This window comes from Nesoenas mayeri (genome assembly GCF_963082525.1).
Source record: "Nesoenas mayeri genome assembly, chromosome: 4".
Taxonomy (NCBI): Eukaryota; Metazoa; Chordata; class Aves; order Columbiformes; family Columbidae; genus Nesoenas; species Nesoenas mayeri.
The window spans coordinates 43637170-43703066 of NC_137540.1; the positions used below are offsets into that span (position 1 = coordinate 43637170).

A 65897-nucleotide genomic window follows, 5' to 3' on the forward strand; every position below is an offset into this window, starting at 1 on the left:
GATTTCCCTGTTCATTGTAAGATACAGAGAGAATGTTTCATGTAACGACAGCTGATATTTGATACAGATTAGTGACTGGAAATAAGCAGTTGAAACTTGCGCTGAATCCAGCCATTCCTCCATAGACTGCAGCATGGGAACTGCTCACTGCAAGGTTAGCAAGTTCACCCCCCTTTACTAAAAAACGTCCTTTTCATTTAAATTTCGCTTCTTCTCTCAGTTTTGGGATGATACAATTCCAAAAAGAACTTCTTGTTTCTTTTCTTTTCTCCCTTCCGTTTTGCAGGGTCCGTGCAAAGCTCTGCTGAGGGGGGAACCGAGCCCACTGCCCCCCACATTGTGCATGCCCAGGCAGCCCCTGCGCTGAGCAATACCAGACATCTGGGGGGTACAGAAGCAGCTGCCACAAACAGCTAGCATAATACAGTGGCAATTTCGAAGAGAAAAGTCTTCGCTGATTGCACACTGAAGTGTGGCAGGTTGATTGCTTTTTGCTGAATGCGTAAGTAATACACAGGTTTTTGCAGACCAAACCAGATGCCTATTTTGGCATCCTAGAGCATCTCCTGCCCATGCATGGAGTGCGCTGTACCAGCATGAACAAGGAAGATGCCCAAGAACTTGCGTGACTATTCATTGCATGGGGCTTAAGGAAAGTGAGAATCCCTTGCAGGGTGAAGTTACCCACTCCTGAAGCATGAAGAAAATGCATGCTTCTCCCTAAGATGGGCAAGCCCAGCTTAAAAACAGGTCGTTGTATATTTAACACGGATTAGATACTGCTGTGTGCCAAACTCCTCTCTTAGCACTGTCCCAGTAAGGTGGGAATGACATCTGATACATGTGGAACATATCATGTTCTGATGCATTTGGAAATTGCCTCAGCGCTGCTAGAAAAAAAAATAAGTCAATTCAGGTGTCAGGATACACTCACAAACTCTGGATTCATGGCGTGGCAAAACAGAAATAAGGGAATAGCTCAGGGTATGGAGACACCATCCCCAGCACAACACAGAGTTTGGTTCTCCCCTGGCTCAGCTTTGCACAGGGAACAGCTGCTCTCACATGGGGTGTCAAGAGGGACTCGACTCAACTCTGCACTGGCCTTTCCCCAAGGGTCACCTGTCACTGGACAACTAAGAAATTCATCCATCTGTAGCGTGCTCCATTTCGCTGCTGGGTCCCTGGGCCCCACAGAGCATCTGTCTGGGCACGGACACTGTGGCTGTGTGTGGGAAAGCCAGCCAGGCTCAGTGCTTGTGCAAACCATTGTCAGAGGAGAAAAGTGAGGGTGGCCAGAGGGAACTCTCCCCAGCGCTGTAAGTCCTGCATAGTGAAACAGAATCTCATCCAGAGCTGCTACAGAATGGTCAAAGTATTGGTGAAGCAGTGAGATAAAAATCTCTGCTTAAAACTAATTACCTGTGTTTATTTATTTGAAAAGCCTGTGAATTAGGAGAAAAAAAAAAAAATCTTGGTTTCAGCTTTGTTTCTGGAAAAGCAACCATGTCAGCTACTCTTCTGGCTAGTAAATCCTGCTCAAAAATGTCTCAGCCCAGCAGCCGCTTTCATCCAAGTTGGAAAGAAAGGGAAGAAGAAGTCTGCAGACCAAGTGAAGGAAGGAGAAACAGTGAGTATCACCTTTCTCTCCTACCCCTTCCCTTTCATCTTTAGGCTTTTTAGCTGAAGTTTGCAAGACTCCAAAGGTACAGAGTACTGTATATGGCCACTGACTGACAGCAATGCTTGTTTTCAGCTCTGTTTCGTCACCTTAGAAACCTGTCTTTTATCTCTGCTTTTTATGAGACAGAAAAAGTGAAGACAGCTTGCTGCGCTTCACAGTGCGGGGACAGCCTGTGCTTGTGTGCACGGGCACAGGTGCGCTCATGCATGAGCGTGTGTGCACCCCGGGTCGGTGGGCCGGCTCCAGCCCCTCACCCCACATTTGGAGGGATGCTCTGTGCCAAGACCATGGCTTTCGGAACCAGGCAAAGTGAGGCCGAGCTAAGGCAAGTGTCCTGCCATTTCCCCTTGCTGCAAAAAAACAAGTCCTTCATAAGCACCTGCTTCCTCTTTGAAAGAAAGTAACATTCTTCAGTGAAAACCAAACAGCAGCATGAAGGAAGAGCTATAAGAAGACTCTCAAAAATAGGTTTGTTCATTGCACACAACAGTTTTTTTCTTTGCACGGTTGGAAGCATGGATGTGCTGGACATTTGCATGTACTGCCTTTTTGGGGGTGCCGTACCCCTGAGGTCAGGCAGGCAGCAGGACGGTGTTGAGCATTGATAAGGATCATGGCTGAAAACATTGTGACTAGTTCAGCCAGAAGACGACACATTCAGAGCAGGAGGCACTGCGATCTGTACATCAACAACAAGCTAACAAGCCACAGATCACGCTGGCTGACCAACAGGAGATGGAGGATGTGCTGGAGGGCACATAGTCCCATCTCCTGATATGCCCAGCTTGGCAAACAAAGGGGAAAAGTTGAGACCCTTTATCATGGCCCAGAGCTTGTCGAAGCTTGTTGATCTTTTGCAATCACCATTTCCCCCTGGATTTCTGCACAACACAAAGGGAGACCCTCAATGTGGCCCAGGACTTGTCCAGACTTGTCCCTCTTTCGCAATCACAACTTCTGCGCACTGCCCCCCCCCCCCCCCCCCCCCCCCCGACTTTCCTCTATTCTGGAAGCTATAAAAAGCTCACCCTAAAACAGCAAGGGAGGGAATACCACTCTCATTGAGGGAACACCTGTTTCACCAGGGCCTACCAGTCTCACCAAAGGGAATACCAGCTCGGCCTCACCAAGAGAATACCAGCACCCTGAGGACCCTCAGACTGAACCAGATATCGGAGGACGCTGCACTCCTGACCCCAGCATCCTTGCCGTGGAACACCGAGGCTACACATCATTGTACAAGTCCTGTCATCCACACTGTGGGGCCGTAAGAGACTGGATCCCTCACTCTTTTCTTTCTTCCTTTCTCTCTGCTCTTTCCTTCTCTCCTTTTTTCTATACCCTCATTTCTTTGTCTCTCCTTCTATATCTCTTTCTCTCTCCCTGATACCTTGGTTTTCTTCCTTCTCTACCACTTTCTTCCTCCTCTACCACTTTCTTCCTCTCTTTCCCTTTTGAATATATAAGGATGACACCATCTTTAAGCTCTGCTGTTGATTTCTAGTTGAATTTCATATTATAGCTACTAGTGGTTGCCAATATACCGCTCGTAGTAGGACTTTCGCTGTTAATGTGTTGATAAGTTCTGTTATACTTTTGCCAAGACACCATTCGCTGTAACCAATATCCCAACAAGTTCTTTTAGTAAAACTCACAATTGAATTGGACCCCGGAGGTGACTGTCTGTCATTCACTTCACGTAACCGCGCAGAATTAACCCAGTTAACTCACACCTGGTCTCATCTGTTGAGTCAGGGTGCGTGTCGCGTATAGAGTTAACTCATCCCTCATCCCATCTGTTGGGACGGGACAGACGGCTGGCAGCCCCAGAGCATTTTCTGCAGCAGCAGGGACCTGTGATGCACTTGCTCATGCTCAGCTGCTGATGCTTGAAAGCATTCAAAACCCGCCTGGACATGTTCCTGTGCGACCTCACTTAGGCGTTCCTGCTCCAACAGGGGGATTGGACTAGATGATCTTTTGAGGTCCCTTCCAATCCCAAACATACTGTGATACTGTGATTGCCCATGCCAGTGGTGTCCCAGTGTTGGCAGCGCTTCTTCAGTGCACCTGTCCTACACCTCCCTATGCGCTTAGTGCAGCAGTGGCGAGCTAGCTGCTGGTTTTAGTCCCTCAGTACGGTTACACTGCTCCAGTCCAGTTCTGGGAAGTCTGAGCACATATGACATATTTTCACTTTCATAGCCTGTGTATCTGATTAAATCAGAATGCTTGTTTTATGGTTATCAGGCAATTGCTCTGAAGCAGCTGAAGAGCAGTACTTTTTCACACATGTGGCTGGTTGGAGAGACTCATTGCCAGGGGATATTCAAGTGGTTAAAAGCATGAACAGGGTCAAAAATGAATTAGACGGATTTGTGCAAAGCATTTCCACCAGAACTATTAAATACAGTCATTTAGATGCAACCTCCAGCTCATAAACTCTCCCAGTTGCTGATTAGTAAATGCTGCAAGGGAGGATTTACCAAGGAGAAAATAATTCTAAACTTGCCCTGGTTCCAGTAATCTTCTCCAAAATACCTGTTCCAAGTAATGGCTGGAGACAGGATACTGGTCCATTCGGGCCAGTGATGTGACGCACATCCTTGTCCTCTTGTTGTAAAAACTACCACACGGCTGTAATAATTAATCAGCTGGAAACAACCCAGACCAAAAGAACAATGCCACGGCGCTGAGCACGTATTTACTCCGTCAGAGGAAGCACCAAGAAAATGGGTTTTGCTCCAAGCAGCGCAGAAAGACCTACCAGAGAGATACAAAAGTGGAGTGAGAAGGCAGTCCCTGTGGAAGATACAGTCAGACTTCTCTGAAACTACTGCCCAGTCGCGACAAAAAAGGACCCGAGCCCAATGCTCTCAGGCAGTGCTGCCCTTGTGATAGTAAATGCACCTGTATTTGCAGGAGACACTCATTTTAGTGGGATTTTAAATAGAAACAGGGCCAGAGAGGAATGATCTCTAATTTTTTTTTTAAAGGTTTATAAATTATTTATCCCATTTTATTTTTAAGCATGAAAGTAAAGAGCCTGGAAACAAGAGGGTCAGGCTCCGCCCTGGATCCTGGAAAGCAGCGATGATGTACGGTGTGGGGTTCCTGGTGGAGAAAGTACCAAGTGTGAGTTTCCAGGGCAGCACTGGAGCAAAAACATCTACTGGTATTTTTTAAGGCATAAGGAAACATGCAGACTGACAGATGAAGGACAGGACTGACTGAACAAATGACTCTTAGCTTTGTGAAAGGTGCTGCTGCTAGAATAAGGGACATGTAAATGACCTTCAGACCAAGTTGAAGGACAGAGGACACTCCTAAGAGTAGGGTCTTCCCCAGCTTGGATTCTGCCAATAATCCATAAAAAACTGGCCTCAGCCAATACAGGAAAAAAAAAAAAAATCATGCAGATAAAATTCTGGGCATAAATTGGGCACAGATTTTTACCCAAGAGCATGATCGACCCTTCCAAGAAAGAGCCCTTGATCATTTCAAACCAAGACATTGCATTCAGAAAGGAGACCGAGGCTTTGGCCAAGCATAGCTGGTTTGCCCCAGGGCAAGGTGTCTGGGAAAAATGCAACTGGCTTGTGAGCTACAGCGGTTCCCACCAGCCTCGGCCACCTGGCCATCAGGGTACGGCCATGCAGGCCCTCCACCCTCGATGCAGAGGTACCCTGGGCAGCAGCATCCTAGCTGCTGTTGGTATTGCTCCTGGAGAATAGTGCTCTGTGCTGAATAGTGCTGAAGAGGAGCTGGAGGGGGGTTACTTAGCATAGTCTTTAGGGTTATACCATAAGAGCTGTTGTAACTCTATAGGATAAGCCATGTTCTTCTCCAGGTCAACCAAAGTCATCCAAAAAAGCAGAGGAGGTGCTGAGTGGGATGTCCTTCCCAGGACCCCATGGTAGCACTTCTCTAGAAACCCTCAACCCCACTTTCCTCCATTCTTGATCTCCAACAGTGTCCAGGTCCACTTCTGGGCTTCAGAGCCCAACCCCATCCCTGATGGCCTTCCTCTTTCCACTGGAGGTACCCAGCTCATGGCCGGCAGCTTGCTTTTCCTCACGCTGCTCTTTAAAACTAAAAACCTGTCTTCATAACAACTTATTTGAAGTCAGCACATGAAGAAACATCCAAAGGATGACAAAAATAAACCAGGCAGTTGCACCCCCACCGAGCCCAGACTTTCTTTTGTAAGGCAATCAAGCGGCCTGGTGCTACACGCCTTTTAGCATGGGCAAAAAAAGAAAAAGAGCCTTGTTTAGAGGGTGGCAGCCCCCACCCCCACTGCTGATGGACAGTGTGCATCTAGCCCCAGGTACCTGCTCCCAGCTGGGATCTGGGGCTGTTTGTGCTGCTGCCGAGGGAAGGGAAGTCACTGCACGTCCTGTTGGCTTTACCTGAGGTGACCCAGCCAGGACATGGTTTTAGCTTGGCAGGTCTGCAGTGTTTACATGCACAGAGCGAGGGGGGTAATGATCCTAGTGAAGCAGCCACAGATACATCTGTCCTGTGCCTGAATGCCCTCCATCTCTTGGAACAGCGAGAAGCAGCTTACACGTGGAGATAGTGTTCAGTTAATTAAAGCATCTAAATAAAAATATCATACCTCTGACCCGCTGGGACAGATGCTTCTTTAGCTAATTCCTATTTTTTCCCTTTCATCAGGGCTATGTTACCTCAAATTAGCATTTTCTACAGACAGTCAGAGCAGATCTGTGGGATGGGGTAATTTGTTCCCACAGCTAACCCTGCAGTGAACTTGATTTAATATCACCTGTCTGCTTGTAAAGACCTTATTCAGATGGAAACTTAACAGATTTAAGTAAAACTCTTTAGAACCTAGTTAACCGTATTTCTGTGAATAAATGTGGACTTGCCATAAATGTAATCCCTTGCTGCCTCTCGTGCTGCTTTGGTTTCGCTTCTCTTCCATCCCATCTGGAACCTGAAACTGTGTAAAACCACAAAATGAACAGGGTCTAGTGGTGGTAACTTCAGCAGAGGTGGCCACAGGGGCCACGCAAAGGAAGATTTGCTGTTGCAGCATCGTCAGCCCCCCAGCTCCCATGAACCAGTCGCTGTGCCAGCGGGGAGCACCGCACTGCCGCTCCCCAGCTGCGGTGGGAGGCAAACGGGATGCTCAGCTGCATCCCAGTCCCCAAGGGAGGATGCACTCAGCCTGGCATGGGGTGTGTGGGTGCCCAGGCAGCCTCCCCAGGAGAGCAGAGGGGGCCGGGCATGGCAGAGTGATCTTTTGATCTCTAGGTAACTGATCCTAAAGATATTTTCTTGTTTGTTTGTTTGTTTTTTCCAGGAGGATTGCACTGACATTTGACTCATTTTAGAAGAGCCCTCTGAAATGCTAATGAAGAGGTCTTGTATCAGCTTTGCTTATGCCCATCATTTACATTTTCCCTTTAAATTTTCCTCCACCAGCCAAACAAAAATGCTTAAGAAGTCTATCTGTAGGACCAAGAAACTTGTGTTTCCAAACAGCAGCCAGTGGAGCCATAGCAATGTTCTCCCAAAATGTACCATGCCATGGCACTGTAAACCCTTCCAGCAAAACAGGAATAATCTCATTTTCTCCAGCAAAGTATAGCAAATGCAAAAGGAAGCTGCAAAAAGTGTAAATAAAAGGATGAGTCATGCTGCATGTGCCCAGGCAGCGAAAACCTTCAGGGAAACAGCTCTCAGGGAAAAGCATCTTGAACAGTGTTATCATAGAATCATAGAATGCTTCAGGCTGGAAATGAACTTAGAGATCATGTAGTCACAACACCTGCCAAGGGCACGGACACCTTCCACTAGACCAGGTTGCTCAGAGCCCCATCCAACCTGGCCTTGAACACTGCCAGGGATGGGGCAGCCACAGCTTCTCTGGGCAGCCTGTTCCAGTGCCTCACCTCCCTCGTGGTGAAGCTTTTCTTCTTTATATCTAATACAAATCTACCCTCTTTCAGCTTAAAGCCATTACCCCTTGTCCTATTAGTATATGCCTTGTAAAAATTCCCTCTCCAACTTCCTTGTAGGCCCTCTTTAGGTACTGGAAGGCCACAAGAAGGTCTCCCTGGAGCCTTTCCCAGGCTGAGCAACCCCAACTGCAGACTCTATTGTCTGCAGAGGCCTCCCCCCTCATGCCAGTGGCGATGTGGCTGTGCGGAGCGGGGTGCCACAGCACCCCAAGGGTAGGTACAGCATCCCCTGAAGGCACATAGGCTACATGGCTGCGTGCGTACATACGTACCCCCATCAGCACAGGGTTGCCCAAGCTGGGTTCCCCACATTGTGTTGTGAAGAGCGAGGCAGTGTTTTGGGGCAGGGGAAAGCCCCACACCACTGATTCAGGCCTGCCCCATGCCATGTTTTATATAATCCACGTGAACTGCTTTATCCTTGTCCGTCGCATGACTGTTCACTGGAGGGACAAGGCTTGGGTAGAGTGACGGGATGATGTCACTGTGTCCCCTACAGACACCCAGAGCACTGCTGGAGGCTATTTATGAGAAGGTGAAGGCACCAAGCCATTTCTTTTACTAACTGGAAAAAATGGGGAGCTGGGGTGGCGGGGGCTGGTGGGGCCATGCTAATTGATAGGAGGACGTACATGGGAGGGCGACCAGTAAGACATAGCAAAGAACTAGACCAAAAGGGGTGTGAAGCAGGTTCCAGCTGCTGGAGTCACACCGTGCACGTGTGAAACGGTTAAAACCCAGCCAAAGAAAGCAAGTGGCGAAGGGAAATGGAAAACAAAAATGAATGCGGGAGAAGACGGGGCCAGTGCTGCAGCAGCCCTGCAGACACGTGGGCAGCCAAATCTGGACATTGCTACCTCCTGCAAGCTTGGATGGTGGCTCCTGCTCGTATTTGTTTCTAAGGCTGGGTAAAGCTGCCATAAGGGCAGCTCAGCACAGGAGACTGACTCCACCACCATAGGCATTAAACAGGTTTTAACATCCATCAGCTCTCCCAGGGCTTGCACTAGAAACAAGCCCTTTTTGTGTGTCCATGTTTTCCTGCCTGTAAGAGATCTGCATTCAGAAAGGTATTCTGGCTGCTTGTCACATGGGACAGGAAACAAAAGTGGCTTTTGAAATGTTACAGTGGGTTGGGTGGCTTTATTTTTTTTTTTAGTTCTTTGAAAAAAAGGAAAAAAAACACCAAACACCCCACACAAAACAAAACCAAATTTGCCTGAGAGTAAAAATACTACTGAAAACTGAAACTTGACAACATTGTGACAGAGAACATCTTTAAACAGGCACATGCAAAAAGCAAGTGCTAAAGCAAATGTCCTGAGCACCCAACTGGTTTCCTGCTGCTCCCCCACGTTTTGGGGCAGAAATTGCAAGGGATTAATAATGCAGCACCCTGGCAAATCCCCAGCCTGCCACCTGGGTTTGTCTTACAAGTTCACCTGTTCCTAAGAAACAGTTTGGAAAAAACACATGGCAAGGTACTAAGTTTAAAGGGCAGGATGAGGGGTATAAATCAGCTGAGAAAATGTACATCAAAGGAGTGGAGGGAATGAAGGCAGTGCTATCAGGTATCCTCTGGAGACGAGCCACAGCAGTAGGGGCCGAAAACAGTAGTCCTTACAAAATTAAAATAAAAACAGTAACTGTGATCACTTTCTACCATCCCTACCTGTATAAAACAAGGAGCCATTCCCAGTGATGTTTCACTCTCAGACACTAGTCCAAAATTAGCCACCAAGGAGGCCGGGCAGCGCTGGGAGCTGCAGCTGTGGGCAGTGTGACAGCACACCTTTTAGCTGCTGATGAATTATTTAGTCTACAGGCGTGTAATTGAGAGCAGAACCAGCCCAAAGCAGCTACCTATCACCAGCTGAACTCAGACAGGGCTTACTTTTCCTTAGCCAATTTATTCAAAAGCTGTCACACACATAGAAAAGCTCATTCAAGGAGCCGTAACATCCAAGTAACTGAACTTCATGCAGACCAAGCCTTACTGGAACCACCTTCACCTCCTCAGGAAGCCCAGGGTCCAGGACAAAGCGCCTTCTGTGGCAGCAGCCGCTGCTGGCCCCCATGGTTTCCTTCCTCCCCAACACTATTTTCATTATTGTTGACAGAAAAGTCCTGCACCTGCTGCTCTTACCACAGAGGAGGAAACCCTCCTCCAAGCATCCGCTGAAAAGGTCATCAAGCTGTTGCTTCTGCCACAGCATCAGCAAGGAGGCAGCGCAGCCGCCCTGGCCAGATGAACGCCTGCACACATGCCAGCACCTCCCAGCCACTGGCCCCTCCTCACGAAACCCAATCAGCACAAGTAATTAACAGACACAAGAGCAAAACCAACAGGCGTGAGGCAGCGGGGATGAAGCTAACGCGGCCTGCTGCCTGCATTACCAGGCAGGATGCTGCCCTGAGGGGTGCAGGGGCAGGGAGCGCTTCCCCCCAGCATCTGAGGATGCAGCTGGGGGTCCTGGCTCCTGCCCTTGTGCAGACCCTCCCAAGGCCACCGCTGCACAGTCCTCTGCCACTGTCACCTCCTGGCTCTCCTGCCCTGCTGAGCCAGCAACAAGGAGCAAGAGGCCAGAGCAAAGTGTGCATGGAAACACCAGTCTTCCCTCCTTGGGAGAAGCCCCAGCTGCCCGCAGGGTGGGAGAGAAAGGAATGAGATGCATCTTGGGTGAATGGGAGACAATTTGAAGACAAAAACAGGTTCTGCTGTCCCAGGCAGAAGCCTTGCAGCAAATCCGGTGACTCCATGGAGCCCTGAGGAAACACAAAGCACGGACAGGCACGGACAGTTTTCACACTTCTATAGAAGTGTCTTTTTTCCATTTATGCAAGTGCAGAGTGAATGTATTTTGCCTGTGGCAAACAGACATGCAGGTTACACACAACTACTGCCTTCCAGGTTCTTCCAACAAGGGTGCGTTAGGATGCAAACCAAGCTCTGTCGCTTGCCCCAGTACAGATGCATGCGGGAGAGGGAGGGAGTGGGACAGCCAGGAGCTACACACAACCATGAACCGATGCTATCACTGCCTGCTGGGGGAAAATAACAAGGGCCTGGTTCTGGGGAATATTGAGCTGACTCACCTGTCTTTATCGTGAATGGGACTGGAGTATCTTTGTGTGCAAGGATCTTGCCAGGCTCTGGGAGGACGCCAGGAGTAGCAGTCCTGCAGCCCAGCAGGAACCTGAGTTGTAACATTATGTGATTCATAAGCACATCTGGATAAATTTATGTTTGGGGCATTCTTTCATTTTTTCATGTACTCCCTTATTTTTTCCATTATTTCAGTTGAGTTAACAGGATGATCCTGCCTTCACACCAGTCCTCTAGCAGCACTCTTGGCCCCTTCCAAACCCAAGAAAAAAATCATTTACTTTCATTTATTAACTCTACTGCAAAACTGGATGAGAAATGGACATGCCTGGGCTTAGCTTTCCTGGGCACGAGAACAAACCCCCTCCAAACCAATCTAACCCAGCTTCCCTCAGCTGCTTAGTCTGAAAATTAATCTCTGACACACAGGTATACACTCCCTCTATGGAGATGTCGTGTACCTCAACACACCATCTGCTCAATAAACCCATGTTTGGGATGGGTGCAGAAGAACGTGTAAAATCGCCATCATGGCATGTGTCAGACTTGCACCTTTTAAACCCCCAAGACCCTGTACTTGACTTCTTTTTTTTCTCACGTGCTACAGAAATATTTACACCTTGGTGCCTTCTCTGAGGGAGGGTAGGGTGACTCCAGCTGGTTTTGAAAAACCCAAGAAACACAAGCCCAGGCAATGGATGTTCATGATAACCAAGGGCAAAAGCACCCACAGTAAAGGGTGGTGATTCCCCTTGTGGTAAATTGGCAAATACCAGAGGATCCTGTGCTCTATAATCTCCCTTCAGTTAAACACTGACGCTCCTTGCTTTTTGTCAGCCTTTTAAGCAGCTGTCTGCACCGCTGCAGTATCTCATGCAGCCAGGTCCCTGGCAAACACCATGGGAGCTCCATGGACTAAACACCTAATTTCCAAAAGATCTGAGATATGTGCTGTCATGTTGGACCCAGTCAGACTGTGTCTACCCACAACCTTCATACTTTGAAACCGCTGAGCAAGGGCCCAGAGATGCAGCAGTCTCCTGCCATCAGGATGCCTAAAATTTGACCAAACAAGGCTGTGAGCACCCTGACCTACCTTTAGAGTTTTGGAGCAGGGATTGTGTAAGGTGACCTCCAGAGGTCCCTTGCAACCTGAACTGTTTTGCAACTCTGCAGTTACTGTCAAACAGCTCTGAAAGAAGGGATGTGTCCTACAGATTAAAAGTTCCTATAAGTCTGAGAAAATGGGTGCCTGGATAGAAGAAACAGCTCTCACTGGGTCCTCGCAGAGAGGGCACTGCTGTGTAGTTAAACCCTTCACCAGAAAGTTCCTAATGACATCAGGTGGTGGGTGGGACAGACAGGCTGTATGAGCGACCTCACCAACAAAAGTTCAAAAATACCCCCCATCCCAGGAAACACCTCTAAAGACAACCCAGATTCCAAGCAAATTGGTCTTCTCCAGTTCTGCTGCTTCCCAGAAGACTTTTCTCCTACCTGAGCTCTGTAGATAGCCCTTCTGAGGGAATCAGACTTTGCTAGAGACCTTGGTATCACAGCTCCTCGTTAGCTGAGCTCCCCTGAAGAGAACTGCCAAACCTGTCAGAGTCCCCAGTGCAGCACAGGTCATGCCCTGGCTGCAAGCCCTGTGGGGCTGGTGGGGAGGGCCTGCCCCTCGCTTTCCTCCCGGCCCCACTCCAGAGGTTTCTGCAGGCTCACCTGCTGACCACATCACAAAATGGCACAAAGAGATTAAATTGATATTACCCATAGAGTTAATGGACAGTCATCTTGTTTCCAGTGTTTCAGAACCAAATTGGTGGTTGCGCTATTAAAGGGTGGGTGGTGTTTTATGACTCTATGTAATTTTGCAAGCATGGATAACACACGGAACTGAACACTGCATTTCAGAATAAATGTCTGATGTCCCAACCCAAAGAAATCCTCCTTTGCATTTACATCACCTCGCAGTTGGCCAACTGCTTTTAGTCTGAGCAAGTCGCAGAGGCGTCACCGCCTTTGCACAGTGGATATTCTCTTTGATGGAGCAGTGTTATGGATACGTACAGTAACTCCCCTGCTTGGATACCACTTGGAAGAGCTTCAAACGTATAAGCCATGGGAAGAGGGGAATTTATCAAGTATGCACGCCGATCCCAGAGGTATGTGTGTGTGTCTCCTACTGAGCAGCTACCGGTGCAGAGTAGGGGTTAGTGGTTTTGCAGCTCAGCTGCCCTCCTTGCAGGACCAAGTGGAACATGTGCCGAATTACCCGGCCAGCAGCACGCTGGCATTGGCCACCGGCTTGCTGGCACGGACTCTCAAGCGGAACAACCAGAGGTGAGATGCGACCATGTAACTTGCTTTAAGCTACATAAAAGTTAACACATAGGCTAAACAGGAGGTACCTGCCTTTCCCTGTCAACTGCTCTTAAGTTTCAGATGGCTGATGCTAAGAGTAGCAAAACCTTCAGGCAAGTAAAGGTTTGCTTTCCAGACAAACATTTACATACCTAGAAACACTCAGGCAACCCTTGCGCAACCAGCTCCTTACCCCAGAGACCAGCAAGGCTTGCTGAAGGCAGGCTCTCACCCAAAATCATGCAGGACACACAGGAAAAAGCAGCTCAGTTCTCACTCCACTTTGGCAGCCCTGCTGGATGTCAGGCTCCATGTAAGCACCTTACTGAGCCTTGGTGACTACCCAAGCTGAAATGTTTTGCCATGAAGGGCAAATGTGTTCTCACACAGACACACAGGACTGAGGTCAGGGAGTACTTGCACAAGGCCAGACATAAAACGGGGTTTTGCAGGAAGGTAAAGGCCTCCAAGATGCTTCCTCAGCGCTGTGTGTGAGGGGCAGGGAGCTCAAACCGCTGCAATGAAAGGAGGAAAGCCCACTGCCTCTCACAGCACACAGGACATGGCTGCTTGCCTGGAGACCTGCAGAGGCATGTCAGCAATTACCACCATCAGTCTGAATGGTGAGGAGAGAACAGGCCACAGTGGAGGTAAACAGCAGCTCTGCTTTCGGAAAAGAAAAAGCCTTGACTCAGCTCTGTTTACTTTGGAAGATGTTTTCCAGCCGTGACACAACCCTACCTCTGGGCTTTCTCTTAGCCTTAACTCTTAAAGCTAAGCCCAGGCTGAGCCAGAGACAAGAGCCTCTCTCTGTGCACAGACTAAATACTCCTCAGAGGAGAAGATGACTGCTACTGCTTAGTTTACATTGTGTGATGTTTTCCAGCCCCACACAACCAGACTTCCTCTTTTCTTCAGCCCTGAGCCTTAGGCTCAGCCTCAGCCCCAGCGCTGCAGCCCTTCCTTTCCCAAAACAAGCCTTCCCAAGAAGAAGGATCCAGTATCAGCCCTCCACTGAGTTTGGCAGCCCCTTCCCAAACCCAGCACAACTGCAGCTCCGGGCTTCCTCTTCTACCTAACCCAACCCCTGCCTCCTCACCATAAAAATACATCAGGAGACGACTCTTCTCCAAGCCCCACGTCTCCCCAGACAGCCCCTTTCCAGTCACTCTCCACCTGCAGCTCCCAGCCCCAACCATAACTCTATGCTGACGGCCAGCCACAGGCCAGGGAACCTGGAACACAAAGACAGACTGGAAAAAAAGGGATCCATGAAGCCCAGAAGAGAATTTCCTTGCTGGAAATATTCAAGACTTGGTTTGACAGGGCCCTGGATGACCTATTCTAGGAACCTGCTCTCAGAGGACTGGACCCAATGTGCCCCAGGGGTCCCTTCCAGTCCCAGCTCTTCTGTGACCCTAGGAGGTCCCTCCCTAAAAACAAAAGCCCATAATCTTAAAAGGGGCTGGGAGATGCTACAGACCAACTTCCACACTTTAGCTGTGAAGTTTGGAACAACTTCCAAAACCAAAGCAGACAATGTTAAGGAAACATAAAAATAATCCCAAGTGAGCCCCAGAACTGAGAAAAAAACCCAAAACCTGTCGTGAGCCTCATAACTCTGCTGGCCAAAGGCTTGGAATGCTGGAGACTCACTGTAACCCCCATGCACACACGCGTGCACAGACACAGCCTCCCTGAAGAAGACCAAACCTTGTGGCCTCTGCACCCAGAGGGCCACTGGAAGGGTAAGTGCACAAAGAGACAGAGACCAGAGAGCTTACATACAATGATTTTAACAATTACAAGTTTTCAACCTCACTTCAAATACTGCTCTGGGCTTCCTCCTCCCAGCCCTAACCAAAGCTCTAACCTTGTCTTCCCATGTCCCTGGGGCAGCGGGTTGGCAAGACAAAGCTGCAAGTTTCACATGGACTTGTGATGAAAACTGCAATTATGGCATCAAGTTAAGAACACAGCAAAGCCCCACTGTTTGCTTGTCCTTTTCAACAGCCAGTTAGCACATTTCCCTGCAACACAGCCATTTTTGTACCTGTTACTGCTCATCAGCCCAATATACATGGCGCTCGGCTCTGCCATCCTTCAGGCTGGTATCAGACTGGTAATCATACCTGAAGGACACTCTGTGTCCACGTATTTTACATACTTAGAATCAATCCGTTCAACTTCCAACAGCTTGAAAAACTGCAAGAGGGTAAGCGCTCTCAACCTCTGCCAATGCCAGTGACAGCCCAAAGTGTACAGCACTTCAGTCAATGGCACGGCTCTTCACCATCACCATGCCACCCTGCAAGATGCTTTACACCCTTATTTAGATACTCAGCAGCTTCCCTCAAAGACCCTGAGGAATCACAGCTTGCCATCATGTGGTAGATGTTGAAAGCCTTGGGGAATGTTTTTTTGACTTCTGATTCATTCCACTAATAAGGACTTATTGCTTGGAATTCTGCAAAAAGAGATTTTTCTGGACAAGGCAACTGCAAGCTAAACACAGATCTACCAGGAATGGGGCAAGTACAGTTGAGCCTGTGTTGGGTGGGGGATGGACTTTCACAAGATCCCTTCTATGAGGTGACTTCTCAAAGCCCAGCCACAGAATACCAGCAAAAGAGGTGCCACAACTCCCAATCTCTGCACATGAGGCCAAACTCAAGTATGCCACCTTTAAGCTCTAATTCCTCTTTCCACCTCATGCTGTCTCAAGCACAGGACTTCCCATCCTCTTAGACAGGTACTCCAGAAATTGCAAAGGCTGCTCATGCTCATTGCTCACTCCGAGAGGTCACATTCACCTATCAAACCCATGCCATCTGGGGCTTCTGAAAGATTAAGGAAGAGAGACAAACAAGAGGATTATTAAAAATTTAACTATATACCATATTTATTATCAATCCACAGGATAATCTGATTGCTACATGAGCTCATAAAAGCTATTTCACCTTTACAAAATTAAAAAAAAATGTGCCACAAGGATGTAATAACTGCTGATAACCAAGGACTGAATCTTAAAATTATAAATTTGCTGTAGAAAAGATTAAAAAAAATTATATTCACTTTAGAATTTTACTTTGAATAAAATATTCCCCTGTATAAAAAATAAAAAAGCTTGCTCTGGTTAGAATTAGAGTATTTTTCTTCTTCTTTTTTAAATCTGGGAATTTGCATAATATCTCTGTAATAGGTTTCTTTTTTTTTTCCTATTGTACCACACGGCATTCAAGCATAGCAGATTAGAAACAAACATGAGAAAAGCAGTCTTAAAACATATGAAATCCACATGGGAAGTTTTAACTTCCTTTCCTTTCCTCTATTCTTTAAAGACACTTTAGCAAGAATAGCCTTGGAAAAGAATACAGGTGGGGAGGGACCTTCAATGTGCCATTAAGTAGAGCAAGGTAATAAAAGGCCTTTCGTAAGTGCTTTCTTAATAAGGTGCAGAAGCAGACTGCAACGTTGCTAGTACTGCACTATGTACAATATTCACAATAGATTTTTCTTTATTTAAAAATATTCCAGCTAGTTCACATTTTCTCTTCCATTCTGAGGCTTTCAGTTCCATCACAGCCTTGACAGCAAGAAGCGCAGCAGCACCACTTCCCTTGTGGTCGGTTGGTCCTCTTATGAAACACTGGAACCTGCAAGGGGGCCAAAGTTCTTGTTTTCCTAGGTGGCAACCTTGGAAATCCGCCTGGGTTCAGGTGTACATACTGACAGCTGGAGTCCTGAGTTAAAAACACTCCGGCACTGGAGTCGGACACAGCAATGTTTAATATTGCCAAAGCTTCACCTTAGATTTGTCTCATGTGCGTCAAGGGATGAACCTCTCCTAGAGAAACATAAAATACAAAACCAAACAAAACAAAGCTAAAAAAAACCCCACACCATCAAAGGCTTAGCAGCTCTTGACTCTCGACTGGGTGATGTCTGACGTTTTCTTGATGACGCTGGCCCGTGTCTCACGGTCTGGCCGGCTGCTGCTCGTGGAGGCTGTGGACACTACTTGTGGCAGGGGGATGTCTGAGAAAGGGGGCCAGGAGCTGTTGTAAGGCAGTGGGCAGCTTTCCTCTTTGATGGTGACTTGGAGGTCAGGCTTGTTGGCTACAAAAGTTGCCATGCTGGGAAGCATATGAGAAGTGTTCCTCATTCCCAGATTGCTGAGATACTGTTTGCCTTCAATGTTTTTCTTTTGCCAATGAAGTCGTCCCTAAAATAAGAGGAAAGACTATATGAGCAAAAGGAACTTTGCAAAGTGCTACAAGCAACAAGATGAAGACAAAAACACCCATGAACTGCACAGGAGTTCCTCAGTCTCTAAAAGCCTGAGCCTCTAGCTGCTGGCTTTGAATGTCTTTGCTCTCAGCCACTTCACCCTTTCTGAAGTCACATGTCTAAATCTCGGTGGCTCTCCTACACATAAGAGGCTCTACCCACTCTTCTGATGGAAAATAAAGGCCTTATTCCTGGTATGCTGGAGACAAAAATGGACACAGAGGACCAAACATCCCGAGCTTCAAATGGAAGTCTCTCCATTACCAAGAGAGAGCATCCCCCTGCCAACAAGTAGGTACAGAGACCCAACACCTCTCAAACAGCACCGCCCAAGCTGTCAACAGAGGTGAGGCTGCCAGGAAATCCATTGCCACTTGATGGACACAGGGAGTAGGTTCACCAAGGGAAGATGAGCATCCAGTCCCTTCTCCATCACACATGCTGGAAAAGGAGGTTTGGGGAATCATTACTGGCAGTCTACACAGGGGCTCCACCTTAACCAGGGCATGAGAGACTAAACCAAGCAGGTCAGCTGTGCTGTTATACAGCTGCACAACCTGCAGCTCTCCAAGGAGAACTCAAAGGGCTTTCTGGGGGGCACAGCAGGAGACAGATTTGCAAGAGGCCTTCTAACAAAAATGCAGCTGGAGCACAGGGCACATAAGTGCCTCAGTGAGCTTCCCCTGGCTTTTAAGTACTCATGGAGATCGGCAGATCTGGTCACTCGATGGAAGCCCCAAAAGAAAAGATGAGTGCTGATTTTGCATAGGTGCAGCTCAGGAAACACTAACGGGGTGGCTATTTCCTCCATGGATTCCTTTCTTCCAGCAATACCCAACTGGCTACCTCACATACCTCAAACATTCAAGTTGCATTTCTATCATACATGTAAGCATTTCCTCCAATTGTATGAATTCAGGTGCCATTTAAGGAAAACAAAACAAGCATGCTTTCAACCAAGATAAAATACTCACTATCCAGCAATGTCAATATATAGTGCACACATACACAGAAACACACTTATATTAATGTAAATCCCTGGGTTTGCTCCAAAACAAATGAGCTGGCACTGCTGATGGCTTTCCAGAGTATTTTCTCATGCAAATGAATCTCCTTATAGTTTGGACAGATGAGGAACAAAGAACTTGTAGAGATATCCATTCTGCCAAACAATCATCCAAACGTCTGTCTAGCTTGAACCTTCCTGGTTTGTTTTTCTCCACCAGCTATTATTAAAATGAATACTCCACTGGTAGACAGAGCTGCAAACACAGAAGGGAGAAGAATACCCCAGGACATTGCTCTTGAGACCCTGCTCCAAAGTGCTAATAATCCAGAAAACGCTTACCTCTGCATTTTCTTCATCGCTTGGAACGCTGTCGGTTGTTTCACTTTCTGTCAAACAAAAGAGACACAAAAATGAAACTCATGCTATTCTATCTACAGTAGCAAAATCCAGCTCAAGAGGTTGGATACACTTCCAACAAGTGGAAGCAAAGAGAGTCAAGTCAAACAACTACAAAACAATGGATCAGCATGAAGCCCCTGCTGCAATAATAGCAATCCAAAGACTAGACAGCACAGCTGCAATGAACAACTGGGATAAATTGACATGGTTACCACAGTTAACATAGCTATACCCTGAAGAAGACAGCAATGGAAAGGGAAGAAGTAATATTTGTGTTTTCTGGGCAGAGGGAAGAGCCTCCCGCAAGTGGGAGATGCCTCCTTTGCCTCCCCCTCTCTTGGCAGCTCCAGGCCTGGCAAACAGCAAAGTTCTGTCCAAATCTTTATTTTTATCTCCCTGCAAAACGAGCAACAACTCCACCCCAGAGGAGATAAGTGTGTTTTTGTTTCATGAACTGTTATCTCAGCCTGCCGCCTCAAGGGCTTGTTGTTGCTTCTGGTGCTTTATTACTGCTGTTATACTTTGCTCTCATTTTGCTTTTGCCACCGGTGCCCAGCCCCTCCCAGCCTATTTCTCAACCCTTCATCCACCACTCAAGCACACAGAAATGCTGCTTTCTCCTCGCCATGCACAGCCTTCCTCACTCTCATCACTTCAACCAGAGTGCAAACATGGGGGTGCAGCTCCAGCGGATGGCCATCCTCCTTCAGCTGCAACCCTTGCTTGCAGAAGGGCCCAAAATCCAGCAATTTTGACTGTGTTTTGAAGCCCACGTGTCTGAACGCAGGTCTCTCAGCATCTGAGGGTCCTGGCCCACAGACTGGTTCAGAGTGCCGTGCACTCCAGATACATCTGAGACGCAGCACAAACTCCTCTTTTCAGGACCAGGCTGTGCCTTCCTGTTTCCTGGGAGAGTAACACTAGGCATCCATCAGGCTACCAATGGCATTAGGAAGAGGTCTTTCTCCAACCCCCAGACCAGGGCCAAGTAGATAAGGCTCATCCATGCCCTAAGCCAACAGGAGCCCAAAAGTTACAGGGCTGAAGGAACAATGTGATGAGTTACCTGTAGCAGGCAAGGGAGTTCTCAAGTCCCAACTTCCACCCTTTGCTCTGTGCCATGCATTTTAGCCCATGCAGACTCCTTTGCACAGGCCCTGCACCCATAAACCATGATCCCGCCTTGTCAGAAAGCAGCCTCATGCTCTGCACTGGACATGAGTGCTGAGGATATATGGACTGTGCCTCATGGATCATGCCCCTGCACATTTCCAGAAGGATGGGCAGCACCTTGCCCTTCTCTGGAGGCTAAGTTTAGGCAGAGGGCTGTAAAAATACAGTCTGAATTGCTCTTTCAGACCCCAGGCACTAAACTGCACCCAAGTCCTTCAAAAGCAAGGATGCAGGCAGCTCAGCTACTCTAGATCACTACTTCCAAAGCCAGCACCTCCCCTATGCCCAGAGTCTTCACCGTAGCGTGCAGTAAGAAGAGGAACAGTCCCAAACATTAATGCTAACTGTGAAGTCCTGTGAAATTAACACTCTCCAGGGCTTCTCACTCCCTGGCCCACATAAAGAGGGATGTACCGATGTGATTAAAGACTGAATAATTAAGCCACACTGAGGAGAAGAGAGGCAGAAATTAATCTGTGCAAAGGAGAAATAGCTCTGGACACAGAATCAATAGGAGGAATCCACACAGAGACGAGAAACAGATATTCCTTGACATGAAGAAACATGTGGCAACAAAAAAAGAGTGATGCAGCTGAAAAGGAATCCATCCTTGGTGTTTATACATAACAAAATGCTGAGCAAGAGATAGCACTATAGTTAGCAAAGCCAGGGAAGCCAGCCATTCGGGCATGGAAAGTTAGAGAGGTTATTTCAATCAAGAAGGTTATTTGAATCAGTGTCAAATGCAAGAGGAGGCTGACAACAGCCTCGGTACTAAAAAAAATGGATTTCATAGACGTCAGTGGAAATATGAGAAAACTCACCAAGGCCAGTCATATCATTTGTCTGAGTAACCTCAGAAAGGAACTAGAGGTGTTTATGAAATAAAACAGATTTGTGTAGGACAGCTGATACCTCAGGCTACTTTTTTTTGTTGTTGTTTCAGAAAGGCTAAAGTAACTGTTCCTGCACAGCTGTTATGGTCATACTCCTTCCTGCCATTCAGCAGTAGCACCTGACAGAGCAGGCAGCTCTACCTAGCACAGCCATGAGCACAGGGCCAGGGCTCCTCTGGTTCTCCCATGTGGGTTTGTGTGGAAGAAGACTAAGCCAGAAATAGTCACACGAGTGTCCTACAAGTTTCAGGGTTTAACAAAACACAGAGCTCTGTCTTCACTCCTGCCTTAAAGGCAAACACATGCTTTAAAAAAAGAGATGTTCATAGAACAATTCAGGCTGGAAGGGACCTCAGGAGGTCTACAGCTCAACCTCTTGCTAAAAGCAGGGTCAGCTACAGGACTGGATCAGGTTGCTCAGGGCCTTATCTAGTCCAATCAGGTCTTGAAAACCTCAGAGGATGGAGGCAGCCCAGCCTTCCTGGGCATCCTGCTCCACCGCCTGTCTTTGTGGTGAAAAAGGTGCCATTTTTTTCTTATATCCAGCTAGACCAAGTTCTCTTGTTTCAATTCATGCCAGCTCTTTCTCACTGCCGCCCCTAACGCACCGCTGTGAAGAGCCTGGCTCTGCCTTCTCAATAGCATCCCTGAAGGAAAGGGCAGCCTGTTACAAGGTCCTAAAAAACATTTCTCATACGGGCTGAACAAACCCCTGTTCCTCAGTATCTCAGCACAGAGTGCTCCAGCTCTTCATCATCCTGGTAGCCCTTCCCTGCATTTGTTCCAGTTTGTTTGTATCAGTCTTGGACTGGGGGGCTCAAGACTTGGGCCCAGTACTCCAGAAGTAGTGCAACCAGTGCTGAGCAGAGGGGGATAATCACTTCCCCAGATCTACTGGCCATGCTCCTGAAAGCTGATGGCCTTCTCTGTGGCCAGGGTGCTCCGCTGTCTCATGTTCAGCTCACTGCCCATCTGCCTTTCTGCAGAGCTGCTCCTTATCCCATCAGTCCCAGCCTCTGTCACTGCAAAAGGCTCTTCCAGGCACAGGACCTGGCATTTGCCCTTGCTGAATTTCATAAAGTCTCTGCTGGCCCATTCCTGCAGTATCTCCCGGTGTCTCTGGATGGTGGCCCTGCCCTCAAGCATATTGACTGGTGTCCCCCCTATTTGGTGCCATCTGCAAAATTCCCAAGTGTTTACTCCAACATCTCTTCTGCTCATAAATAGGGCACGTCCTAGGACAGTCCCCTGCATTATTCCACTTCTTATTGGTCTCTACCTAGAGTAACCAGGATCACTAAGAGCTGCCTTGAGATGCACTCAGAAGTACTTCAGTGGCATGAAATCACCTCTGTGTTATCCAAGTTATGGGCTAGCAGGTCCTGGTATAGGTTAGGACAGCTGAAGGCCACCAGGATACTCAGACAACATAAGGGGATAGCAGAAGTATTTCAGTCATGCCTCATTTTCCTTATGCAGCCTTGTTGCACTGACTTTAGGGGAGGTAGCTCAAGACTTGCTCATGTGATGGTCCTCCCATCACCAGACCACCCCTCCCTATTGTCCCAGACCAAGCAACCACTATGACTTCCAGACCAAGACACTGACTTCTGTTTGCATTCCAAGAACTTAGATCCTGTAGCTGAGGTTAAAAGAAAGCAGCATTGTCATGCTCACATAGACAGGAAAAGTTTTGCAAGAAGCATTTGGAAAGAGGACAAATGTTCAAAGGCCCCATCCCCCAACTGCTGTTAAGTTAAAGCACTCTCATCGCCCTGTCTTACGCTTTGCAAAACCTTTCTAAATGCTTTGGCCATTACAAACTAAATACATTGGGAAGTATAAACGTTTATCTACTCAAAAGAACATAATACTATTTCTCAGGATCCAAATATAAGAATTACTAAATACATATTTTATAAAAATGTGTCTGGAAGTAACTTCAGCTTGATGAGGCAAAGGTCAGGGCATATGTAAAATAATAAATTGCATGGGCAACAATTAATACTTAAGTTTGCCTAAAAAGATTACTTTTGTGTTTCTACCCAGTCTCCTGAGGTTTGCACATTAGCAACATGCTAAAAAAAGAAGAACAGGTTGGATTTGAAACTTTTTCTGCTTTCAAATGTGGATTTGCCCTGTTTCCTATGGAAATAAGGCTTATATGATCACAGGGACTCTATACAGCATGCCCATGTGTGCATTTACATGTGTTCTCCCCTAATGCCCTCTGAACACACTGTCAGACTTGGATAAGAGATAAATGAGTGTCAAAGACTCTTAACTTTCTACCAGTTTTACAAATAATGAGGGGCCAGAGAAAAAAAGAGAAACCATTAACACCCTGACTCAGGAAAAAGCTTCTTATCTCTCCCCTTTTTAGATATCAGAGAACCCAGATGGGAGGCAGACGTTGGAAGCCAGACATCCACAGCTCTGCTACTTGCAGAAACACTTGTTATCAGTCCCTACATGGCTGTTCTAGTCTACAGACTACTTGTAGCAAGACAGATCCACTCCCCCAGGGCCTTCAACTCCATGTCTGCATTATATATCACCAGTGCAGCCCTCTGCACTCTGTGCCCACTGTGCTTGGCGCTGAGGAAACATATAGGAGAGAAGACCTTTAATCTTTAGCCAGTCATGGGCAAGGGGAACAGGCTGTATTTGCAGCACATTATTTGTACCACTGAAAATACCCCTCTAATAAAACATAAAAAGACTTTTTTGCATTACAACTAAAAAGGTTCTTTTTCTACTAGCCACTGCCTAAAATCTGCAGCTTACATTTTCAACTTCAGATCTGCAGAGCTGTTTCCCAAGGTGAAATGAGTAGAGGACTGTGAGTGTTTGAGCTTCATTAAAAATGCAGAAGACAGTTGAACAGCCATTCCTGGACCATTGCCAGCTACTCTGGAAGAGCCCACTTCCCCCCAGCATCTCCCAAACATTTCCAAAAAAAGAGTGTAAAGCAATGCCAGAACGCTTACCTGCATAGGACGAGACAGGGGAGATCTGTAGGGGGTACAGCTGGCTCATGCTGAGGGGCTGTTCGTCACTTTCTGTTGTCACCTCTACTACCTGGCACACATCAGGAGGATTGGCAACTATCACCTGCTCCTCACTGCTGCCATCAAGGTGCGGCTGTCCTACAACTTGGGAGTCAGAAATAAAAAATGGATTACTCATAACACCTCGACTGACCCTGTTGGATCTCTAAGAGACTGTCCTTGGAGCCTGATGGTATTTGAATGAGTCTTCAATACTATCTCAGCACTTTCTTCCATCTCCACCACCTACTTTCCATGGGATTTCTAAAGGTAACCTGTGTGATTTATTTTGTATCCATCACCTTCAAAGACATTTTTCCCCACTTATGATGACTGAAAATGCCTAACTTCTGGCTCTCACACATAACGTCCTTGAGCCTCCCTCGACAAACCAGCTGTCCAGAGGCCTTCCCAGGGAAGATCACAACCACACTCCTCCTCCACCCAGAAACAGTCTCACCAGGACATATGGACCACAGCAATCTCTCCTCATTTGGGAAAGCATCTTCACCCAGCAAGCTGCCAACATCCCATGGCCTCTGGATGCTCTCATGTAAATTTGGCATTAGAAGACCAGAACTGGCCTGGAAAAAGCTGGCCACAAGGTCATGTAAAACATGGTGGGACTCTGATTTATACATGACATAAATCTGTGAAAAAACTCTCCTCCAATTAGATGCTTATTCTCACTGATCCTTGGAATGTCAGTGATGGCGTGTAGAAAAGCACAGCTGTACCTGCAGTCTGTAACCTCCACAGTCTGTGACTGAAAGTTACAGTCTGATTAGTTATTAACAGCAGGTCTTCCTATTCCCCCAGGCACATGATATATAACACCACAGGAACATAATTTATTTCTACAAAGTGAAGACACCATGGATGCCTTGCAAGTGTCCCGAAATGGTATGCAGACATTAATTGTGCTACACAACACTCTCTTGAAAAAGGAGAATAAACCAAGGCACCAAGAAGTTATTGAGCTTGAGTTATCTCACTTCTCTGTAGCTGCTTCAGACAATTCCCTCTGTGTTGTACAACTCCCCTACTGATCCCAGCAGTACAAACACATGACAACTGCATTAATCCAGCATGGAGCTGAAAGCCACTAGCTGGATCAGAAGTGCACACGGGGATGGAGCTGTCTCAGATGATGGCTAACCTGAATCCACAGCTGTCTGAGAGAAAAGGAAGGACTATACATATTCTTCCATTGGAACATAAAGCTTCAAGAGGAACAATCTTCATACAAGCAAATTCTGTATACACATGGTGCTATGTTTTCAGAAATTCAGACAGCGTATTTTTTTCTAGAACAATGATGGGAAAAAATACAGGCAATGAAATAGTAGATCTTGAAATTCTTCTGCTAAGTGACCTAAATACTCTAATTACTAATTTTTAAAAAGGCAAAAGATAGCATCTGTTCTCGGATGAATAAAGATAAATATACATGAATGCACACGTATATACACACAATCCATTCCTGCCTTCATTTTGCTTTGTGAAATGCCAGGTATTCACTGGAAAATCCCCCAAACCTGGATGTGTATTTTATGAGACAATTCCAACATAAAGAAAATTACATAAATACTACATAGTGTGTTTTTTAGAAGTCAAATCACTACAATTATTATAGTTTTGTTCCAGATATTTCGTTTCCACTGTATTTCCACGTTTCCTGTTTCTGCAACAACCCATTTTTTATTGAGTGGGGTATGGGGGGCAAGAGCACACACACAGAGTTAATTTTATCTTGGAGAAACCAATATTGTGCAATGCCGTCAGGGTACAAGCAGGCCATGTGCACTATTTTATCTCTCCCCTCAATACCTGATGAATTCTTACCCATTCCGAAAGATAACTTGCACAGCAAAAATTACTGCTCACTTGGGCAAAACGCCATCACTTTCCTGTGAGCTGTTATGTATGTCAGAAACACCGCAGGTGCTGTTTGTCTTTCCTTCTCTCCAGCTGACTTTCCTGCTTTCTGCAGAACAGATTCATTTTACCCTTTTCCCCCTGTTTACATTAAAATCCTGCTTGCAGTCCTAAATAAGGACTTCTCTCTCCAGTCTGAATAAGCAGCACACTTCACAAGCCATTAATTAAACAACACTAGATGACAGTTACCCACTCAAGCCTTGCTGTCCTACCCTGAAAATTGATTCTGTAAGTCCACAGAAAAACAAAAGCCCTTAAGGTGCAAATTCAGTTCTGTTCCTCTGAACCTCTTACTTGGTTTCCATGACAGACCTTTGACAATTCTTAGATGCTGAGGTTGCCACGATGGGTCCTGTCATGTAAATTACCAAGATCTTCTAAGGTGCAACATGCATTCATCTCGCCATAAAACCAAACAGGAGTTCAGGATACACTGTACTGTATAAAACTGAGGTGTCTGCAGCAAAATGCCTTTCTGACGTTAGTGCATTTTGGGGAACACCACATACATTCCAAAGACCGCTCTTAATTGATCTCTGTTTGACTTTACGGCTGTAAAATAAAGCAAAAGTGTGCAAAGTTGCTTCCCTGTGACTGCATATTGGCCTTGGCATGTTGCAGATTTGTTTATGGGTCAGACAGTAAATAGGAAGCAGTAATATTAATAGCACTACAGTGCTATTCCTTCAAGTTACAAAACCTCTGTGATTATAGGAGCAACAATCATGTTCTAATGCTCTTACAAAAGCAACAGCCAATTAAACGATCTGCCATAAAGAGAGGAAAACTACTCACAAATTCCTCAGCCACAGAAGTACTTGAGTGGAATGACTATGCAAAGCCCTGCAACCTAAGACATGGGTATAAAAAACAGTCATTGCACATAATTTCTGCCATCTCTCCAACCAGAAGACTTAACACATTCTTCAAACACTTTTTTGACATATATAAAAGTAGAATTCTAGAGAAAATGGTATATAGGTCACATTTCCAGGAGCTTTTACTGCAGCAACAACCTCAGCCAAAAAAGAGCTGTCAAAAATCAGCCCAATTATTCTACCCACAACTGATTATTCACATGCTGAGATGACAGTTAATTTCTAATGTACCAGCTTCTAAATGCAATCTTTGCTGATCCTTGTTGTTAGCTCAATGATGGTAAGAACTAACTCTGCTACTGAACCAAGTTCCTCCATTTCATCTGCAGGTTTAAACTCCCAAATAAAATGGCAGCCTATACAAATCTCTGCTTTGAACCATGAGAAACCACCATCCAACTGCAGTTCAACTCCCACGTGACGCTGGCTACAGTCTCCTCATATCTGAGGGCTACCTTGCGGAGTGGAGTAAGCTCCTCTCAGGAAAAGCCACATGAGCACAGCTGTGTTTTGCCCTCGGGGGAACCACCACAGTGCTGCTCGCTGTCTCTGCAAGGTGGTAGGGCTGACCTGCAACCAGGACCTCCCATGGCTTGGGCTACAGAAAGATATGTTGACCCAACTGTAACCATGTTGTTCTCCAAAGTGCAAAGTGCTGATGGAGAGCTGAGTTTGACAGCGCCAAAAGCAGTTTTGAAGTCACCCATGTGCTTAGCATATAAGAAGAGCGTAGGAGTACTTACCTACAAAGTTCACTGTACTGTCAACTTCATTTTTTATACTGGAGGACAGGAAATAGTCAGAAGTGACATCATTTAGCCCATTAATCCCAAAAGATGATTCAACTGGCTCTTGCTAGAATGAAAACAGTACATTTGGGTCAGGTTTGATCTATTTTAGGAGCCTGGACTCAGTTCATCTCTTTGTTCTGAAAAGGTAATAAATCATATTGCTTATGCCTGCCATATACTCCCTGCTAGACAGTCTCAGAGTGAACATGTTGGTTCTCTGAGAAAAAGCCAGAGTTTACTCGATTTCTAAACCTTCTGCTTTGAAACAAAAGTTATTTTTAATTTTCAGATTTAGAGTGAGCCTTCAGAGAACAAGAAATTAGTGTGCTATTTACTACAACAGATTAACATTTGGAACAAACAAGGAAGAAACACTGTTTTAAAATGGTACTCTATTTAATATTCACCCTCATTCCCTTCCAAACATGCTGTATCTCTTAGCGCTTTCTGAAAGGAAGCCTTAGCTTCTGTATAGCAATTACTAAATTCTAGACTTAATTTTTCACTGCAGCAAGCCTGAAAGCAAGTGTTTATACTAAATACAGTCTTAGATCACATCATAAACACCACCTGTTCTACACAGACTGAGCTTTCCACAAGATACATCCCTCTAGGTCTGGTACACTTGAGAAGGAATCTAAAAAACTCCCTGCAGAACAGACACCAAAAAGTTTAATTCCATAAATTCAGGATTTCTTTAAAATGCTATAAACACATTTCAAGGATTAACTACAGGTCCAACCTTCTCCCTGGTATTGGCTCCCTTAGGCGATTCTTGGCTACAAAGTTGAAAGTCTTCTGTTCTTACTCTGGGCTTCCCTGCAAGGGAAGTTCTGCCTCTCTGCTGACCCAGAGACACCCACAGAGAGGTGCAGAGCTGCCAGCTGCATCTGATGCCACGCCATGTCCATTTTTACTGCTTTAACACATTTTGGCAAGGACAAGGCACAGGTAAGTTTCAAGACTTGTGCTCCCAGCCCTTCACAGTACTAACCGTATTAACTGTTGCCATGGGACACAAAACTGGGGATTGCGTGACAGGTCTTTCCTAGATACCACATGCTGTGATTGTGATCCACTCAAAAAGAGCTGTTGCTTCAACACAAATCTGCACCTTCCCAGCCATTAAGCAAGGCAAGCACACACCCTGTCCCAAGGCCCCTCTGCACATCAGAAGGGTGCAAAGTCAGTGTTAAGGGCAACCAGGCCTTTGATAAGCTGCACCGGTTGTGTCAACCCATAGGTCAAAGACCTAGAGACCCAGGAAAGATGAAATTAGCTGCTACTGATCCATCGAGGACTGTGACTGCAGAGACAGGTTAGGGCTGCACACTGGAGCCCTGAGCCTCTGGTGTTGTGCAATGCCGCAGCAAACACAGCGGCCCCCATGGAACGCTGCGCACGCAGCATCTTGCTCAGCTTTACTGAGAAAGTTTATTCAGTAGCACCTTTGGAGGTGCAGAAACAAATATGTATCTTGGAACTTGGCTGATGGTGCTAGATCTATAAAGGGACTGGGACACTTTAACAGTTTGTGTTACATCACCTAAATTTGCAGTGTCCGGACCTCTAGCATAAGCTAAATGCACAGGGAAAGGTGGCAGATTTCAGAAATGTCTCAAAGGGGAGCTGCATGCGTAGCTGAAAGGATACATCTAGAATAAGGTAGAAATTAAGTCTCAGGCAGGAAATTCAGTCATTTGTTTCAGAGGAAAAAGTCTGTTTCTGTCTGGGCTACTCAAGCACTTAAGGCTTCTTCTCATTGCTGAGAATTCATTTTTTAATGGAGACACCCTGTTTGCCCAAAAGCCAAGTGGTAGGAGCCCTACCTGCACGGTGAGCAACCTGTTCACAGCCTCCTTTGTGTAATGCAGAGCAGGGATGTAGTAAGGGCCAGGTCTCCCACAACCACAGGGACAAGCAGGGAGTGCCATGAGCACCCTGATGAAGCTCAGCAAGGTCTGACAGGACTCTTCACCCCAACCACCAGCCACCATGGGTACTCAAAGGGTACGGCAGTGGCAACAGGGGGAGCTCAATATGAGACACTGCTCCGCTGAAGTCCCTTTGCAGATCTGTACTTGGCTACTCAGCTCTCTGTCTGCTGATGTTACCCCACTGGATTCAACAGGGAGGTCATGGAGCAGCCTCCCACTCACTTCCACTACAGAGATGTTTCCAGGGCAACTGCAAGGCGTTCAATGCAATACACACAACTGGGATCTCAGGGATCCACGTCACCAAGCACAGCAATTTTAAGCAGCTTTCAACATTCTAAGATGCACATTTGCATTAATTCATCCACCATCTTTCTTTGCTATCGTTGCCTTCAACATTCAATAGTCAGTCTAGCGTTAGCTGAGCATGGAAGGACCATCTTTTTAAAAATCCAGGTATATCAGAAAGCCAGCTTGTGTACACATTCATCAGGGGCAACAGACAGGAATACTACCTGGCCTCAGCTCAAAGCCTTCAAGAACCAAGTGGCCGTAACACAGCCGGTAGCTGGCGAGTGTGTGCTTGTAGTAGTTATGCCAGGGAGGTGTTAGGTGCTAGAGGCAGGGCCAGCTCAGCTCACTGCTCCCGTACTGCCTAATGTTTGTGCAGCTCAGGGCAACCAAGCTGGAGGAAAGTGCTCCCAAAAGCTGGGAGCATCGCTCCACCAGCACCTACTCACAGGCATCACTGGGACTCCCTCAGAAATGACTATTTGGGAGATTAATCTTAATGGAGTGGACGAGAGTGTTCAAGTGCCTCTACAGCTTTTCAGGCTTGACAGTATTGACATGTAACTCCCCAAGTTACAACTGCTGGGAAAGCATGTGCCATCCAAACCTGACCTCAATGGAAGAGTTTTCCCAGGTCTGCAAGTTCGCTTGCCCCAGAGCATCTCCTGGCCAGCGGTTGCAGGACCTGTGCCTAGAAGTGGGTGGCACAGCCCATCACAAGTGAGCAGAAGGGGACCAAACCCCGCAGGCATGCAGTACTGACCACCTCAAAGAGTTACTCAGCAGAGGTGTGGAGGTCAAGGACCCTCACGCTTGGTAGGGAAGAGCAGTTTGGGTCCATGTTCTCAACAGGCAGAAATTTCAGGCAGCGACCGATGAGCTTTACAACTGAGGTCTTCCGAATTACGAAACACAAGCAGAATGTAGCTCTGACAAAACTTCCCCCCCTTGCCTAAATGAAAATGCATTTCCAACGCCTTACACGCAGAAATTAATTGTTCCAAAAGGTAGCTCTATTGTTCAGAAGCATTCCTTCTCTAATTACTATATTTCTACTTACACAGACAAATGGCAAATGTATTGCCAAGGCTGCCAGTTTTCCAACCTCCAGGCACTGCAACACAAGGGCTGTGTCAACTGATGACGTCAGTCATGGCTCTAACAGCCTTCATATTTAAAAAACCAACCCCAAACATCCAATGTAACTGTAAGTACTTAACCAAACCACAAGCGTGAGAGACTTGCAAATACCCACCACAATATATTATTGAGGCTATTAAAAAAAATTGCAACAGATTGTTTTCACAAGCTCTCGCGCTATTAAACAGCCACTTCTTACCTTAATTTGTTTGAACTTGTCATCCTTCTCAGACTTAGTTTTTTTTCCTGTAACAACAGAAGGAAGATTTCTTAAAGTCCTGCATGCCATGAGTTATCCTCCACACTTTCTATATTCAGTAAGACATAGACCCAAACCACGCCTCAAAATGGCAACACCTCCTAGGAAAGGGGAACACATTTTTCTCCATTTTAAACCCCCCTTAAAGCATGGGCAGTCAAAAAAATCACCTTGAACACTTTCACTTTGTGTTTTGTTTTTAAAGGGCAACAAAAAAAGAATGGCGATGGGACTGAACAATTTCAGTCAAAAAAAAACAAGGTGAAAAATACGGAAGAGTGCCAAACTAAGCAACAAGGCCTATTAAAAAAAGAAGGAAGGGGGAGAAAAATAAAAAAATAAAAATATGTCTCTCATCACATTTGTTACACTCTTGTTGTAGCTACAGGAAAAGGGAGACTGTTCGTTGATTTGACATGTGAGATTACAATAAATATTTTTGTAAATGGTCACAGCTTGAGGCAGGGGGGACGGAATATGTATTATAATTCATGCAAAAGCAGTTTATGTAGTCATGCTGCATTTGAGAATCCAGAAAACCGCACAGCATATGATCCTCACAAAAACTCATGTGCCTTGGCATTCCCCAGTGTTGCTGCACTGCTCTGACCTGATGAGACCATGATGTGGAAGCTCAGACTTGCCGATGCAAGCTCAGCTCTACCCCACTGTTTGTACAGATGTGTCCCAGGAATTTCTTCCATCTCTACTGCAAGACAGCACTGAGCATTACAATTGTTTGCAGCCAAATTCTTTTGCTCTCACACATAAATTTAGCCACGTGCCACATAGAAAGGGCATGAGGGAATATATACAGGGCCCAAAATATGTCAGAGATTTATAGTAACTGGACTTGCTGCAGAATCCTCTCCTGCTACAGACACCATCTTCAGAATCCCAGCTTTTATTATGAACTTTTCTAGTTCTTACATCTACAAGAGGAATCTACCACAATGGAACAGGTTACGTTTCAGGAAAACACACCCGAAGGTACAAAATGTACCATACACAAGAGATCAGAAACAGTTTCAAAGCTCTAGTCTGAGTTTTTGCAGGTTGATCTCCCTTTCACAGTATGGTTCTGTCACAAAAACGCAAGAGTTCATAATTTCCAATCACATGGACCTTAAACTGAACATGTGCCTTTCACTTCTCAACTGAAAAAAATAGCAAACTGAGCTACAGGTGAACTAAATTGGATTTTAGATGAACACTGTGCATTCAGATTGCAGGTTATTTTTTCATCCAGAGAATACCAGAGGATTAAGGAAGTCATTGCGCTACTCCATAAACCAGTAATGAAGCCATAAAAAAGCCAATGTTTCTGCTTCATAAGAAACCAAATACTCATGAGACTGACCTGGTGGCTATGTCCTCCCCTGCCATGTGGGAGACCTAATCCCTAAATCTGGGGATTTAAAAAACTTCCCATTTCACCACTATCATGCTGTGAGGACTAATTTTTGATGGCCTAATGTAGCTAGTAACTAATGAAGTGGTTTTGCGGCTTGATCTTCTGAGCAGAGAGTATACTGCTCCCACTCAGCTCAGAGCGCCAGCTTATTTCTACCCTTGCTTGAAAAATGATAGTAAAGAGTCTGCCACTGTATTCTGAATGAGCCCTACTGAATTAAATGCGCTGATCTCTAATATCTCCCATCATCTTCTTTGACTGAAGGAGACCCAGTTCTCTTGTGAGAGGTAGAGAATAAGCAGATATGGATTTATGCTGGCTTCAGTCACGAGCATACCTCAAGGGGATTGTGATTTTAGCGGTGGTGCCACAAATAAATGTATACATGGGCCCCTCCACAGTATTAAACTCAGCACTCTCATTAACACCTCCTTTGGGAAACATTTTTTCCTGATTCAAGTCAGGGATGCTCACCACTCGGCAAGTCTTTAGCTATTTATGCTTATCACTGTCCTACACCAAATTTTGGCCATTTGGCAGAAGTTACTTGCATCCTCAGAACTTAAACAAGCAAGACACCTGAGATGAGGATCTGAACACAACTCCATCGGCTTTAACAGACCTAACACAATTTACACCGATCACCAGCTTGGGGATATCCCATCTTGGTGATCTTCTCTCCAAGTAGCTTGTAGTCTTCACTGAATGTAGCCCATTTTTCACAAATAGATGTTCCTGTGTTCTGGGGAACATCTGGATAGAAACATCCAGCTTCACACCAAGAAAAGTAGAACTGGCACATTTTGCAGGACTCAAAATAATAACAACGCCCCAAACACCATTTTCACATTGACAAGTTCTTGCCTCTACCTTTTTTGGAAGGTCTTTCAGACAATGGCAGCATCCGATACACCCTGAAGGCATTGTTTCCTTTCTTTATACTTTTGTCCTTCACTTCTTCTATGTCAGGCAGAGAGTTCATAGCACAACGGAAGTTTGCCTTCCACGTCTTTGGATCTGGTTTATCTACTCCTGACTGGTATTTTCCTAAGCAAGAAAAGAAAGTTAGGCACATATGATGTGTAATTGAAAACCTAGGGTGAATTAATAACAGTGTAGGTTAATTTCAAGCTATCAGCCTTTGGTTCCCATGACAAGCATTCAAACAATAGCTGAGGTTGCAAGACAGAGTGTTGTGATCTCATTCCCATGCCCATTTCTAGAACACAAGATGAGCGGCTTCTGCTCAAGAAAGACCCAGGGCACTGCAGCTCAGATGTGACTCCACAACCATGTGGAAAAGCTTGCAGAGCACTTACACTTTATGGCTCAAATCCATAGAAAGGCATAAAAAGCCTAAGGGCCCAAGTCTACAAAGTGCTGAGCTTGCTCTACTCCCAACAATTTTGAACCCAATCTTGTTAACGTCTAAATCAATTAAGTTTTACTGAGTTCCTCAATGCAAATGAGTTGTGGCGCTTCAATGAAGCTGTAGAATATCACAGACCTCGAAAAAAGCACTTAGCCTTCCACAAATCTAGAAACTTAAATTCAGTCTCTGTGTTAGTAAAAGCAAAGATGAGAAAGAAGGAAAACATAACTTTAAAAGGGAAAACAATGTGAAAATCTGTCCTGCAGAAAGAGAGTTCTAATACCTGTATGAATTGCCCAGTTTCTAAATAAGGGAGCATCTTTTTCAACATCCCACCCATGTCTTGCAGCATGCATCCAGGGAATCTGAAAAATCTTCTTCTCCTGGAAGGAAAAACAAACAGGAAATGCCAACGCTGATTGATTTGAAGGATCTTCTGATGACATTAAGTCACTTATTTAAAAACACAGTTCCGGCATCTGCAAGTGTTTTGCTTCCTTCTAACCCAGTGCTGCTGTCACTGAAGTCAATAGGAAAACATTCACTGGCATCGGCAAAAGCAGAATATGGCCCTAAGTATACGAAATATTCAGATGCCCGTTCATGGACAAGGAGCCTGGCAGCTTCCCAAGCTGACACATGGATAAAACATGCAGTGCTACACATTTCTAAGCATTCAAACAAAGGCCAGTTTTGGCAGCACAGACACTTTTATGATTAGAGAAATTAGATATGAAACTAAACAATCACAGGAACAGAGTAAATTCAAGGAATTTACAATTCAACCAGAAAAATACCCAGCACAGTAAAGGAAAGGGATCTCTGAAATTTATATGCCAAGCAAACAGGACATATGAATGTATCAACTGTAGACATCTCTCCAGTGGGGATACAAACCACAGGACACCCATGTAACAGGGTGGGATTGAAGACAGTTGAATGCACTTTAGTTTAGAAACTTTAAGCCATAGAGAAGCGTATTTAAAGCAATCCAAAGGAAGGCACTTTTAAAAAATGTTTTTAACACATGACACGTAGTTAAACCAGGGCATGCTTTATGCGGTGGAACTATAAAGACATTTATTCCACGTCACTTGTTTTTTTTTTTCCCCCGTTGTGGGGGAATACATCTTATCTGGCCTCACATACAGACATCTTGCACTATAAACAGTGCCACTACAGGTTTAGATCCATTTCTTAATCTGTGAAGAGAAAAGCACTTCCAGGGCAAAATGCACCCCCTCCTGAGATGGCCACCTGAGCTACATTAACTGAAGTGCATCCTAAAAGAGCCTTTTTTCCTCCACTGACTACAAAGAACTCCAGACAAGCAGCTCTCATTTAAAAAACTGCATTGTAGATAACTGTGGTCAGGTGAGATGAATCCTTTGCCCTTTCCCCTTCCTCCAACAGCCAGTTTTGTTCCTTGTCTGTCTGGTTAATATTTCACTAACGTCAAGGTTAGGTTTATTTCCCTTCCTTTCCATGTGATCTTTTCTTTTTTGAGTCTGCGTTTTGTATTGTCCTTCAACTCTTGTCTTCAATCCTTTCTCTCATTTACATTCACTTGTTCAGAATTGCATTCTTCTCTTCTTGCTTGGCTTCACCATTTCTTTAATTTGGTCAAAGCACAGATTTAACACGTTCCTCATTCCCCTTCAAGCCCTCACACTCTCATTCTTCCTCTTAATCTATTCCCACCACTTCTCTAACGTGCCTTTTGCGTCCTTACTCTTCCTCCTCTGTATAGTTAAATCATCCTACAGAAATGCTGTCCTGTTTCCACAAGTAGAGGTGATCTAAAGAAAGACGCAACCCCAACTATCCTGTGCATCCCAGCACTACTGGATCTTGAGCTAGAATAAGCTTCCTTGCCTCTATTCTCCCATATATTATAACAAGCATGGAAAAAAACACAATGTACTTCCATAGAAAACCATTTCCATCAACACGACCTTTAAGAACTGCTGGATTGAAAAGTCTTCTCATGCTTGGTGATAGGCGGAGGTTTGAACAATGCTACACAATGCTACAAAGGTTATAGCATGGATTTCGTATTCCACATGATAATTCAAAATGTTCTATAAGAACTAGCTGACCAAACAAGACTCCAGATATAGCACCCCGTCATCGTCAGACATACTCACAGCTTCAAAGGAAGGTGCAAGGACACTCTCAACAGCATTCTAAGCGTTCATTACAGAAAGTTCTTCCCAACCCCAAATGTCTGGAAGCACATGGACTTACAGCAAATTATAATATAAATAAAATAATAGAATCGACATGTATTACAACTTTATAATACATATATAATTTTACATACCTATATAGAAACTACAGATTTTCTCATCAACTATCAAAGATCTAATCTCTCAAATCCTGCAAGGCTGCTCATTCCAGCAATAATACCATGTGGTTGTATGTCCTGCTCTAGCTTACCTAGATGTTTTCTATTTAAATACTAACTTTTTATTTCAAACATTATCAAACATTTACCTATATCCTTCTTCAGTTGATGCTTCCTAATAATGACCTTAATAGGAAAAGGTTCATCAGTGCTTCCTCTTAGCTTTGGAAAACCATGTAGTCTCTGGTGCAGCACCACACCACTGGACATTTGTGTAGGGGTCTTGTGTTTCTATTAAAAAAAATAGCCTCACCTAAAGCCAAAAGCACAACCCACAAAACTTTTGCCACATAACAGGAATTGCTATCAAACTCCAGTGGGGACATCAAAAGGGAGAAGGTGTCTCATTCCTAGAAAAAGGCAGGAAAATAGTATCGAACGCTTGCAATCCTAGCATTGCAAAATGCTCCAAGCAAGTGAATGAGCATGAGATCACATTCTAGCTAGAAAGTCGCAGGACAATTTTTAAATAGCAGCATCCATCTGGAGGGTAATATTCCAAGCATCCATCAAAGCAACAGGTTGCCTCTCAACTGCTGTTACAGCTACTCTGAATGTTTCCACTCTAATCTCCTTTTCCAGATCCACAAGGGACACTGACCTCTCATTATCCCCCTCCTCACACCACCTCTGCCCTCTACTGAACTATGTAATTTCCATCACAGCTCCCAGTTTTGTCTCTCTAGGAAGGAAAAGAAATTTCTTTCCTCCCTCATGCCATTCAGCAGGATAACATTTTCACCAGGGAGGTCCACAAGTATTTATTTTTTAAGACCTATAGAGCAAGGATCTATTCCGGAAAGGAACACAAAGCAGGAGCTATAATGTGATCATCTGACAATAGGGGAAGGAATTAGGTAAGTCACCCGTACTTGATTTGTTGTTTTTAACCAAGAGAGGTTTAATTCCCTTCTCAACCCGAAAAAAATCCCCAAGAACAGACAGCCAATGACAAACCCAGAATGGCATTTGTTTCCTTAGTATTGAAATCTTATTTCCTCAAAAGCTGTGCACACAGACAAGTACCATTCTCTCGCTAATCTGACCCACCTTCTTTTCTGTACTGTGAACTATCCTTTGTCAAACTTCAACTAAAACACACAAATCCCCAAATCCTACAGCCTCCAGAGTTAATTCTGTGGGTACAGAATGGACTATGATATACATGGCACTGTATCATTGATTCCATGCATGGCTTTGTTTATGGTCAGAAATAGAAATATTTTTGGTTTAATGATTCATTGTTGGAATGAATGTTGAACCATTTTTAAACAGAAATGCTCAGAAGTGCAATAGGCCTGTTGAGCACAATAAAGGCAACACAGACTTATGCCAAATCAGAGGGTAGAAATGGAGTAGTCACAGTTTAATAAACCTTGAGGCAGGCCACTTAGCCTGGTATCCTCCTTCTGGTAGGAGCCAGGGCTTTGTTTTCAAAAATAAAAATCAATTTCAAAATACTTTATTTGTGAGGCAAGTCTTAGTCAATATAGAACATGCAAACTAAGGACAAAGTCTCCTTCCGACTCTTGCATGCAGGCAGTTCATGCCAGAAGCACAAGGCAAAAACTGCTGTAACAACACGATCAGGGGGCTGCAAACATTAAACAAGGTGACATGCCTTGCAAACTGCCTTTATGGGATGGTGGGCTGAACTCGTAAGAATGAAGCCCTTAGCACACCAGCAGCATTTTCACACTATAGAACACGGAGGTAGGTATGTTGCTGGGATGTACCAAAGAAGTTCACGTGAACAAAACCTACAGATTATATTTAAGAGTAAAATGCTCAAATGTGAAATACTGTGCAATACTAAGTGCAGAAAAGTTATTTCAGGATTGGACAGGAATGCCAAACAATGGACAGCAGAGATGGACTGTCAGCAGGAGAGACAAGACACTGAAGCAGAGATGCTCAAGGAGAAGAATCTGTAGCAACCCAAACGCTGGATTCAAATTACAAAGACAACAGTGAAAACTGGTCTCTCTTCCTCCTCTTCAGCTGTGACCCCATTACACAAGAACAAGGACCCACTCAAATTCACAGGGCAGCTAACCAGGGAATGGATACAGCAATATTTATTTACCCAGCAACAGCATGTGAGAGTCACTGATGCAGGAAGCTCCTGGTAACAAAATTTGTAGCTGAAATTTAAAGGGTCTCTGGTAATTTTATAGTCATGAGCATTTCTAGCTCTGAAAGCTGAAATAAAAAGTAGTAATCTTAATTGCCATTCTTCAGCTCTAAAAATGAATACCTGAGCACCACAACTACTACTATAGGGAAGATACCAGACTAAATGAGTTAATGTCTAAACCAGAGTGGCAGCTCCTATGTTTCTGCACCTGATTTTGTGCATTTCCACCCATTTTTATAATAAAATAGCCTCTGTAGCCAAAACTGCTTCATGACTTGCAATGTGGTGAATTACTCGCCTGCACACCACACAATGCATGCAATATTTCCAGGGTTTATTACTGTTCAAAGTCTCAATTAAAAAAAAAAAAAAAAAAAAAAAAAAAATCGAACTGGGCACTGACATATTGGAAGCCACACTTGTGCTCTCAAAGTGTCTAGTGGTCTCAGTCAGAGTTTAGGACCAGGAATATTAGGCTTGGGTCAGTCAGGGGAAAAGTTACTCCTTTTTCTCCCATGTTGAAAAGTATCAGAGAAGTCACATAAGTCTGAAATGGGAGATGGTTGCTTCAAACCAGACTCTAACACAGAGTATAGTCTTCCACCTCAGGAAAGCATTTTGTTCACGTCCCTCTGACGCTACTTGGTGAGCAATCTGTTCCCAGCTTGAAAAAAAAAAACCTAGCAGAGTATCCAAAAACACTCACTCCAACAACAAAGAGTTGGAAAATGCTTTCAAAGGAGCCACAGAGCCACCAGGCCAAAGCAGGACGCCTCAGATCTGGCAGGCGAGGCCGGAGGAACAGGTTCAGCAGGAAGCATTCAGCTTTGCCCTTCCTCTCCATGTCACCCGTTTGAAAACCAGGAATGAGCTGATTTACCTATCCAAACCTCAGGCACTGCTATAAAGTCCCTCCTCAGCACACGTACACACACACGTGCGTGCACCTCCCTTACCTTATTTAGCCATTTCAGCCCCGGTATCGTGTTTGAGTTGATTTGCTCTTCCAGCCAGGGGCGCATCCGCATCCTTTCGACAGGCATTTTCACCCACCCAGGAAGGAGCTGCAAGGAACAAGGGACAAGGTTACTTTCTGTCCAGGCAGAATTTCCAGACAGCTCCCCCATCGCTGCACAGGACAGACTTTGCAAGCATCGAACACTTATAACAGTGACTTTGGATCCGTGCAGGAGCCTGCCCTCAGAGCAACTGTGAGGATAAAGCCTTCTCTATGGCATAAAACACTCTTCTGTACATCTGGATTAGGAAAACTTTCACCTGAAGAAGACTCATCACATTGGCAAAAGCCTGTCTGCTGATACAGGCAGGATACCAGAGGCCGCAAAGAAAAACAATTACAGTCCTGAAGAGACCTTTTTCCTTTTTTTGGCCCACATACCTGCATTTGCAGAAGACTTTTTTTTTGCCAAGAAAAGAAAAAATTAACCAAAAAATTCACATGCAGGAGGCATCACTGTACCAGCTAAAATTATGCACTTGCTAAGGAGAGTGTTTTCAAATGGCTCTTTCTGTCCCATAAACTTGACTAAAATGATGAAAAATACATTTTATATCACAACAATTTATCAGACCACTTTGGTTCTGGCTGAGTAATTTGATGCCCTCCCTCCAGCTTTCTCTGATCAACCCAGTCACTGATTTTTTTAGCCGCTGTTTTACATTTTGACACTGCTTAGCTAGGAAGTGAGTGCTTTACAGCCTCCACAGCTGCACCACACCACATTATATTATTCAGTTAAGACTCAAACTGACTTCTTTTTCTCTCTGTCTCTCTCTATCTCACACACACACGTGACCCTGATGCCCCTTCCCTGTTTAGAGCTGTAAATTATTGACATAAGAGTCCAAAGTCTTGAACCTGAGGCAGAAAATTTAAAAAACATTAACCTATCTCAGGCATCGCTCTGAAAGTGACAGCCGGAACTAGATGCAGATTAAAGCACCGCATTAAACTCCTGTTAAGCAGCCTGCAACCAATCATTGCCATGGTCAAGTACTTGCATTTAGGCTGCTTCTTCTCCTTTCCCCCTCTGCACTGGGCTCAGCTCCTTCCTCTCTCCTTTGTTCTTCACATCTGTGTTCTCTGCATCATGCTTAACTGCTCTGCTCTGCTATTCTTGTCACCTTTGATCTTAAAAAAAAAAAAAAAAAAAAAAGGAGGAAAAAAATGAGTAGGCCATGTATTTGAAAGCACACAACAATGACACAAATGTAAATGGGTTTGTTCTTGCTTCCTATGGGAGTACAGGCATCAGACAGACTAACAATTAGGCAGTACCAAGCCCACACCCAGCATAAGAGGAAGAAAAACGTTCAAAGTTTCCTCTCATTGCTCTGACGACATGTATTTCCTGAAACTAATAAGGAATTAAAACCTGAGTGCAACAATAAAGCTCTTTGATGTGTTCAGAGATTTCACCAGCAGCCATGCTCACACTAATCTCTTAGCAAACATATTGGCATTTTATTTATTACTGCATGGAGCTGGTCACTCGCGGTTCAGCTGCAGCCTTTGTCCACTGACTACGAATTTCTAAAATAGCTCAGGAAACAGTTGCAACTGCTCAGGTCCCTTTCAGGTTCACATCAGACATGAAAAAGAAAGCCAACTCCAGGACCCAACAGCAGCCAGGCCCTTGTGCAAATCCCCTCTCTGTGCAAGAGGGAAGCTGTTTTCTGGGCAAATGCAACACAGTCACCTCTCCGCTTGTCACCAGCAATTCCCATCCAGGTTGCAGACTGTGCACGGGAGGTCTGTACCACCTTCCGCTACTACACATTGTGTCAAAGCTGAAAAAATGCAAATGGCAATGTTCTAAATAAGTAAGCAAATTTGTATTCAGCTGTCCAGGAAAAAAACAAGCAGATGCAACAATCATCTTAGATGCATTTCTTTGTAAGATATTCTTAAGTATGCATGCACTTTGAGACAATTCCAGGAAACACTGTGCATCATCTTCAGCATTCAATATATGAGTGCTCCCATTCAGCAGTAAGACTTCTCTTCTGGGTAATGAGATCTTCAATCAAATATCAAGCCCATGTGGATGAACAAATGAGACAGAAGGCAGAAAAGTCATCTTGAAGTTAGCAGCAACGAATCCCACTTGGGACAGACAATGGAGAAGAAACAGAAGCTGCCTTTGTCCAAAGGCAATGCATTTCAGGAGATGAGAAAACTATCAGCATAACTACTACAAGCAAGGCAGTCTTGCCCAGAACTGCATGGCAGAGCCAGTCGTCTCTTCCCTGCCATGTCTCCAGGGGCTTCTGCAGCTGCTCCCCCACAGATGCTGTGGTGCTCATCTCCTTTCTGGCACCCTGGGACTCCTCTGGGACTGGCACCTGCAGCTAGCAGCATGCAGCTTCACAACCATCACCCACACCAAAGGAAATTGATCCAAGGTAGTTAGAAAAGAGGTTTGGCTTGTGAGAAGGGAGGAGTGGCTCCCAAGATCTGCTTATCTGAAAGTAAAACCAAACCCAGCTAAAAATAACCTGCAACGATGTCCAGCTGCAGGGAATGGTGGGCAACTTCTGAAGGAACATCTTTCACAGAGGAGCAAGCACAGCGTGCTTCTGCTCATCAAAACACACCTCCTGCTCCTCTAAAAGCATGTGCTGCAGAAAACAAAGCATGATGTCTTCAAAAGACACCCCCAGAGCCTTCTGCCTCAGGACAGCACTGATCACAATGGTGCTAAAATGTAGTGGGTTTTTTTGGCAGTTGCAAGTCAACAATATCCTTGTGATGAAAATACCAAGTCAATTCTACCGAGTAACTGACTGTGGGAAATGAAGGTGCCGCATCTCCCCTCTAGAGCTGTCAAATGCATGATTTATTTTACAGGAAGAAACATCAACTTCTGCAGTGCCTCAAAAGAAGCCTCTGTCACTAAGCAGGGTTAATGGGTGAACTTGGGAGTCTTATTTCAATGGCTCCAGGGGGAAGAACCTGAAGTCCATCCATCAGTGAGTAGCAGGACAACCACCTTTCGCCATCAAGAGTCATGCAAGTTCGTAAAGGTCTTTGAAATTCTTCAAAAAAGGCAGCAAAGGCATGCAAAGTTTCAGCAGTCATCATCTAACACCAAGCCAGCTTCACCCTCCATCAGAATACATTAATTATAAAGCAAACCTACAAAGCCAGAAATGAAGGTGAGCCATATAAAACACCAGGGATGCCAAGTTCCTTCACTCCAGTGTTTACCCAGCAGAAAGGAAAAAGCAGAAACAGGAAAAAGCAGAAACAGTCAATCCTTGTAAGAGAACGAAACATCAACAATTATAACTTGAAGCAGGCTGTAAAACCAGGAGCACCTATGCACCTATCTCCTACTCTTGGTCAATGGTAATGTTGCACTTCCCCTGCAGACTTACACCTACAGAGCAGAACCTACATGCAGGTCACTGTATTTTTTGTATTAGGACAAGTGGACTCCTACCAGTATTTTTCAGAGCTATCAAGGCATCCGGTTCCAATCAGCTTCACCATCACCTCCTGAGCTGTGAATACCCAACGGCTGGCTGAAGCAAACCCCTTCAGAAGCCTGGCTACATTTGCCAGCCTGAACCTTCACACTCAGGTTAACTGGGAGAAAAATAGCTTAATGCCTGCCTTGTGTCACCTGGCACCATCTTCCTCTGCCTCAGAGAGATCATGGTCAGAGATGGCCAGGCTGGCAGGGGGGAGGAGAGGAGCCAGCTGGAGCTGCAGGGGGAAGGAGCAGCTCCAGTTCCAGCAGCAGCACAGGAGCACCTCTCACTCCATTCTCCTCACAGCCTTCAGTCCCATTCCAATTTTGTCTCATGCTAACACTGCTCTTTGCATCAGCAACTTTGTGACCAAGACCTTAACTTAAGCAGGCTTCCAAGCAACACTTCTTTCTGTAAGGCTTTTTTTGTGTGTTTGAACCTAGATCATGGCTCTCATCCTACTACACATGTGACAGTGCAACCAAGAGAGGAGGGCTCTCCAATATGGGAGCAGGAAGGAGCAGCTGGGGAGAACAGGGAGGAAAACCTTAATCCAAAACTGCTAATGAAGCCCCTGTACTTCGAAACCACAGCTTCAAACTTAGACTCTGCGACCTCCAGCATCTCTTTGGGGAGAGCACAGGAAAATGCTTAACACTCCCAGAGACCCATGCTGGAGTCAAACTTTCTGGCATTATGTTGAAAATAATTACTGCTTGTTTTTTCTTCTGGTTTATCACTGTTCCATGGTGGGGGAAGGGAAGAATAATCTCCAAGAAACATAAGCAACTGCTAATGCAGATGGGACCTAAGAAAGCATTTTTCTACCCTACAAGAAAAGAGGAGCTCATTTAGACATGGAAGCAGGGCTGCCTGCCAGGAACTCCTTTCATGAATGCTTGCCATCCTTAACAGGACAGCCACTCTTCAAAAACTGCAATTTTTAACCATATCTCCTACAAATGTAGTAAGGCTGGTAGCTCCCTTTTCTCACTCCGTTTTTACCATCCGCTTCCTTCTTAAAGGGGGTCACAGTCAGGAGCAGTCGCCTTTATTGACAGACGTTCAGACATCATAAGATTATTCCCAAACAAGCGCCGAGCATGCAAGACACTAACCCCAACTCAGCGGCATTTGCCTGGAGGGGCAGGTCACCAGGAGCCTGTGAGGATCCAAGCCCCACGCAAGAAACATGACGTGCTGACGCCACAATTCATGGAGAGAATATTTTGACCTTCTTTGAAGCTTTCTTTATTGCACTATTCGTGCTGGTCCTGCAGTTAGTCCAGACTATTTTCGCAACTAGATGCTCCAAAAACATGGTGGAGGCTACCCCTGACAAGTTATAAACTGTCCTAATGCTGCAGACGTGACTGGGAGGAAGATTGCTGTGGAGGTCAGAGCGCGCAGGGTCTGCTGGAGCTAGGTCAGCACAACCCAGCGAGGAACACGGAGACCAGGAGGAGATCAATCAATAACACTGCTCTGACTACCGCACGGTGCTCTGGAAAATGAGCTTTCTATAGAGAAATCACACCAGCAGCCTGGGGTGAAGTGCACAAGCCAACCTGCTGAAATAGACTCGTCTGAAAGAAGGGAGTCACCACAGCAGAAGGGAGGAGAGCAGGAGTATGGCAATGTTTTTATGAGTAGTCCCCCAAAGGGCACTGAGCAAGTAGTTGTCAGCACAGCATTCTTAAGATGCAACAAACCATACTGAATTTCAGCTCTAACCTACTTCACAAGATGTATTTTTCTAAGATTCTTTACGCAAGACTCTTCAGAAGGAAACTCAGGGCACTTGTTTATTTTTAAAGATATATTAGCAAAATATGAGTTATTTTCAAGAGCTACTCATCTTTAAAGACACATGAGAAAATATGTAAGTGATGGCTGGATTAAAACCTACACATACTTTTTTTTTTTTTTTCATTCCATAATGTCCAATAAACACCTTATAGTCCTCCCCGCTCTCTGCTAAAACATTCTAGGAAGTTTGACTTTGGTTTTTCCCCAACGGAAGATAATACTCCTGCCATACAGAAAGTGCAACCTTTGAGAACAAAGAGATCTTCACTAGAATTACAGCAACTGTAGACAGAAAGTGAAAGCAACAGCATGTCAGGCATTAAATCTGAACAGTACGAGATGTTCTCTTCCCTTCAGTTTCCCTCCCTCTGACAGCATCTGGATAACTGAAAAGGCACAAAGGTTATCCCAAAAACATACGCTACTCCAGGCCTACGGAATTTTTTTTTAAAATATATTTCTATGGAAGTAAAAAAAATAATCTAAAAAAGTAATTCCTCATTCCAAATCACAAAGCATCCAGTTACAAGATTTGGCAGTATATGGAAATGTCGCTAATGGCAGTGAGAAGGTAAGGCGGGATAAGATACTTTGAGGTGCATTTGTGAATCAAGTAGTAACCTCTCCCCAGAGCTGTGAAAAAATATCTGCACCCCGGAGCACTTGTGCAGAATACTGAATGGTATCTATTTCACTTTTCTCTGCAAATACAGAACTGACAATATTTTTTCTTTCTAAAGGTATCTTGTGCTTTGCTGATAAGCTTTTCAAGTATTCCCTTTGTTTGCTAATGCTGATGCAGTTCAGAAAAGCATCAATCACCCTGTGTGACCAAACAGATATGCTGAAATGAGACCATACGCTAATTTTAGGATTCAGAGAACTGGGTTCTGTATTTGTCCCTGTGCCAAGGCTGTTCCGGGATACGCGGAAACATGATCTTATTTTAAGGAACAGTACTTGGAGCAAAATTCTGTCCCTTGGTCACAGCTTGGACTCTGCCTTCATATAGGATTTTGCATATAGGACCACCTTTTTCAACTGTTCCACTACGGATGCCTGTACATGTTCAACCATATGGACTTCAAGCAAACACGTGCTTGAAAGTCAAGCTAGTCAGAGGGATAGAGACTCTTCCTGGCTAGGAAAACCTGCTAGCCTTATCTCCTTTGAAATACGTCAGAAATGTGAGATTGACACTGAAACACAGACAACTGAACTGCACTTTACCCAGATGCTCAAATTTTGGACACCTGAAATCCTCCTGCCCGCAGCCCACAGGGGGACCTCTACCCTGTGCATTTCCCAACTGCCATGAGGAGGAGAATCTTGCCATTGATGCTGTGGAAGCAGAATTAACACAACTTCTTTCTCATAACCTCAAATTATGCAAACATCTGTATCTTTTTTGGAACCAACAGCAAAACACGTAATTAAAGTAGCATTAGCAGACGAGGAAAAGTGGGCCTGCCTTGCCATTCTCAAAGGTGGAAGGGATAAGGCTTCAAAACAAAATCCTGAAGCTCTTGGCATTGGAAAACAGAGATATGAAGCAAGATAACACATAAAACCCTACAAAAGACTTTCTGGATTCATGGACAGCCAGACAGCAAAACTTACCCTCTCTGATCTTTCAACTGCATGTATTTACAGTGCCTCTTTCATTTCCTAGGAATATTCTGTCTGTGATGCCCTATTGAACAGGGAGGGATGGGGGAAACATCACAACCCACTGGTAGATTTGCTTATCACTAAGCATCCCTTTGCCTTGCGCTCCCTTAAAGCATACCTGATGTCAGACTGCTTCACAGACCCAGCTCCTGTGCTGACTGTATCCCAGACCCACACTACAGCTATGGCAGTATTTTTCCTCCTCTTTCCTAACACTTTCGTGGCAGCAGCAAAGATGTTGAGAACATGCTACATCCTTCCTCCCCATCACCAAGAAAAATAATTCACCACAGGCAGGAAAGGTGGTATCTTATTTGCTCATGTGCCTGCAGGAAGGAGGAAAATCCATCAAGAAAGACAAGAACTGGAGAGCAGGCAGAGTGGGAGCGTGCAGGTCCTGGGCAGATTGGTATAAGGCTTGGCCTGGCCATCAGGAAGAATGTGTACAGGCAACCAATGAGCAATACTTCACCTGCTTCCCCAGGCTCCCAAACCAAACATGACAGGGCTACAACATGACCATGGTTGGTAAGGGGAAAGCTCTGTGGGGTCATGAAATACGTGAGAACCCAGGCTGCTAAGTCATGAATACAAGCTAGCAACAGCTACACAACTTCCCAAGCCCCTGCTTAGTAGGGACCAGGCTGTGCACACCTTCAGCTGTAGGGAGGTGCAAGGCAGATGGAAGAGGAGAGAAGCGTTCAGTATACCCCTCTCTTATGCTGCTGTACCCAAGAAAGACACACAAAGGTAGAAGAAAAGCCCAAAGAAAAGCCCATGCGTCCTCAACAGACAGAGGGCAAAAGACACTCCTATCAACCCAACACTGCCTGGAAGAACAAAAAAAAAAAAGAAAGGAGTATTAAAATAAGCATTACAGACTGCCTGATAAACATGCCAGGAAAACATACAATGGGAACTCATACTGTATATACAGTGTGTTTCATCAGCCCTATAACATTTCTGTTCCACCCAAAGGGTGTTAACATGCCCTGGCTGGGATTCAGACATTACACATCAAAACAGACTCTTTCCTTTGGTTTCCATGTAAAGCTTATTCTCCCTCAGCAGCAAAGATGTGAGCTGTTATTTTGCAGTGATCTCAGGTATTATCAAAGGTAGCCCTCAGATTTGCAGACTAGAAGTGCACTGACGAAAAGCCATCTTATTTTAATACAACAGAACCAGAGGGCTAGTTATTTGCCTCTGGACTTGGCTGGAATTACACAATGCTTCAGCCTCTCAATACCTACAATAAAATTCCCCTTGCACTGTCTCCTGCGTTGAACACTGTCATGACACTTGAACAATACAATGCCTGTGGCTGAGCCCATTCACTTTTCTGGCATCACAGTGACTTACATCAGCTGGGAACTTGGCTGAGGCTTCTAACACATAGATTCCTAAAGATCATCTTCACAGTATCCCTACCTCAACAACCACCTGCATATCCATGAATGTCTGTAAGTCTGGTGACAATACAAAATTATTGCTTTACTTTCAGCTTTAAAGGAATGCTTTGTTTCCTGGGGGTTTCTGCCATCTGTTTCCCAGGTCTTGCCTGAAGTGAAGATGGAGATGTCAGATTCTGGTGGCATCAGGATGACAATGCAAGGGACGGCCAACAGCATGTGATTAGAGAAAACTCTTCTGCTGTCACCTCCTCCAGGAGTCTCAAAAGCAGCAGTAACATCTACCTGATTTATTTCTTTCTTAAGCTTTAAGTCTGATGATTGCTCAGACCTTGTCTTCAGTATCTGGGATACGCATTTTTCCCAAAAAAAGCTGCCTAGAAGAGACATGGTGGTAACTTTAGTTCAGCTGTACTGCACTCAGCTAAGTTTGGGAAGGGTTTGTTTACAAAAAGAAAATTGTTTGCATGGTTGTGAGGGAATAATTAATTCCTTGCATTGGGGAGCAGTTATCCCCCCAAAATCAATTTTATTCTGGAATTAAGTGCCCACACACAACTCCGCTCCTGAATACACATGTAATAGCTGCTGCTGCTTAGTTGTGTCTGTTGGTATCCACAGAAGCCAAACCCCGTCCGTTCTTGAAAGCTGTCAGGAAAACTCAACGTTTGACACCTGACTCATAAAAAATTTTCCAGCCTGGTGAAAAACAGAAGGCTATTAAGGCTCAACCAATTATCAAGAATCACTTATTTTACCATACTGATGCAACTCAACAGCATTTTTTGTCTCTCCGTGGCTCTGGTAGATGAACACATTCTTACATGCTCTATGACTAAGTTTACAGGGGACATCCCTAAAACTTTTAACAAGCACAGTATGTTTCCTACATATGTCCCTCTGAAAGCAGTGGAAAATCATACATACAAGTATCTGCAAGATCAGGATCTTAAACTGTAAAAATACTTCTTAAAGCCTGGGCAGACTTCATCTCTGTGTCCTGTCTAGCATTCTTCTGCCTAAGTACAGGGTCAGTGGTTTATGAGGTGCTAAACATAAGAAAAGCAGCCATCATAACACAAAAGTCCTTAATCTCAGTGTTCCCACATTGGCAGCTTGTGAGGCTCAGGCAGGATTGCAGAGAAGACAGTGACATTTCAGAGGCACTCAGAGAGGCAGAAAAATTATTCCAGATAGCTAACACAGAGAAATGTATTCAAGGAGGAGTTTTCACATTCACTGGCCATGACCTGCACCTGATGTAATCCACCTTGCTTGGATTTTGTTTGTTTCTCACAGCTACCTTTGTTTGTATAACGTACTGTTCTGCAACACACAGCAAAAACTATTTGCACACTGCACTAAAGTGTGATTTAATATTTGCTTAAAGCTTTCGTTTTATTGTCTGGGCAAGGGCAGTTTCTGCCACTGAAGTTAATAGCTAACCCACACCTACACTGCTGCTACCCAAACTTCTAATCACTAGCACAGCATCCAGAACTGAGAGCAAAAGACACAAACTGTCTCTGCTTAACCTCACAGTGAGCACCAAAACCAGCCCTCTTAAGAAAATAGTTCCTCCTTTACTTCCAAGAGATGGTCTTAAAGAAAAGTATATGCTACTTCAGACTTGTAGAAAACACTCTCCCGCTTACTTAGACGCTTGTTTTACAGACAGATCACAGCAGGCACAGACCTGGGGGCTGGGATCATCTGAATCACCCACACTGTGAGCTGGAAACATGTCTGTCACATGCACTTATTTACAGTTACAAAAATAGCACCATGAAAGAAGCAGATGTGTTGAGCACAAAAAATAAATTGGATTAGTTATTACAGAGATATTGCTTGGCACTGGAGAATTTAACAGAGAAATGTCTTTCTTTTGTACATACACTTGAAAGGCTTGCACTTGAAGAGCACTAAGTATTAAATGCTTAATACTGACACTTGTTATAACGATATGATGTAATTCTCCTTTTCATAAAAATGCTCCTCTTTCCACAGCCACAGGACACACAGGAATTTAACTCATTTGCTTGCTGAGATATGAATAGTTAATAGGATTGGTTACAAAATGTGCCCTTAATTTAAAGTTTTTGTGTTGACCACAGACCAACAGCAATGAGACAGCCTCAATTTCTGATCTGCAGCTATTTCTATCTTGGAAGTTTCCTAAAATACTACTGAGCTAGAGTGAGACCACTGCACTCATCTTCATTTCTCATCTAAGCCAGATAAATATTATCAAACTAAACAAAGCTAGTCTTCATCAGCTTCTCTCATTAATGTCAAATTTCCAGAACAGTTCTGACATCCCAAGAATTAAGTTCTGATATGCTTGAATGCAATGTTTGCGAATGTGAGAGAATTAGACCTCTGGAAGTAAAGTGTTTCATTATACCGTACTACAGCTTTAGCTTTAGCAGCGCAGTGATTGTCCAGGCTTCTCCTCAACACCCAACATTTGGCCCGACAGAGCCCAGGAGCACATGTCTCTGCATATGAGAAAGATATTCATTCCAGCTTCCACAGCAACCCAATGTTTGGCCAAGTTCTCCCTAATTCAGCAGCTAGTTCTCAAGGTCAAGAAGAACCTTCTAGCTGCTGACTGATTTGTGGAAATGGAGTGAAAACATCTGCATTCATTTCATGTCATCAGCAAAGCCGACATCAGAGATAATAACATCTTCTGGTTACTGTTGATCTGACCAAGACCTAAGTGGACGACCTCAAAGGTGGGAGAGGAAAAAAAAAAAGCCCACCACATATTTTATATCTGATTCTATTAGCAATTCACATCTCAACATGAATAAAGTTCAAGCACAACTACCAGATGAATGACTCACTTTCATCATACTGGATGTCATCACCTCCACTGTACTTTCTGTATGAACTTGCCACAATATTTCAAAAGGTTACTTCCGCGGCTGAAGAAGATGCTGCTTTCCATCCTGCGAGGCCGTCACCCAGATCACTGGGTGCGAAAAGTGGCACCCAGATAAACCAGGGAGAGCGACTCCTACCCCCTACTGCTAAAAGAGTGCTGTCATGCCAAGTCAAATTTACCAAAAGATGAAATAACTAATAAAATTGTAATAATTTTCCAAGTTCAGCTCTCATGCTTCTTTGCTCTGTATTCATTCTTTCATTTTTGCCAACTGGGAAATGAAAACCAATGGAGTCGGTTTCACTTTTGTTTATATTTGGTTTCAATTTTATCCTCAAGTTTTGCTTTCATCTTTTTCATGTAACACTGTTGGGATTTCAGATCCTGCAGGAAAGCTTTCAGTAAGTTAAAAACCTTAGTCTCCTATCCTGCCTTTTTTGGTAATGTGGAATTATTTTTATTTTTGATAAACTTTATAAGATGCTGTCACAATTTTGGAATGTGTCTGGGGGTAGGAGGTGTTTTGATTTTACAAATTAACATGCCACATCCAATTAAATTCAGTAGTTTAGTATTTTCCACTGGATTTATCTCTCAGGTGCATATAAAGCACAGTTCCACAATTCGATGGAATGCCTTAAAAGAGCAACCAGTGCACCAAATGCACAAAAGCCTGTATCACACACCAAGTGCATGTTTTTTATATATATATATGCATTAAATGCCCATAAAGACCTAAACTTAACTGCTACTTGAACTAACGGAAGAATTAAGGCATTATCCTGCTTCATAAACCTGTAAAAGGTTTGCTTGCAATGCTGTCAAGCAATGTCCAACACGAACAGGAATATTACAGTACAGATTTTGTCTTCTATGTGCTCAGGAAGCCCCTCAAGTCACACATATCCCTCCATACACATCAAAAAGCAGAACTTAACCACACTTTCAGACTTTCTTAAAACAAACCATAAGCAGTAGTTCCCTCTTTTGTGCTGTTATCAATGTTAAGCATGTAAGTCTTTAAATTAAAAAGTACTTAAAATAATTCTGCAGCAAAAGTGAAATGGTTAGACAAGATCCACTGTCACACATAGTTCGAATGAAAGGACAAATATAAATACTTTTGCTTTTGCAACACCTTAACTCCATTCCTAGATATGCTGGGAGCTACAAATCAAACCTGTAAAGCTCAGCTGAGAAACTATCAAACCATAATCTGATCTATTCTTTAAAGGGCAAAAATATGAAAATTATTACTTCCAAACTCATTTTGAAAGCCAGCAACTTATATAGTAACAACTGAACGTTAAAATAATTTAAAGTTAGAATTTAGTTCTGTACCTTTGGTGAAACAACATGCCACGTGCAGCTGAATTTTCTCCTGGATTCCTGTGTCCAAGCTGCAACAAGATAAAAGTCTGCTTTGTACTGAAGACTGCTGTACATTTGATGCAATTCGCCCCTGAGCAAAGGGGTCAGAAGATTTCCAACACACACAGAGCCAGGTTTCCAGTATATTGCACATTAAGAAACCAAACATTAATCTACTGCTTACCACTTCTTTATTTACTCCCCAGCTCATTGAAAAAAAAACCCAGCAATTTTTCATCAACTTCCAAAAAATCTGAAACATATCCAGCACTAATTGGAAGAGCAAGTTTTAAAACTGTTTTATAGTCTATTAATAAAAAATATGTGCTACACAAGGTGTTATTTATGCTATATACAAAGCGTCTATTTCTATATTTTCATATATATGTAGATATGTAGGTGTGCATTTACATATATATGCAAACGTTAAACTCTTAACTGCTAACATGCATTTCTTTCCACTAACTGTTAACTGTTGATTCCACTTTCTCTTACTGGATATTTTAACCTATTTTAATCTTTACACGAGATTTCACACATAATCAATACAAGGAAGAACCTTCACACAGTTGCAGTAAAACTTCTGAAAAAAAGATGGGGAAATTATTAAATTACACTTAATGATCTTTTCCATAATGCCATTTATACATGAGGAATATGCAACTTAATAAATCTGTTCCTCTCATTCACTGTACCCAGAATCTTTTTAGCCTGCTTATTTTTTGTTTGGTTTTTACACTTGTGATCTCAAAGGACAGACCAGAAAATGTTTTACACTAGTCACAGTTTATTGCAGCATAAGCTATAATAAAACTTCTGTAAACACTACCTTATGGTTTATGCCCTCAATATCACAGTCATTGTAGGCCTTTGAAGAATCGTGTTTCAAAAGGGCAATCTTTATGAACAAGTCACAGAGATAAGTGAGAGTCCCACAAAAAGAGTAACACGTGATTAGTTTTACTTCTTTACCTACAAATGGACTGTGACTTTCAACATAAGACCCACAAAATATCAATTGAGGTTCTAATCCTGCAAACAGCAGAGGAATTTTGCTGGGGTACCACTCCTACGCAACGTTAAATGTGCACAGGATGCACTTCACCTGACTGCAGCATGTGTCAGGTTAACAAGCACAGGACCACCGTAGAAACACTTTTCTGCTGGAAGTTTCATAGCTTCTCTATGTTATCTAAAAATGGACTGTAGCTTATGCTTCTCAGTGGAGAAGGTTTCCTTTTGCAATTTTCAGCAATAATTCTTTATCAGAATCTGCAGTAATTCTTTGTGGGCAGCCAGTGCCCAAAATTTGATACTGAACTCTTCTGACTGCTTAGTTGCACAGCAAGTTCCTATCCAAGAGGCTGCCTAATCACTTGTGAACTCACACAAACTCCTGACATACCTGAAGTGGCCCCACACACCACAAGGTATATATTGCAGGACAAACAACTCCTGTTGCTTTGAAGCTGCCTCCCAACTGTTTTATTTGGGTCTTGTTTATCTGTCCTGTTACCTATTCACTTTCTTCATGACACTAGTAACTTTAAAGAACACCACCACAACCTCTTCAGTCACTTCTTTCCAAGCTACTTGCTTTTTCACAAAAGCTCTTTCATACCCTTTAATGTCTTTGATGCCCCTCTCTGTAGCTTATGAGCTTTCACTACATCCTTTTTGAGATGAGGGAAAAAACCCTGTTGTTAACACTATTCAGGAGAGGGGAGCAACGTGGGTTTATAGTGGCATGACAGCGTTTTCTTTTTTTACTCCTAATAATTCCGAACATGCTTTCTCCTTTCTTAGCAACTTCTGGGCACAGAGCTTATGATTATCTGTGTTATATGATAATTTCCTGAGTAAAAAGTCAGTTCTAACTTCATCTTTGTGTACAGAAAGATCACATTCCCTTCCATGCGCATTACACTTAAATTACACTTGCATCCAGACTTCGAATATGAGATCCTTCTGCAATCTTTGCAGTTCAGTCTGAGGGATTTTACTGTTCCAAATGAGCTAATACTACCAGCAAACTTGTCACATCACCACCTGTCTCTTCATCTGTTGAACAGCACAGACCCTGGGCAGACTCTGAGGAGGACAACTGGCAATCTCCTTTCATTGAGCAAACTGAGCATGACCATATGACCCCAAGCAACCTGATCCCACTTTGAAACTGGCCCTGTTCTAAGAGGGACTGTATCAACCAGACTTCAACAACAGCTCAGCAATGCCTTTTGAGAGAGCTCCAGAAGACTTCAGAAGACTCATGAGACAGAACTCCTCCTCAACAAAAGTCAGGCCTAGTTTTTGTCAATGTATCACATTTATACCCATATTCATCAATCCCATTCACTACTTCCTTGCAAATAGGTAAACAAAAATTACTACCCTGGAGTTCTCAGTCTCTCCAGAACCCTCAAAAAGTGACAGCTCGTTTGTCTCCTTCTGTTTCTGAAGCACTAAGGCAGAGCTACATAAAACGTGAAATTGCTGATACTTTACTTAAGTTCCTTCAAAATTCTTCAACAAGTATCACCACCTGCCATCTACTCCATCATCATTGTCCACAACAGTTCATTGTGATACCCTTTCTTACAGACACTTCAATTTAGGGGAAATCCTCCAATGTGTTCACTCCCTGAAAGAAAGAAAAAGCCTCCTGAAGGGCAATCTCCTTAAACACTTTGTCAGTGAAGCAAGGCTCAAAGAATTTGATTCACTCTTCTGCTATGACTTTATCATCCTTGGGCACTCCTTCTACACATGTATCACTTATCAGCAGGCTTCCTGCTTTTGATGCATTTCAAACACGATTTACGCATCATTTTCATGCCTTTAGCAACTTGTTCCATGACTTTTTGGAGCCTACCTTATTGTGTTTAACATAGATTTTATAGTTTTTTCCACCTTTCCCACTTAAAGACAAAGCTTCAACTTTTGAAAGACATCTTTTTACTTCTGCTGAGCTCCTTTACTTTGCTTTTCATCCTGTTCAACTTTTCTGGTATTTGTCAGATGCCATGCAATTGCCCTGAGCCTTTACTATAGTGTCTTTGAAGAATTACATGACATCTGCAAGTATTTTACATTTCTGGCTGTCTTTCACCATTTATTTTTTTTCCTTGCTTTATGAAGATTAACTGTTGAAAATTAAACACTGCCACAACAACCCTTGGCTTTATTGCTCCTGAAGCAACACTGAGTCTAAGTACATTATGATCGCAGTCACATCACAGCTGGACAGCATTTTTAACATAAAATTCTGAACTTAATTCCTGCTGGCCAGGACTTTGCCAGAGCTGCTACCAACAGTACCCTTACCTCCTACACCTAAGCAGGAGGTTTTTTTAGCTTCTAGAAAGTTAGTATCTGGGCAAATTTCATGTTGGAGCATGACAATCTATGTAGGGACAACTGAAGCCTCTCACTATCATCGCATTTCCTACTCTTGTAGCTTTTTTATTCTCCCTTAATATCCGACAGTCATTGTCAACATCTTGTTAGGGCATCAAGTCACATAGCCCTAATCTCTACTCTTCCTATACAGGCCTAGAACATCAGTTCACAAGATCCCGTGTAACTTCCACTTACTTCCTCTTTAACAAAAAGTATCCTGCTTCATGCACGTGCAAGCCACTCGGTTCTCTGTATGCTATCTGTAGTCTGCCTCTACAGTCTCTGAGCTTCCACAAAGTTTCTGATGTTCCAAGTGTTATATCACAGAGATGTTATAATACCAGTTTTATAACCATGGGGATGATGCTCCTCTTCAAGACAGGATGTGTCATGGCAAACTTTACATTCTTCACCCGTCAGTTTTTCCCCACCGTTTCTTTACTAAAGGTATATTAATGTCTATATAAATAAGTATATGTTTTAATTTAAGGCATACATAGCCTGGCTGCAATTTTATCTAAATAAAGCACATTATTCTAATGTAGACTCTTCCTATTCAAGCAAATATTTCCATTTCCTCTTGAATCTTAAATCCCTTTTTTCTGCATCATTTACTCAACTGTGCATTAAGACACTGTCTCTCTCCAACTCCACCTGGCAGCAATTATCAAAGACCTCCATGCAACGATGACCAGGGTCTTTAACCCCCATTGCTAACAGCCTGCACGTTACTTCTCAAACCTCTTGGCTGCTCCTTCCCATGTAACATGGCCTGTGATGAACAGCTCTGTTCAAGGCATCTTCTGAAGTGTGACACTTTTGTAGTCAGCAAGTAACCAGGTGGCACCACAAAGCCATGTGTCAAATATAATATCTGACCACTCTATACCTACCTCTGCCGACTGGCTGGGACCTCTAGCCTCACCAAGACACCACCGGGTCAGCAGACCGACACCTTGCCAGCCCTGTACCCAGCTGAAGAACTGCAACACAGCACATGACCATGATAAAGTGACGCTGTGTCAAAGGAGCTGGCACTCTCAGACCTTCCACCACCATTTACTAGTGAAAAGGAACCGCTGCACACAGGGGATATGTGAAGTAATTCTCCAGTGGGACATTAACAACAGGGGTCAGAGAAGGACACCGATGTCTCCAAAGGGGCTGGCGGCATGGAGAGACTGCAATTTCAGATGGAAACCATCTGCCTCACAGATCAATTCTGCTACTTTTATAATTATGTAACTGTTTCTGTATTCAGGTGGATTTAAGTGTTGCTGCTCCACTCAACTCTCTTTTTATGGTACTAATGCAGGCAATCTGCAAAGGTTATTATATGCAAACCCATTAAGACTTAAATAAAATAACTATAAACTTAAACATGCCGTATTTCATCTCCAGAAACTGAGGGTCTAGTTTACAATTGCTCTTACACTCAAGAGACTGCTATGTGCAAGACCTTACCAGCACAGTAAGCTGGACTACAAATTATAACCATACACTAACCAGGAGAAAAGTTTCACACTCTGAAATTCCTTTATCTGAGCTATGTATCTAAATAAATAAGCCTCAAACACACTGCTGTTTAGGTGCTCACACTAATCAAAAGGGGAATGTAAAGACCTAAATTTCTCTAGGAACCTGAGCTGAGAGATCCGATTCTTCAAGCACTTGCAACTTCGACCTCAGACACTGTGAGACGCTTGGAATTTGACCCTCGGCACTACACACAAACAAAACCCCGTTCATAAATCTCCTCTGGGGGAAGACATCCAGGGCTGGGCCCTCCGCTTGCTGGTGTGGAGCAGGACAGTGCTCTGCAAACCGCTGCGCAAGGAGCTGCAACACTGCCTGTACCTACAAGAGGCTATTCCCCAAAAAAACAACCAAAACTAAAAAAAAAAAAACCAACAACAAAAACAACCAAACAAACATTAAACAAAAAAACAACAAGCACCAAAACCAGAATGGAGAGCACAGCTCAAGGCTGCCAAGTGTTCCAACGATGCACTTGCTAACGCTGGATTCACTGAGACCATACAGCAGGGGGAACTAGAACCAGAAATGAGAAATGCTTGCCTTCTAAAGGTGTGTTTACTTTAAGATAGAGGCGGAAAGGCCTGCTGCACAGGAGCGAGGAAACACCCCTCGCACAGCGCTCACACAACTTCCTCCTTCCGCCGCTCCCGCACAACCCACCCGCCGCGGCCCAACTGCCCCTGGCGCTCCGCTCCGCCTCGCCGCGCCAGCCCCTCCTCTCCCGCGCCTCTGCTGCCATCCCCTCACAGCAGCACGGCTTCCCCCCGCTCCCCAGCCGCCATCGTGGGCCACAACCCGCCCCGCCGCTTGTGTAACGGGCCGTGCGCGGGGCGGGGGCGCGGAGGGGGCGGGGCCCCGAGGCCGCCCCGCGAGGCCCCGCCCGCGCGGCTCCAGGCACCCGCGGGGGCAGCGCCCCCCCCCCCACCCTGGCGCGACCCCCGCCCGCAGCCCCTCCGGCCGCCCGCGCTGCGCCGCCGGCGCCACCCCCGCTCCCCGCTTCCTTACTGGGGCTACCGGCAGCATCCGAGCCCGCAACAAGTGCCCCCCGGCCCGGCCCGCGCCGCGCCCTGGCCCTCCAGATCCAACGCCCCCGCCTTTGTCTGCGCGCCGGAGCTCCCGCACCGGGGGGCGACGGGTACCCCCACACACACCGCAGCTCCGCCGCAACCCGCCGCCCTGTCCCCCCCGCCCCGTGCCCCTTCCCAAATGCAGCGGCGGAACCGCGCTCGGCCCGGCTGCTGCAGCCCGACCTTTTGTTTTTAAACCGACGCGCATCTGCCCGCAGCCCCGCCGCCCCGCATGCGAAAATACCAGCAATGCGAAAAACAACAAAAAAAAAAGTATAATTTTTTTTAAATAGCAAAAAAAAAATAAAATTACCTTGCCGGCCCGTTTTCGCGGCCCTTATATAATTCCTCAAGGTTACCGCCGTTGCCAGGGGACGCGAAATGGAAATGAAAACAGGCTCTGAATAATCGCGGGAGCAAAACTAAAAGTTAACTGCCTCCGCCCGGGCGGAGAAAGGTCCAGATCGAAAGCAAAACAAGGAGAGGAAGCGGCGAGGCCGCCGGCGCTTGGAAATCCCCCCGCCTCTCCGCCGGGCCGGGCCGGCCGCGCAGGCGGCGGGGGCAGGGCTGCGGCAGCGGGCGCGGAAGCGCTGCGCCCGGCACCGCCGCGGCACGGCAGGGAGCGGCACGGCGCTGCCCCCGCCCCGGCCGCGGCAGCCGCGCACACCGCTCGGCCCCTTCCTTCCTCCCCGAACCCCCGCGCCCCGGCCGTCCCGGGGAGCCGGCCGAGCGCTTGCATGGTGGGGGATTTCAGGACTAAAGCTTCCCCGGGTGCGGCTATAGGACCACCGGTTCCTAAAGCATGTTTGTATGTTTTTAATTCAAGGTCCGACTGGCGCGTGGACATCTTACATTCATTCATAGATTGACTTGGGACTAAGATAACTAGGTGAGGTGGTTAGTAGGTCGAGAGAGGGTCTCCTCCCCCTCTACTCTGCCCTGGTGAGACCGCATCTGGAATATTGTGTCCAATTCTGGGCTCCTCAGTTCCAGAAGGACAGGGAACTGCTGGAGAGAGTCCAGCGCAGAACCACAAGGATGATTAAGGGAGTGGAGCATCTCCCGTATGAGGAAAGGCTGAAGGAGCTGGGGCTCTTTAGCTTGGAGAAGACTGAGGGGTGACCTCTTTAATGTTTATAAATATGTAAAGGGTGAGTGTCATGAGAATGGAGCCAGGCTCTTCTCTGTGACAACCAGTGATAAGACAAGGGACAATGGGTATAAACTGGAACACAGGAGGTTCCATTTAAATTTTATAAGAAACTTCTTCACGGTGAGGGTGATGGAGCACTGGAACAGGCTGCCCAGGGAGGTTGTGGAGTTTCCTTCTCTGGAGACATTCAAAACCCACCTGAATGCCTTCCTGTGTAGCCTCATCTAGATGTTCCTGCTCTGACAGGGGGATTGGACTAGATAACCTTTTGAGGTCCCTTCTAATCCCTAACATTCTGTGATTCTGTAACTCCCACCCCCAGCCAGCCTTAAATACGGGGCGGGGGGGTCAGCCCCATGCAAGGCTGGCCGAGAGCTGGAGCTACCAGCCCTCTGGAGGGGCTGAGGGCTGCAGGGAGTGAGGGAGCATTATCCCGGGAGACACAAGACCATGGCTCCAAGCAGTCTTTCCCTGAGACCCTGGGGGAGTCCGTGCAGCTTGGCTCCTGTAGCACTGATGGCATCAGTCCCTGTGTCTCATCCCCCTCTGCTGAGGTGGGATTCATGGTCTAGGTCTGGTACACACACCGGCTGGGACTGACCTTATCTTTGGAAACCGACTATGCCACAGTCTTACCACTTTAGACCGGGCCGTTTGAATCCAGTGAGTCTCAAGCAGCATTGCTTCAAGAGAGAGCTTTTGGATTTCAACAAGTTTTGCAAGCTGCTGTTGGTCATGGAGTCTATACAGTGACCAAGGGTATTCTGCAGAATTTAGATAATCCTGATGCAAACTCCAGCATATAAAATTGACCAAGGAGAGGTTGCAGTACATAATTACTGGCCTTAACCAAAGAGGATGAAGGAAGGGCCCCAAGCACTGGGACATTGGAGAAGATAAGAAACAAACTCTTTACAAAATGTTCTATTTGGAGAGAAAGATGTGCACATCTCTCACGTGCACACATATCTATATGTCTATACATACACATATTCAGGTAAGCAAATGGTATGCCTATGTGTGCAGCTGCAGGGTGCGTGGCCATCATCAGTGGGAGGAATGTCAGGACACGGGGGTTTGCACAGGAGGGAGCAGAGGTGGCTGTTTATGGAGTGGTCTTGTCTCCAGTGGGATGGCAAATAGGTGGGTGGTTGCCAGGACCCTCTGTGGCATCTGTGGCAGCAGCCCTGGCCATGCCCAAGACACCAAGCTTGTAGTGATGGGGTGGTAAGTCTGCCTTTGTGGGTGACAAGTCTTCCTGTTTTGGAAAGTGCCCTCCTTGCACAGAGGAAAACATAATCACAGAATAATCTAGATTGGAAGAGACCCGTGGATGTCAGGAATCCACTGCATCCTGAAAAATGCTGGGGCCTAACAGGTACCTGTGGTCCATGCATACACCAGTGAAGTAGGAAAGGGCAAGGGAGAGGTTTTGGAAGCAAGATGCGGAGTGACAGGCAGGACAGTAAAATCAAGCATCTCCTCCAAAACTTCTCTAGAATGACTTGCAGCAGGATGGCAAAGTCCACACCAATGAGGACACAGGTCCTCAGAGCAGCTGTCGAGGAGCTGCAAGAAGGCCAGATTCACATGGCAGGTACTTCCAGAAGAGAGAAGATGAGAAGGACTCATTTCCATGAAGCCACAGAGGAATGAGGATGATGGACCTGGGATGCCTTGGCTTTGAACTGGCATGTTGACTGAACAGATGTGAGGGACACACTCGTGACAGGACACAGCTTATATAGGAGGATCAGACTGAGCTGTGGCTGGAAGGAAAGGGGCTACAAACTCCAGGCCAAAAGAAGCTGTGAAATCATCTAACTCCAGCAACTAAAGCTGAGTTTTTACAGACTTAAGGTCTGACTAGGGAAACAATAGCATTAAGATGGTATTACTGACTCTGACCAAAGTGCAGGAGGTTACTATGCCAGCTGTGATTAGAGAGCAGTAAAGAGATTGAAAGCAAGAAATTTCTAACCAACTTGTTCCCACTCAGAAATAAGATCTTATAGTCATAATAACTCTGTGGAAGGATCGGTTTGACGCTCAGAAACTGTCACAAAGCTGTTGGGACGTGCCAGGACAGAGCTAACTGAGATAATGGGGAGGGCTGCAGCGTGCCTGCCTCTGGTGGCTCTGGCCCATGTGTAACAGAAATGGCAAATATCCAGAGAAGAGCAGCAAATATAACTAAAAATATGGAGCAGCCTCAATATTAGAGTGATTCAAGGATTTTAATGACAAGGGGTTCTTAGGCTGGAGAAGTGATAACCAACAGAAAATGGTCAGACAAGAGAGAATACACAATCATGAGTACAGAAGACTAGGGGTGAACTATTTGCTTTCTTTTCTAATATGAGAACTAGAGAGCATCATGTGAAACTAGCAGGTGGCAGATTTAAAGCAAACAGAAGGAGGTGGAGCAGGTAATTAAATGGTGGGACATCCTGCTTTGAGGTGCCAAAAGTTCATCACAGGGGATCCAAAAAAAAGCATCCTAACACATTCATAGAAGAAAAAAAAAAAAAAAAAAAAAAGAGGTGCTATTAAATGTAAAGACACCAACTCCACATAAAGCAGCCCCCTAAGCCACAAGTTTATAGGGCCTAGAAGCAGTTGGGAGGATGCCCTTGTCCTAAACCTTGAAAAAGGCCTGGCTGGCAATGGAAATGCCTGCAAATGGCTCAGGACAGGGGAGGTGCTCAAGTGCTGCTTCCTCCCTGCCTCTTAGCAAAGGGAAGAGTGTCTTGAGGTGGCTTTTGCAATGTTCTGTGGCTATTGTCATTTCTGTTATGTGCTTTTAATTGTTTACAGAGTGAGCCAGCCGTAAAGTTTATGTATCAGCAGATATTATGGGGAAAAAATGCTTACCATCATATTGATAATTTAATACCACACTCAGAGGACTGTTTATTCACAAAGTGGCAATGCCATGAATTACATTCCTTTTGGTCAAATATAACACAGTTGTCTTCCTTGAGAAACACTAGCCAAACTTTGAGCCGAATTTACAACTCACTCTTGCCATTTCTTTCCACCACCCTCAGCTGATCGTGAGGGAGCACAATGTTCAGGGAGCTCCATGGGGCACATTCAAGGCATTAATGAAGGCATTTCCCTCTTCCTCTTCTAGGACCACAAGTTCACAGGATATAATAGAAGTTAAATCTTCTGTTGCAATTCTTTTTTTTTGATGATGAAAGGTAGAGGGAATGGGCAGCTTTTGTTTTCTAAATCTAACTATCAGCAGTGACTCATTCCCTCCAAAAAGAGACTTTTGCCTCTCACGACTTTACTGTTTTAGTTAAGACCTGGCAGCTTTAAAATCAGATCATTTAACTGAGAAACATCAAATATCCACAGCTTTTTCTCTGCAGAATTGCCAAAGTTTGCAACATACACTTTTAATCACCTTCCTTAGGGATCCAGCTACTGGAATTGTCTGTTGCCATTAGTGTCCCGCCTTTCCTTCACAAATGAGTCACTGTTCTGGCATAGGCTTCGTTTATGTGAGGAAAAAAACTTGAAACTGGGAATTCTTTAAGTTCCAAAAGGTAAATGAGCCACACAGCTTATTTTAAAGCTTAATCATATTTTCTAAAAGTTTAATATTATTTATGACATTTTCTCTTTTTGTTTTTGTGGGACTTCACGCTGTCTTTATGTTGAGCTGACTATGCCATCATTTTGGTTCTTAAAATCACTGTCACAGGCATCGTGACTTTTCATCTGTAGAACTGGAGCAGTTGAATTTACTCATGGAGTTGGGCCCCAAGCTTATGTACTCATCCACAGCTGATCTGTGTATTTTTTCTGGTATGTTAAAGTATGAAAGCTTTCCAGCAGAAACCATATTGGTAATTTGCATTACAGGTCTGTGCTTATAAAGAAAATAAATCTATTGCAAGAGTCCTATAATTCTCACTTGAATATTACTACCCATATCTTCCTGAGTGCCTGCACTCATTTTTAATTATGATGCACAGTGAAATATGTTTCAATTTTAATTTGTTCTGTGAAAAACATTCTGATGCTGATGTAACCTGTAGCACTGATATTTTTAGATAGGAATGGCACCTTTCTTATTAAAAAAAATTCTGAGTATAGTTAAGAATTTAAAGCATTTTTATATTACTCTAACACAAATAATCACCCCAAGGTAAAATGGAAGAAATGCTGGCTAATGCTTTAACATTTTGTAGTTAATTTCTCCTCTGAAATCAGTTTTATTCATTGGAGAGTTTTTGGTTTTTTGTTTTACTTTTGGGTTTTACTGTTCTAAACAAAAGGACTGTCTGGTCTTCTGTGTTTCTGCAGTGTTCTAAATGTATTTATACTCATGTAGTAATTAATAGAAACGAAAGAGTGTTTCTGCTTTGTTGCTTCTGCTGTGACCCCAGCCTTAGCATGGTGAGGGGGACCGGCAGAGCAGTGGCCATCAGGAAGCATCTGCAAGCTGGTTCAAGTGGAGCCCTGGAGATACATCTGGGTCTCACCTTCCTCACCCAACATCTGGGGTGGGGAAAACTAACTCAAGTACCAATCGAGCAAATACTTGAGTATCTGCTTAAATGTAAGGACACGAGCAATTCCTCTTGAGTTCAGAGGGAGCCTTCACATACCTGAAGATGCATGTGCATGCAGGACTGTGGATGGGGAGAACCTCCTGGCTCAGTCTTGCTACCTTCATTTTCCCTAGGTTCCTTACTGTTTTTGTGGTCTGTCTTCTTTTTTTTTCCCACTCTAACAGATGCAGGATGGCATATAGATTGCTGAGGCTGCTTCCATGGGATGTGGTCTCCTGTGTGTGCCTGGTGGGGCTTGGCCATGTCATCTCAGGGGACAGAAGCATGGCCTGAGAGCCTCATGGCCACCCGCAGCAGGAACCTATCAACAGCAGCAATACTGTATGTCAGCAGCACCACCCAATGCCATTCACAGAAAAAAAAAGAAAATAAAAAAAAGAAAAACAAACAAACAAACAAACAAAGATTAACAATTTCTTTAATATATTTAAGAGCAAATCCAGCCCTGGGGTAATCTGGTTTTGGTTGGGTTACACCAGTGGGGAGACCTGCCCTTGAGAGGCTGAAGAGGGTGTCTATATTAGTGAGTACTTCTCAGCCATCTTATATTCCAGCTGTGCTGATCTTTTGATTCCTAAGAATTTAGCTGGTGAGAGTGTTGCTTTGGTTTTAGTGGTAATAATTAAAGCAATAATTACAGAAAAATGTTCTGGAATGGAAAAATCTATTTGCTCAGACCAGAACTCTGAACAATGTCTTCTCAAGCTGGTGAAATGAAACTTTTCCATCACAACTCAAAGCCTTGTATACTTTCAGTAAAGGCAAGTGTGCTTATTAAGGTGCTACTTTATCCAGCCCTTAGGGAATTAGGTCAGAAAGAGACAACGTGATAACCCACAACAGACATCTTTTCTACTAAGGAATCTTTATACCTTCTGATGGTATTGGTCTGGCTGCACCCAGGTGCTCCAGGAGGATGGCTAAGTGGGGAGACCCTGTCATCTGAGTCATATATACAACATAGAAAAATGCCGAGGGCTAGATTGCCTATTCATTTTACTTGACACTGCTTTTATTTGGCTCCAGTACTTCAGCCCCATCGCTCTGCCAGCTCAGCTGTGTATGTAAGTTAATTTTCTTTAGCAGGAGGGAAGAGAAGGAACAAGGAGTTTGCTTAACACCAGCATTATAAGACATTTTTAGTTACTCATGTCTCTTGGCCCTTGCAGCAAATTCTAGGGAGGAAAGCAGTCCTTTAAAAACATATACAGCATCTTGACATTTCAGGGCTGGAGTGGAGCTTGGCAGAGAAAACCTGGATGGGAGCCAGGCTGCTTCAGCAGATCCTACCTGAAAATGATCCTGCTTAGCCTTGCTTTAATAGAGTGTTTCACTGAAGTGGAAGGTTTTATGGCAATTTTCCCAGTGAAACTGAGGTAGAATAAAAAGATAAGTGATCTGTCGCCTATTGGCTTGATGAAGCAGAGCAGCTACTTTTTCTTCTGGATAATGATGAGAAATTAAGAGCTTTGCTTCATATCATGTGTAAACACAGGCTTTGATTTGTTAATTCAAAATGTATGTATTATTAAAATCAGGTCAATTCTCTTTGTTGTTTTTGTCTTTTCACTTTCTGTTTGTAGTGGATTTTCATATATAAAGAAGTCTTTCCAGGAACTCTTGACACAGAAATGCACACCAAGCATATTCCCTTATCAATCACCATCTGAAACAGACAACACTCTTCTGTGTACTTCACCAAGGTCCCTGGCTTTGGTGGGGAGAAAGGTCCCACTCCATGCTAGGGGTGTTTTCCTCCCCTCCAGAGCTGGAGGATGGGAGAACAGATGGAGCCAACCCACTCGTCAGACCTTCCCCAGGCAGATGCAGCTGTGTGGGTGGACCAGCATCCCACCTCCCATCACTGCCTCCCACAATTCAAGCCACCAAGTCCTTGTGCTGGGCAGTGGCTGAGCAGTAGGACCGTTGCGCAGCTCAGGAGGAGAGGCAGGAGGCACGGGGATGTGGACACCTC

General features: G+C 44.8%; 1 protein-coding gene across 5 annotated transcripts; it reads right to left on the bottom strand.

Moving 5' to 3' along the window:
• Positions 1-16015: 16015 nt before the first annotated feature.
• On the bottom strand, positions 16016-58817 carry IRF2 (interferon regulatory factor 2). 5 transcript variants are annotated; one of them, XM_080344231.1, is made up of 11 exons: positions 58494-58799; positions 52146-52204; positions 40548-40677; positions 39482-39589; positions 34265-34364; positions 33480-33656; positions 31136-31182; positions 27521-27632; positions 23899-24063; positions 18780-18826; positions 16016-17366 (listed from the first exon to the last, which is right to left on the bottom strand). In XM_080344231.1, the coding sequence occupies exons 4-11, from the start codon at positions 39566-39568 to the stop codon at positions 17055-17057; spliced, it is 1047 nt and encodes a 348-aa protein (XP_080200357.1). In that variant the 5' UTR covers positions 39569-39589; positions 40548-40677; positions 52146-52204; positions 58494-58799; the 3' UTR covers positions 16016-17054. The 5 variants fall into 5 exon arrangements, with proteins under 5 accessions (XP_080200357.1, XP_080200361.1, XP_080200359.1 ...); XM_080344235.1 differs by lacking the exon at positions 23899-24063 and having other exon boundaries at positions 58494-58817; XM_080344233.1 differs by lacking the exon at positions 52146-52204.
• Positions 58818-65897: the final 7080 nt, after the last annotated feature.

What these genes read in the sequence shown, in the direction of transcription:
- IRF2 (XM_080344234.1), bottom strand. Translation starts at nt 39,568, where the DNA reads ATGCCTGTCGAAAGGATGCGGATGCGCCCCTGGCTGGAAGAGCAAATC. An exon ending in TGAAAGACCTTCCAAAAAAG is followed by an intron (nt 31,183 to 33,479) that starts GTAGAGGCAAGA and finishes CTGTTGTTACAG; the next exon opens with GAAAAAAAACTAAGTCTGAG. An exon ending in CAGTACAGTGAACTTTGTAG is followed by an intron (nt 24,064 to 27,520) that starts GTAAGTACTCCT and finishes CTGACTCCCAAG; the next exon opens with TTGTAGGACAGCCGCACCTT.